The sequence below is a fragment of the Lissotriton vulgaris genome, chromosome 1_1 (assembly GCF_964263255.1).
Source record: "Lissotriton vulgaris chromosome 1_1, aLisVul1.2, whole genome shotgun sequence".
Lineage (NCBI taxonomy): Eukaryota > Metazoa > Chordata > Amphibia > Caudata > Salamandridae > Lissotriton > Lissotriton vulgaris.
This window is the reverse complement of record NC_141685.1, coordinates 573654817-573726905: the sequence shown is the minus strand read 5'-3', so window position 1 is coordinate 573726905 and position 72089 is coordinate 573654817.

Below are 72089 nucleotides of genomic sequence, written 5' to 3'. Positions count from 1 at the left end.
AACCAATTATATTTTAATTAAATACCAATTAAAAATTAATTAACAAATAATTCAAAATAAATACCAATAAATAAATTAAAATATTTAATTAATTATATTTAAATTTACTTCCCACCCTATTCCCCTATAAACCCACAAAGCGCTCCAGAATTACATTACACAAAAATTAAATACCATAAAATTAATTAATTAAAATAAATTATAAAATACACTTTTAACACATATACTAACATAAAAACACTTACATATTATTAAAAAATAAATATTAACTTACTTACCTAAAAGTCGATATTTTTGTTGTCTATATTCTGTCCATCTATATTTTTGTTGTCTATATTCTGTCCATTCGATATTTTGTCCATTCTATATTTTGGATTCGATATTACTGCTATTCCATTTGATATTTTTGTAGTCTATATTATGTCCATTGGATATTTTGCACATTCTATATTTTTACCTCGTTATTTTGCCCATTCTATACTTTTTAGCTCGATATTATGACTGTATACCGTTATAATGGTTCACTTGTATACAAAATGCTTGGTTAAGGTCCGGACTTGTGGCCTCTGTTACGCCTACTATGTATCGCTCCACCTGAGTAAGCTACAGTTGCTAACAGAATACCAATGAGTTTGAATTAATGCTCTATCTATTATCAATTGTCAGACAGTTCAATGACTCTGTCCCTCTGTTCTGGCATCAAAGTATGTCCATCACAGAATAGTAGAGTAGCCTTGCAGATTCCATGTATTCTGAAGTCCTGACTTTTAGAAGATACCCCACTCACTGCAGCCAGCATGGCAACTCTGCTTGTAGGAATTCATTCCAACCCTGTTACTAATGAAAAATAGTAGCCTGCTGCATTTTATTAAGTTTCATTATAATTACATACAATTTCTAACAAATATTTTCCACTATCGCTATCTGAAAGTGTTACTAGGACTAAAGGTTTGTCTACCTCTTCTATATTAGCTCTGTTGCTTTGCATAGTGCTCACCTTTCCTCTACATAGGCCCAAAATACATGCATGCCATACTGCTGGTGACCTTTAGAGGGTAATGAATGGCGGGAGACGAGCCAGGAACTTAGCCACCAGCAAGTTTTATGTGTCTATTCACAGAAATGTTTCTGTACCTAAAATTCACTTAGGTGTACAAACATTGTCATTTGTGCTCATAATGAAAGATTGTGATTTAAACAATAATCTGGATCTTTGGGTTATGCCTGCAGACAGTACTTAAACTTTGTACATACAAAAGACTGCCTCAATTGTCTGTAGATGTTCTCAAACATACTCATTGCATTGTCCCACCCTAAATGTACATGAACAAGTACTCAAAATGTTAGATTAGTATACATTTGAGGTTGCAATGTTTCCCAACCACCACAACACTAGTTTCCCCACATGGGTGAATATTTTCCATTTGGAGAACAAAATGAAAAAGTTTTTCTCTAATCCTAAACCTACTATCATCTGAAAGAAGGCACTCTATAAAGGTATAATTGAATGAGAATAGCTACCATTGGTGCAGCAGCATTGTGGTTCTAGGGCCCAGGTGAGAGGCAAACTGCACCCAAGTTTGATAACCATCACTATGCCACTGCTCATCCAACTATTGGGACTGATTTAGAGTTTAGAAGATTACTCTATCAAAAAAGTTTCAACAAAAGAGGGACAGGGAGCCGAGCTATGAGGTCCTGCACACAGGCTCCCAAAGAAGCTAAGTCTGAAGGGAGTATGCAGTTCCTGGCTGGGCATGGGGGACAGACAGGTCTTTCTTCGTAATGCCCTCACACATCCCGGGGGATGTCATGCTTCATCATAAGGCATTTGCCCCTCGTCAGGCCGGCGCTGCAATGCCTGAGTGACTCCTGTAACTGAGGCTCTTTTTCAGGAATCTTTTTGAAGAAGCTGTTGGGTGCATGCCTTGGGACTGACCCTTAGCCCTTTACCCTTAGTGGGTAAATATATCTTTACCTTCCCGCTTCTCCACCACTATGGAGTACAACCAAGGCCTCTCATTTGGCGAGGAATGCATCACAGAAATACTGAGTGGACCATCTATACTAGACTCAGATGGAGGAGCCTCGACCAGCAGCTCCTCTGGGGATTAGACCACCATCACAAATATGAAACGCCAACTTATGAAAATAATCATGCACAGGGCTATCGTGATGGAATACCTACCTGCTAATATAGCTCCCAACGGATGGATCATGACCAACACTCCAAGAATATTTCTTGAGGATAGACAGTTCAAGGAAGAATGATCATTGGTGGCGTGGAAATGTACCAAGGATTTACTGGTTCTCATCATTAAAACTGCCAAACGACTGGCTGATGAACTCATATTAAAAATCTCCATAGCTGAGGGTGCTATGAAAAAGAGCCCCGTTTAAGGGAGCCTGTCAGGCATTGCAGCGCCGGCCTGACAAGGGGCAAACGCCCTATGATGTGGCATGACATCACCCGGGGTGTGTGAGGGCATCACGAAGAAAGACCTGTCTGTCCCCCACGCCCAGCCAGGAACTGCACACTCCCTTCAGACTCTGTCAAAAAAGTGAAACATATCTTATCTGTTCCTCTCCAAGTAAGACAGGTAGGATTTGGTAACTCTAGGAAGTTGGCTCTTTATATGGTATTGCCACTAGGCGGTTTTACCATGCACGGAGTCCAGGGGTTCTCCAAAAGTATACAGTGCTCAATGTGAAATCCAAAGTGCTCTGTTAGTAGTAGTGTGGGTGAGCAGCCTTAGGCTTAACACAGAGGAGTGTAAGAAATGTTTGCACAACATTGACCAATAATGGACACATGAAGGAGTTCCAGACTAATTTTAGAAATGTATACTTTATATGTTATTTTAATTCCAAGATCTTCGCAATATGGTAAGTATGTTTTTAAATACAAATACATTTCACTTTGAAAAATTGACACTTTGCAACTTTTCGTAACAGTTCAAAGTTATCCCATGTGGAAAATATTATCGCGGTTAAACAGGTAAGTAATACCTTTGCAAATCCAATCTTCGGGCCCAAAGTCAGCAAGGGTCAAGTGAGTACCAAAATTGCACCATCAGGCGGCACATGGGCGGCAGGATGCAGAGGTCAAAATCAGAGTTTGGTCCAATGCTTTGCAATGGTGTCTGGGGGTTCCTGGAGCAGTGGCGGCTGGCAAATAAGGAGAGAGGTAAGATGGGCAAATGGATGGGTGTAGTATTATGGATACAGGGACAGAAAGATACAGGCAGAGGACTGAAGACATAGACACAGCCTGAGTGACTGCTGTGAGGAGGTAACAAGACACAAACCTGGAGTCCCCCATCCACACAGGGCAAATATAAGGTAGCAGACAAGACTATGTCTTGAGATACCCATCAGAGCCAGGCAACAGTGTAAATGGTAGTCTATGTGCTTTAAGAAAACTTCCCCTCATAACATATCATTGTCCTAGATGGGCGAGTGTCAACCATGCGTGAGAAGTAAGGGAGACACCACGGACCTCCCAAAAGCAGCCACTTCACTTCAACCCAAGCTCAGATCTCCATCTGTTCAGGGACTGACGCTAGGAGCACAAACCGCTCAGTGGCTTCCTTTGAATTCTGGAGGGTTTAGCTTAGCTTTTCTCTGTCTATGGATATGAGAGTACAAGAACTAGATTGCAGTGGGATCTCAAAAGTCTGAGCCCGCTGCTCACACGGACAAAGAGTCCACTGAGATCTCGGCCACCAGAGTCTTCACCTTCACTAAAGGCCCCTCCTTGCTTTAGAAAGTGTTGGGGTGTCAAATGCTTTCTTTGCTTTAATGACTCTTTTATTTGCGTCTTGAAATAGATGCCCGTTTTATTAGCAGCAATCATCTTTACAATGAGCAGATGCAGACGGTATGCTAATTTCTACTTAGATCACTTATCCAAATTATGCAATGCTTTATAGACAACGGTGTTCCTTGTATGGTGACTCATTCGCAGTAGTGGCTGCCAACATTAATAAATGGTGAGGCACTCACCATAAGTGCTGTAGGCCACTGTGATCTCCAAACAGATGTGCCTCTCCTCGCACTGATCCTGGGGATGATGAGGAGAAGGAAGGAAGGGGAGGGACTTTGTGCACTGCAAATCCAACCAATCCTGGAGCTGCAGAAGAATTGGTTTTGGAGCAGCAAACCCAGAGCTCATTTTGATGCTTGGGACCTGTGCCTGCAATGCCTCAGCTATTTTACAGTGCAGGGATTGCTAGCATTTAAGTGCGCGTGTCAAATTGGCTGGCTGTAGGCAGGAATCTGCCCCTCTCCCTTTATCCACTCACTAGGGTCGATGGCACAATGAATAATAAAATGGTAATGACCATTTTATTATTCTGTGTTTATCGCCGTGCTCACAGCAAGTGGGGCCACACTCTTCTGTCCAAGAAGAGAAACCTCTCTTGTCCTGGAGCCACACTGCTTCCAAGAGGCCAATTAGTTGCAGGGGTCAAGCTTTTGGGGGTTAAGACAGGCACAGGGTGGCCACAATGCAGCACCAAATATACACCACCAGCAGCACAGGGTCAGCTGAGTGAAGGGTGCAAAATCAGCGTTGGACCCAACGCTTTTCAATGGAGATTCTTCTTTTGACAACTTGGCTGCAGGCACTGCACCTGATGTTGCAATAGGGAGACCAACGACACCCAAGTTAAGTAGAAATGCAGGGTCTCATCAGGGCACCATTGGTTCAGCTCACCAGGGCCCAGGAGCTTTAGGTGCAGGAGTGTCTTTAGACATCGGAGCCTTCTTACCGGAGCTGGTCACAGTCGGGGGAGCACATGGATTCACACTGCCAACGTGGAGATCAGGAGAGGTTGTTAATGCTACACGCAAGGTCAGAATCGTTGGGGAAACTTCACTGCACAAGTGAGCCCCTCGGGCTGTTGGCATTGGGAGCAGAGTGGGCAGGTATCATGGTTCTAGCTGGATCCCGAGCCCTTGAAGTCGGTATCTTCTGGAGAGGTTCACTATCAATGGGAGATTGACGTCTTTTTTTTAAGGCAGCAGTCTTCTCAGGATTTTCAGAGGTTGCTAGCTGCAAGAAAGGACGCAGGTTTTCAGAAGTTGGAGGCAGGCCAGTAGGGGTGAGGCATTGGCAGTCGTTGTCTTCATACTTCTCTGCAGGGATGTCTTCTTCCTTCTTAGGTTGTCACAGATCTAAATTCTAGGTCTGGGGGAGCCACCTAAATACTATATTTAGGGGCATTTTTAGAGGAGTAGCAGGTAGGGCAAAATGTCACTTTAACTGGGGTGACTGCACCTCTATTATGCCACCCTTCTGTGGGAGGGGGCATAGACCTAGCCTCAATTGGAGGGTTCACCAATCTTTAAGATGGCGGGGACTGAAAGATGTGCTTCACCTTGCCTCCCCCACCTTAGGGGTGGAGTTAACAGAGATGGACAGACCTCCTATTCTACTAAGTTGTCCTGCCAGTTTTCCTGCCCTAAATGGGGGTGTAAACCAGGGGCTACCATCTGCTGCTAGCAGCAGAGGCTGGGGTTCGCACTATAAAGGCGGCAGGCCTTTGAAGCTTCACCCTGCGAGCACTAGCCCATCCTAGGGGAGGAGGTGTGACACCTCTGTCCAGGATGTGCATTGTTTCTGGTCTCAGAGAGCAGCAGGGGCTCTCTACGCAGAGACCCTGAAACATGTCTGGTGGTGGTTGCCGGCCTACAACTGGTCAGAGACCACACCAGAGTAGGTAGATATTCAGGGGGCACAATAAATCACACACAAGCATCAGTGTGGATTTATTGAGAGGAGTAATTTGATACCAAACACTGCCTCATCTGAAGCACAATTTCGTAACCGCCTGAAAACTTGGCTATTCTCCTCATCTTAGATTTGCTCCTTATCTCTGCTGACAGTTTTTTTAGCGCCGGGACACCTCCGACGGAGGTAGCTGTGCGCTTTATAAGAGCCAAAAAAAAAAAAAAAAAAAACACTCCTGTGTTGAGTGAAGCCATCATGGTGCAGGGGACCTCAAGGTGTTGAATTCCCAGCCCATGTATTCACTATGGCTTCACTGGCACTTACAATATTAAGGACTTGACCCCACTATTGTAGGGGCCTATCTGCTCACACAGATATGCCATCACCTGTGGTATAATTTTAATTTATTTATCTTTATCTGTGGTATAGTGCCTTAGGGCTGTGAGGTCTACTAGTTGGGCTATTTACCTATACATTCAGGAAGTGCTGGCTGGCATGACACCAAGGCAGGGTGCCATGTTGACAGGTATCAGTGTGGATTTATTGAGAGGAGTAGTTTGATACCAAACACTCCTGGGTTCAGTGAAGCCGTCAAGGTGCTGGTGAACTCGAGTTGTTGAATTCCCAGCCCATGTATTCGATATGACTTCACTGGCACTTACAATATTAAGGACTAGACCCCAATATTGTAGGGGCATATCTGCTGATTCAGATATGCCCTCATCTGTGGTATCATTTTTAAAATATATTTTTTATATCTGTGGTATAGTGCCTTCGGGGTATGAGTCCTACTAGGTGGGTTACTTACCTATACATTCAGGCAGTGCTAGCTGGAATAACACTTAGTCTGAGTGCCATGCCTACTTTGTTGTTTTTTCCCTCACAGGGGCATGCAAGCTGCAAGGGCAGTGGCATGGTCCCAGCGAGGGGGGTCCCAGAGAACCCTTTTCAGCTCCCAGGCTCTGGGTACCAAGGGTACCACTTACTAGGTACTTACAGGGGGTAGCAATACCAATTGGGGATTGATTTTAGGGAAGAAGCAGTGGCACAGGGGACTTGGATGGCAGGGACCCTGTGCACTATAATTGAGACCACATCAAAACCATGCAAAATGTGTGGGCCAACCATGAAAAAAGAGGCACTTTCTCATAAACAACCTGTTTGCCAAACTCTAAATCAGGCCCTTGTGTAGGTTAGTTTGACTTTGACATGCTCATAAAACATGTAACCATATTTTGTGAAACAGTTTCTATTTGTTGAACAAAAGGAGATGGAAAAGAGATCTCCTACTGTGGACTAAGGTTACATTAAGAAATAATTTTAGTTTGAAAGTTACAAGGTATGCTACATACAAGCACTTTAAGAAGATAGCCAGACAAAAGAACTAATACAAGAGTTAAAAGGCTTCTCAAAAACAATGCTGTACATGGTTGATCACTGACAGTTTATGATTATGAATATGGCACAGGAGAACCTTTATCAATATTGTTCTGTTCTACCTCAGGACAAGAGGTACTACTTTGAAGAACAGTGCACCTTTTTACCATGCTCAAAATGGTCTTAACATGGATTCAGAGCCTTAGTCACAAAATGTGTAAGGGCCATATCACACAGTCGCAGCCGGCATGGCTCACGAGTGGAGGGACGGGTGTGGGGCGGTCGCGAGGGGAGAGGGGGTCGAGTGGGGGGAGTTTTAAAAAAAATAATAAGAATATAACCTCACCTTGAGGCCGGGTCCAGCGTCTTCTCTGCTCCTGACCTCCTGCTCTTCTGCCTCCGAAAGGAACAGGAAGCAGGCAGAGTGTGCATGACTGGTTTGGGTGGCCCGAGAGGGCCGACCAAGCAGTCTTTGCTCACTCAGGAGTGGACACACTGCTCCTCCCCTGCCCTGCTCAGGGAGCAGAGCTGCACCGCCACCACCAGTCTGCAACGCAAACATAAAATAATAAGAACTAAAAGTTATTACCATTTTATGTTTCTGCTTTTTGCACTGCAAGAAAGCAGAGGAGCCACCCATGGTGTCACATTTAGCAAGCACTGAAAGGGCTAATTTGAGACCTGGCCTTTGCTGTACTCTGCAACTGACAGCTGTCCTAAATAGTTGGAGAGCTGAAGCATGAAGTTTTTCCACCTTAAACAATGGTTGTCACTTGAACATTAAAGGAATGTGCTGTTTCCGGCTGCAAATGATGCAGTATTGTTTGTAACTCTGAAGTACTTACAGAACACAATGCAATAACATAAAACAAAATAAAATAACAATGAAACATAGGTAAAATAAGCTACAACATATTTAAAAAATTAAGAACTAAGCGAAATACCCACAGTACAACACACAATATAATAGAATTATACAGTAGAAATAAGGTCCCTTAAAAATCAATACAGCACGTCACTACTAATAGCAACACAACAAACATGGACATATTCTTTTCTCATGTTACCACCGCCACAAATCTCCCTCCATGATACTGTGGTAAAAGGTGTTTGAATAATGCACGATGTTGCATATTACTAAGGATATGTAATAGCACCAGTCAAAATGTTTTGTGAATTTTCTCAAAGTGTGGTAACGTCCTAGAAAATCCAGCATTTGATGTTTACTTAAATTGCACATGACTCGCAAAGTCGGAAATGGCCAAGGTACGCAGAAGTAAAATTAACGTATTCATGCATAATTTACAGAGGTATTGTTCGAACATTGATTATAAGTTTAAAGAGGCTGGGGCTATCAAAATACAAACACATGAAGATTCTAGTTGTACACGATTGATGTGTGAAGATTTCTTTGTATATCACAAAGAGAGACAGTGTTTGGAAAATTCACAACCGTTCTTTGTAAAGGCCTTACGTGAAGACCTCAATTCTGCTAAAGAGCCCTTCTATAAAGAGTGTAAAATGTTGGAATAAATGCACTAATCAATCCAAAAATGTAAAGATGTGCGTAAGTGAAAGGGTGGAGTGCATGGTAAAAGAGTTTTAGGAGGTGAGTAGAAGAAAATAATAAAAATAACCTTAATAAAGTAATCATTTGCTAATCCTAATTTTATGTAATGTAGGTATAGGATATCCTACTCATGGTGAGGAGCATCATAGTATATAAAAAGATGTTGAATACAACTGTTGCTCTACTGTTAGAAATTATGGATTAAGATGAGCTAAGAAAAAGAACCCTTTCATCTTTCAAAAACTTTTATTCGATTAACATTCTGTTAAATCATAAAATGTACATTTACAAATTCGAATAAATAATAAAAACACAGGGTTATAATGGAGTTAAAAAAGGAAACAGGCCAGTAATTTGATACATAGCTGGAAAACGGCAGTTACATGATAATCAGAATACGGTTTTTAACAATACTTCAAGATGTGGAATGCCCTAAATTGCAACGCAATCTCAAACATGATTTAAAAAAAAGAGCTACACATTTGGCTACATATGGTGTGTCTAACATCTGGAGGGCCAGATAGGCTGGCCGACATGTTCTCAACCCCATTTTTCGGAGAAGTGGGGTGATCCAGCGTTTGCGAGTTTGTTCGTAATAACGACAGAACAGGATAATATGGATGGTCGTTTGCGATGATACACCGTCACAGGGACATTTAGCCAAATCATGAGACCAATTTAGCACCTTAGGAAAAGATACCAGGCGAAAAAAAGAATTGAAGCGAAACCTCGTTAAGACAAATTTCTCATGGTTAGTCAAAAAGAATGTTAAATAGGGCTGAATACCTGGGGTGGTTTGGACCATCAGAATTTGCACATTTGTTGGCTTAGAAACTTCACTTAAAAGGCGGAGGTCTCTCGGATGGTTTAAACAGAGAGCTTTCAACGCCTTTCTACTGATGTCTGACAGAGTCAATGGTTCGGTGAAGTAAAAAGCACAATTCAGATCTGTTAAGAAGTTGAAAACATAGAGAAGCCATGGGATTTTTTTCCATTTCTCCAAGGATAGACAGTCTTGTATTAGGGAACGGGTAAGGTGACATTGAAGTTAGGTCCAAATAGGGTGCCATAAAAGGATCGGCCGTCATCTAATATTATCAATAATATAATCGATACCCAGCTCGATATGGGAACCGTAATTCGGAGCACTATGGGGAAGTGCCAGAATATATTTTAGAAACCCATTTTGAACCTGTTGTAAACCATCCACAGAGGCATAGCCCCAAACGCCAGCACCGTAGGTGGCTACACTGTGGCATTTTGCATGGTAGATTTTGAGCAGCTCTTTTGGGGCCGGTTTACCCAAATTTCTTGAGAAGGAGACAAGAGCTGAATTTGCTCTTTGAAAGAGCATTTTTCTACTTGCAACTCCTGCTTTCCAATCCAGCTGATCATCCATAAGAATGCCAAGGTAAGGGTATTGTCTAGCACGCTCCAATCTAACCTGGTCTATAAAGATGGATTTAGGTTTCTTCACTTTGGGACCAAAGTGCATTACATATGTCTTACTCTTGTTAACTTTTAGCCCAAGAGATAGCATAAAATGGCAATATTTATCAAGTTGTTTTTGCAACTGCGTTAATGTCCTAGCTAAAATAACAGAATCGTCCGCATAGAATAAGGCAGGGATTGGACGATGATTTATAGATGGTAAGTCCTGGCTTCCCTTCAGCATGGCCTTTTCAACCCCGTTAGTATAGAGGTTGAACAAAAAGGGGGCCAGGACACACCCTTGCCTTACTCCTCTGTTTATTGAAAATAAGGGTGTTAATTCACCGCATAACCCGTATCTCACGCATGCTGTAGCATCGGAATAAAGCTCGCGGAGGAACTTAATAAGAGGGAGGTCCACCCCAAGATCACTGAGAATGGACCAAAGCTTGGAATGAATCACACAATCGAAAGCGGAGCTAAGGTCGACATACACTATGTATAGGTTGCCGTTCTTAGCTCCGGAATATTTACCTATTAAAAGGGTTAAATTTAATGCCTGTTTGACTGTGCCAAGTCCCTCCTGGAACCCGTACTGAAGGTCAGTCATGATGTTATTCTCAGACGCCCAATCCTGGAGACGTTCCAGAATCAGGTGTCCGGCAACTTTCCCCAGGGAGTCCAGGAGAGAAATGGGTCTATAACAGGCCGGGTTATTACGATTCCCCTTTTTGAAAATGGGTAATAAAATAGAGGAGGACCAGGAATCTATGAGGCCAATTTTCGAGACTGCCACCATCACCTGGGTAATGACAGGAGACCACAGTTAAATATTCTTTACAAAAATATCTACGGGGACCCCGTCAGGGCCAGGCGCCTTGCCTGGTTTGGATGACGTTAATGCTTGAATGACCTCGCTAAGGCTAAAGGATAGTTCAATGGGATAAACCTGTGACCTAGCAGGGTCATCTGGTGGATTGGCCGTTTTTATAGTGTCGACTGGGGACCCCCCGAATATTTTTGAAAAGTGGTTGACCCACACATCAGCAGGCACAGCCACGTCAAGGTGCTTTGGCGCATTAGTATTAGTTAAAAAAGGTGACTTAACGACACACCAAAACTGCGAGCTGTCTTTAGTTAGGCAGCTTTCGTGGAGTTGGGCCCATAAGGTTTTCTTTAGCTCCTTTTTACAGTTTTGTTGAGACACTTTGTAAATCTTTCTTAGTTTAGCTATCTCCTCTGGGTTTCTATTAGTGTTATGTAATGCCCTTTTTAGTGCAGATAGGGCTTTACGACAAGCTGTATCAAACCATCCTAGAGATCCCTGTGTACCTGATTTGTGGTTACGGGATAATTCTGATCGTATTACTATTAGAATCTCAGAAAAACTATTTAAGACCAACTGAGGTGGAGAATCCTCTGCTAGACAGTTGGTTATCCAAGGACGAGTTTTTGATATAACATTGCCACTGATAACTACCGGATCTATTTTGGACCATTTCACAGAAAATCCGTTTAGTTTATCCATGGTCAGTGATTGCTGGGTTAATTGGCTGACCTTTTCAGTATGACGAACACCAGTTTCTATGGATAGAGTAATACTATTGGAAAAATGGTCACTAGAAATGTCTGTACCAGTGTTAAACCATTGAAGTTTACCTTTTAGCGTCAAAGAACATAGGATAAAATCAATGGTACTAAACATGCCCCTACCATGGAAAGTGGGTCTACATTCAGCTGGAAAATCTGCTAGGTTGTTAGCATAGTCTAGTTCCATTGTAAAAAGACAATCATTCAAGGCATTACCCAAAAGTGAGTGTGTAAAATGGGGTAGTGGACAGTCATGTTCGTCTAACAAACCACAAATGCCTTTCATATGATTGACACACAGTGGGACATTAAAATCTCCCCCCCATATCACATAGCAAGCGAGTGTTGGGTGCTTATTACATTGTTCATTAACAACAGACAAGATTTCTTTTACGGACTTAACACAATCAATTGGGGACAGGTTGTTATAAAAATTAATAAAAAGATACAGTATACCACTACTAAATACAACCTTAACAATTTGGAAGTTCGCAGTGGAGTATAAAACTAGTGATTTCATTACAAATAAAATGTTTGAGATATACACCACTAAACCTCCCTTGGATCTACCATGCGTGGTGATACTGGCTGGGCAGTGGAGCGTTTTGTATCCCTGAATATGAATAGGGTCTATGGCCCATGTTTCCTGTAAAAAAACTATTTGGTGGGGGGTTACTATGTCCAACCATGATTTGAGTTTTAGCTTAGAACGAAGACCTGCAACGTTCCAAAAAAGAACAGAGAGCTGGTAGATAGAGGGTGTGAGCTTTCTGGTATTCGACTTTTGATCTGAAGTTAAAGTACCTGGGCTAAGAGAAGTGTGTACTAGTGGAACAACATAAGGTGTATCCGAGTGAACTCCATTACTAAGAACAGAGTGTTGACAAGATATCGGTGAGGAAATTGGTATTTCTGTAGCAGTTGATGCTTGTTGAGTGGGTAAGATACTGATTGGGGAGGGGGAAGACATAGAGTCATCATAGTGGTCTTGTAAGTTAGGCACTGGAGAAAATGGAGCAATGACATCCAGGTGACTGTCGGGTGGTGGTCAGTCCACCATCTCCAGGCAGTCATATCTGTTGTTCATAGACACACCTCTCCATCCAAAGGTTGGGGCTACGTCTCTACCCCTGGTGTTAGACCAATCAACCCAATCACGTCTCCTATTCCAGTTCCCAACTTGTGTCCAGTTCCATTCTGGACCGGTGTTATAATGCTGGACTGGAGGGTAGAAGAAGGAGAGTCTTTTAGTACCAATTCCATCAGATGTATATTGTGTACCCCAGGAGCAAATGTGCTCTACAGTGTGGGGGTCCTCAAAGTTAACATTAATACAGTCACCCGGCAGGGATTTTGACTCTTTTCCTATCCAGGGGACTCTGCGAACTGTTGTGACTCTGTTGTCAGAATAAGGAGAAAGTGGTCTATAGACAGAAAGCCAATGGAGTACCTTATTTCGAAGGGACCAGCCTGGTTCCTCCACATTAGAGTTCAATTTGGGGACCCCTGTCATAATGACAACATATGGGGCAGCTTCTGGGGGAAGATGGATAAAGTGGCCACCCTTCCTCCTGTTCTTATAGATGGTATTTTGTGACCCTAAAGTATTAGTTTGCTTGGGGGGCGGTATGTTAGGTTGTACACGTGGAGGGGCAGGTGTTGTCGTTTGGACAGGGGTATTAGTCGCCCTTGGAAGAGATTTGGAATGGGAAGCCACTACTGTAATATTTGGCTTTGTTGGCTTTGTTGCTGTGGCCCCATCAATGGGATTTTTGGGTTGTGGTTTTTGAACTCTAGGTTGTCCCGTTGTATGACTAAAAGTAGACCCTTTATTGGTTTTTATCGATGATGACAGCCCTTCTAGCTGTTTTTCTATTTTTGAGAGGGTAAGTTCAAGCGGTTGGAGGTAAGATTTAATTAAAGCCCCCAACCTGTCTAATAGTTGGTTATTTAGACAGTGGGGATCGCTATTACTGTCCATGAAAAAGAACCCACTTCTGGACTATAGCAAATTCTTTTGAGAAATTGTATGCCCAACCATATTTACTTTTTCATTTAAAACCCTTGCTTAAAAAGAAATGTATGCTCTTAAGGTTCGGCATTTATCCAACTAAAGATGGAACCCTTAAGTGGGAGTATAAATGGTCATCAAACGTTTGTAGGCTGTGCGGGTTGTTTGAGGAAACGTTGCTGCACATTGTTACACTATGCTCAAAAATGTGTCAGGAAAGGAAGTCAATTTTAAAACCTATCTTTAAAGAATGAAGAGTTAGAACTTGTAGATCTGCATTAATATCCTGCTTAAGTGGCGACAATGTTTATAATACACAGCAATTTGTACAATTTATCCTTAAAGCTGAAAAGAAACTATGTAAGGCTGATTCCTAAAGTAATTGATAAATTTGCTGGGTGCGAAGTAATGATTTTACTGTTTTTAGGGAGTATGTGGGCAATTTTAAGGTACTTTTAAATCATTCTAAAACCTTGCGATATTTTAATGTTGTTTGGTAACTTTTGTAGCTACGATCGATCCAATGATTTTAAAGACTTGAGTATGGTGCTATGATGTACAGATCAGTTTTAAAATGTATTGGAAACTATGGGCCAGATGTAGGTGGACCAGTACCGGTCGGTAACGGCCGAAATTCAGTAATTTCGGCCATTACCGTCCGGTATTGGGAATTCGGGATGTCGGGGACCAAAAAGTAGCTGAATCGGTAAATATACCGAATCGGTAAAGTTTACGAATCGGTAACACTACCGAATCGGTAAATTTACCGAATCGGTAAATTTACAGAATTTGTAAAGTTACCGAATCGGAAACTTTACCGATTCGGTATATTCACCGAATCGGTAAAGTTACCGAATCGGTAAATAGCAAATGGTAAAAATGAATTTCGAGATGTAGGTCACCTTTTAAATACGGAATTTGCATGAAATTCGGTATTTAAGAATAGGTATTTACCATTAATTGAAAGCAGGTGGTAACCAGGTGGAGGCTATAAAAAAGCCCCAAAATGCACCACTTACACCAGAATGGCGGCGTTCTATGTCATTGTGAGGCGGCTACGCCTCCAGGCTGAAGGAGAGAGGGTCTGGAGGAGGGAGGAGCAGGTATATAGGCAGAGGATCACACTATTCCAGCTCACTGAGCCTGAGATCCTACAGGGGTACAGGCTGGCGCCACAAACAATCCTGGACCTCATCAGGGACCTACACCCACTTTTGGACCATCCTACCCCAAGGGCGCACGCCATCCCACCCCATGTGCAGGTGCTGTGCAGCCTACACCTGCTTGCATCTGGAAGATACCAGAGTGTTGTTGCTGTGGTAGGTGGGGTGTCCCAGAGCTGTCTGTCCCGTTTCTTTAAAAAATTCCTTGATGCCATGTTGCAGAGAATGCAGCACTACATTAGCTTCCCTGCAACGCATTCAAAACTGCTAAGGACAAAGACAGACTTCTATCAGATGGCGCAGTTCCCTAACATCATTGGCTGCATTGATGGTACCCACATACCAATATGCCCACCTGCTGCCACAGAGTGCATTTATCGGAACCGTAAATCCACCCACACCATAAATGTACAGGTGATCTGTGATGCAAAATACGTGATCACTGACATAGTAGCCAAATTCCCAGGGAGTACCCACGACTCCTACATCTTCCAAAACAGTGGGATTTACGCACGCCTGACTGCGGGGGAATTCGGCGAAGGATACTTGCTAGGTGAGACACTGTGTGAAAATCCCTAGCATCGTATTACAGGTGGATGTGTGTGAGCATGTAATTCATTTTAATTTCCTCTTACTAATAGGGGAAAGTGCATATGCCCTCCAGTCCTTCATCCTCACACCCTACCTCAACCCATCAACACCAAGTCAGAGGAGATACAACAGGGCACACAAAACAACTAGAAACATTGTGGAGCGCACCTTTGGCATGTGGAAGAGCAAGTTTTGCTGCCTCCATAAAAGTGGAGGGGCCCGCCAGTACACACAATCACCTGCTGCAAAATGATTGCAGCCTATGCAATGCTGCACAACCTGGCAGTCAAAAAGGGCACAGAAGTGGAAATCTCAGATTATGAGGACCATGACGACAAGGAAGCAGTGCCTGAACCACACACATCTGGAGGAGCAACATCAACTGATGGCAGACACAGACGGGAAGAGGTCACACGCAACTATTTCTAAGTAAGTAAGGAGACAAAGACAGGCGTAGTATGCTACAACACTAGTTTAATTTTGCAATGACATTGTTTTTTTAAAGCACAAAAGTGCAACAAAAAGCATATAACTGCAATGCTCTCAGTTCTGGTTAACTTCACCATGAACTCCGAAAGTTATTTCTTTGCACGCTTCCCAGTAACACTGGTAGGTGGTTCAACCTGCTCACTGTCTACCTGGCCTGTGGCCTCAGCATGGCGCCTGCTCGTCCTAGTTTCAGGTACAAGGGTGCTTCCAATGCTGCTCCTGCTCGTGCTCTCCTCACTTACAGTCACATCCAGAGCAGCTGTGTGTACAGTTTGTGCATTCAACAGCGCCTCAAGAGCACTGGTCATCCTGGCCATGCCCCTAGTGACCTCATTTGTGTTTTGTGTCATGGCCTCCTGCATGTTGTTGCTTCTCCTGCATAACAGGGATGTGACAGTGGCCAGGCAGTGGATGGCTGTACTTTGGACATGTGCACGATGCCTATTCTTGTGCCTTGCAGCAAAATCATTGTCTAGTTTGGTGCTTAGTAGCTGCACCGAGTTGTTGATTCCCCGCATCCCTGCTGCCATCTCCTTGTTGACCTGTACCAGCTCACTGATGCCCTTTCCTATCTCTCCCATGTTACTATTCAGGGACTTCAGCTGTGGTTGGAATGCCTGGATGGCTCTTCCCTGCATCCTTTGTATGTGCACCATGCTCCCCTCCAGACCAAGGAACACACTTGAACCCTCAACTGGTGCATCTGCTGGCCTTTCTTGTACTCTGCAGTGTCTTGCAGTACTATGGCCCATCCCTGCACTGGAGTGTGTTGTGCCAGAGCTCACTGCTACAGGCAAGTTCTGTTGTCCGTCACCCTCCATGTCAGCTGCTACGGACTCCAAGTCGGGAGTGGACCCACGACATGCCTCCTGCCTGGTTGTGATGGGGGTATCACATCATGCTGTGATGCTGGCATTTCCGGTGATGACAGCAGGAGAGGTGACTGAGATCTGCTAGGGGACGCCAGCAACTCTTGGGCCATTTCTGTGTCTTGGGCAGGTGGATGGCTACTTGAAGCTGCTTTGTCCTGTGGTACGTTGGGGGTACTTTGTCCTGCATCCTGACTCTCCTCCCTCTCAGGTGGTGTCCCTCCAGCCTCCTGCGAACGCCTGCGAGACGTTTCACCTGTGGACATATGAGCGTACATAAGCTAAGTGCTACTGTCTCACAGTCACTACAATTAAATAATTTTCACATTGGCCATGTTCTGTATGCAGTCATTACATGAACTAGTTGGTTGGTGTGCTGTATGACTTGACATGACATTTCCTGTCTACATATTGCATCATGCATTGGCCCTGTATATTGCTAGCAGTACTGGACTTGGGTTCACTTGCTCACTAAGGGTACAGGTAAGGGTGTTGGTATTGGGGGGAATGCAGTGCATTTGTCTTACCTTTTTTGCTTGTAGCTCTGGCCAAGCTGTCTATTTCTCCCAGTCCGCAGACGCTCTCTGGTTCTATGGTTGAGGCCACCATCTCCTCCAGGTCAGCCAGGGGGGGGGTGCTGGGTTCTTGCCTTCGCCTTTTTTTGATGCCTGCTTTAGATGTTCTGCCATTTTCTTTTTGGTTTGGCTCCTCAGGTCATAAAAACGTTTTTGGAGGTCCTCTGTGTCCCTGGTGGTCATCCCAATGGCATTTACTTTCTCCATAATGTCCAGCCAGATTTTTCTTTTGGCTGATTCAGCCACAGTGAGGGATTGCCTGCCGAACAATTTGTGGTGCACCTTCACCACCTCCTCCACAAGGACCTGCAGCTCCATGCTGCTGAATTTCAGTTTCCTCCTCCTCTCATGCTGCTCTTTTTCTTGGCTGCTTGTCATTTTTCACTTTTAAAAGTGCTCAAAACCCTTTCTGCTGCTCCTGCACTCTGCTCAGCTCCAACTGCCTTTCCAGAAACTTCTAATTAGTTTCAGCTGCCTGTGTAGCCACTTCCTGGTAGGGAGGGGGAGGGTGGTAGCACCTGATTGGCTGCCTACTTGAGTTTCACTTTTGTTTGATTTCCGAATCGGTATTTACCAAATCAGTATTTACCGATTCGGTATTTACCGAATCAGTATTCCCTATTCATTCCTATGGGCCTTTTGGCCCATAGGAATGAATGGGGAATTCCAATTCGGTAAATACCGATTCAGTAAATACCGATTCGGTAATTTCCGATTGTCCAATACCGAATTTTACCGAATCGGTATTAGTTACCGATTTTTTTCCTACATACCATTTTCCGATTCTAAAATACCGATTCGGTAAAATTCGGTATTTTAGAATCGGTAAAATCGATTTACCTACATCTGGATATATGTTATTGTCCGCACGCGGCACTTTAATTTTGTCAGTGGAAAATGTAATTAATTTTTTAGTTGCTGCTGAAAGCACAGGTCACCTTAGTATTGATGTTGGGATACTATTGTATCGCTGTACTTATAGTTATAGGCATTTTAGAAATTTAGTCATATTGGTTGCTTGTATTTAGCATTTTATTTTTATTTTTTTCATGTGAGCTCATTGCACTTTAACTGGAAATTATGAGCTGCTATCACATGTACTTATGCACTTTACCTCCAAAACTGGAAAACGGTTAATCCGATGTCGGGCATGTTATATTTTGGCATTGTATTCACATTTGTTCAATCAGACTTGGTGCTTGTTATGTATTTTTGTTTTTGTAATGATTTTAATTAATCAACAAATAAAGCATTTACTTACTATCCTACTAATGGAGGTTTAGATAAAGTACCAATGGGAAATACTGTGAATTAGCAAAAAGTCATTTGACATATAATCTATAGTTTTTAGTATGTTGCCCCTTTTTGCCTATACCTGTGTGAGTCAGATTGCAGATGATAAAAACATTTCCATATCAACGTTTTTCCTGTAAGTGCAAAAATATGGCTACTTAATAAAACGGTGAAACAGTCCCGTAGGAAAACTCAACAGGACCACATTTTGGAACTTTTAACCAAGACTGGGTTTCAAGGTGGCCCAATAAATACTTCTCGACGTGTTATTTGTGATTTGGGCTATCTTACATTATCGACGCTTTGTCAGCAGACTACATAGAGGTGTCACTCTGAAATGGCTCCTGCTCCTTGCTGCCAATGTGCACCATGTGTCTTAAAGTCCCTGCCACTGGCTCAGAAAGAATGCTGTTTACCTGAGCAGCACACCTCTTCTGCTGGTACTGAGCATGACAAGGGCTGGTAGTTCTGTGAGTATCCCTCGCTCACTTCCTGCAGTTATCCCAAGTTAACATGTGCAGAAGAATTCCTAACTTTACCTACCAGATGTACACTGCAGATGGAGACGTCCCAGCGACGACATCTTGGATTCCATGGTAGTTTGATCGCGTTGATGGACGGATGAGCAATCAATCTCCCGCCCAGACAGTGAGTGGTATTGGCCACAACTCATTATTCTGTCAAGGATTTGGCATTTCAATCGATGGGAAATGATGTGTGATCATTCTAATTTATTATACATCATTTCCCATCAATCGGCACACTGGAGCTTTGACACACTAAGTAGTTACAGCCCCGCCAATCACTCTTGGTCAGGTATCTTCCGTGTATCCACTGATATTAATCCGGATGACAGAATGCCTTAAATCACCAGGTATGAAAACTCTGAGAAGGGGATGCAATACCATTAAGAGTTGGCATGGGTAGTGCAATATGGATCACACCGTTTCTTTGTATGGCTGTTCCTGAACTAACCCATGAAAAAAAAAGGATATGTGGTACCTGGAAATGGACATACTGCGCTGTGATTTTTAATACAGCAGGCAACATTGTCTCCCAGACTTCAAAGATGTCTGCATTTGTTCTATGTGCATGCTTTCAGATTGGATTTTGCATTTTGTTCTTTGTTTTTATTGTGACCAGGCGCATGCAGTTCTGTATTATTGGCAATATGAAAGCAGTTATTTTCAACCTGACTGACAATTTTTGTGGTGATTCGATGTGATACTGATGCCTTCGATTTCCGCATATCATTCTTTTAATGGAGACTTGTTCTTCATAGAAATGTTTAAATATAATTTCCTTAAAGCAATATTTAGAATGGCACATTCTTCTGGACCGTTCTACATTACATGTTTTATACAATTCTACTTCTTATAGAAAGTGTATTGTGCAATCTTGAGTTCTCCAACACCAGTGAAGCAAAACATATCATATGGGTCGACAGCTTTCCTGAATGAATAAAGGAGGGGGGGCTGCTCAGAATCAAAAGTCACTGATTAACCCCACCAAAGTGCAACCTATATTGACGATTCTCAATTTTTGCGATAAATCTAAAGTATACGGAGGCTGTGATGGCGAAGAAGTGAATGTAGATGTGCAAATAGGGAGTACAGGATTAAGACCCCCGTCAATGTCCATTGCAACTTTAGAAGAAGAAAGTACATTGGCTCAAAATGTACGCGTGAAAAGGGCGTGTTATATCTGCTGCCCTCACTGTTTATGGACGTGTTTGTTGCTGATACAAATGTGCAAGGCATGCTCGACTGTGTGAAATTAGCTGCTAATATAAAGCTGCTAGGTTTACATGTCATCTGCAATATGCGATATGATTATTTATTTATTTATTTATGTATTTATTGAGTATATATTGGATTATTTATCCGTGTGTTGTATATAACATAAACCACCAGAACAAAGGCATGAAAGTCCTAGCAGAACAGCAGAGGAGCTTTATTGTATTGTACTGTGTTATTTTTAGATTTCTGCCCCTGACGAGACATTAAAGTGCATTACGGCGAATAGCATGGAAGGTTAGTGGTTAATCGAAAGGTTATGGTTATTGTTTGTTATTGAGATGAGTCTTGTAAATTAAGTATGCAGAAATAAAATAAAGAGACAAACATGAAACTTAAAGTAGACTACATTCAGAGAAGGGAGGTGTGCAAAGAATGGAAGGTAAGGAGATGAAAGAAAGAAAGAAAGAAAGAAAGAAAGAAAGAAAGAAAGAAAGAAAGAAAGAAAGAAAGAAAAAGAAAGAAAGAAAGAAAGAAAGAAAGAAAGAAAGAAAGAAAGAAAGAAAGAAAGAAAGAAAGAAAGAAAAAGAAAGAAAGAAAGTAAGTTAGTTTTACGTCAAGGACAGTTTTTCATTTGTGTTTTTAGGAATGTAATTGGAGGAGACTTTAGGCAATAGCATGCAATCTGAGGATATAAACTGTGGAAAGAGATACATTATTGCATGTGAGATAGTGCTAAATTGCATGCTTTAGACAGGCATTAGAATCAACCCTTATCATCAATAGGATTCATTGAATTCTGTCAAGTCTTTGACAAGTTGGATTGAACATCTGTCAAGTTGGAAAAAGCATCTTGATTTATTGTGGTGTACACAAGAAGATGTCCTTTATTGTCAGTTTCGGAAGAACACATTCATAACTAGTCCTCTGATTTCCAGATGGATTTCATTGACTTATATTCTTGCTGGTAAGCAGTTCCATAAATTGGCAGCCTATCGAAAAAAGCAGTGCCTTGTGAGTGGGAATGATTAGTAGAGGAGTAAGCAGGCAGCCTAAGGTCCTGGGCTCAGAATATTTGTTGATTTTCATCTGAAGGAATTCTTGGCCTTTGCCTTTTATCGTCTTGTTGGTGATACAGATTAGTTTGAATAATGATTTTCTGGTTTCCGCTAATCAGTGGGGAGACATCAGAATAGGGGAGATGGGTGTTCGTCTCTTTGAAGTATACAAATAGTGTGGGGGCTGAGTTCTGAACTCTCTGGAGTCTTATTATGGTTCACCATGGAGTTCCTGGTATAGTCCTTTTGCATAGTCCAAATTTAAGAAGATGAGAGATGTTGTCACTTGATTCTTTTGTAGAAACCGAAGATCTGAAAAAATTTAAAAAGTGAGTTCACAGAGTTGAATCCATGACAATTCCAAGAATGTACATTTCTGAGGACAATTTTTTTCGTGCTTCTTCTAGTTCGCTCAAGCATAGGTTTCAGGGCTCATAGCACTTCCATTTTCCACAAATGAGCACTTTATTTATTTTATATTTTTTTTTTTAAGGGAGCAGTTGAAATTTATAACGTATTACAGCAAGATAGAACGAATACAATTGGCGTAAAGTATTACATATTGACTGTATAATATTAAAGTATTAAGCCAACAAGTATTAGGCCAATAAATTATTAGTGAGTGTAGAACCATAGGATACTGATATTTTTCAATGTGTTTAGATTAAGATGGTTCCATATCATCCATTTGATTTATAACTTTAAGAGATCTGAGTATTATTTTACCTATGCATTATGAGTATTGTTTTTGTGTCATCTACATCATTGCAGCTGGTGATGTCAAAGCTGTTGATTACCTCTTGTAATGGTTTAATTCATAATTTGAACAAAAGAGGCAGGATAAAAGATCCTTAGAGAACTCTTCTTTTTGTGTTGTAAGGAACTGACGAGAAGGGAGGCATCTAAATCATGTTGTCCCAGTCTTGTAAATAGGAGCAAAATCAGGTGACAATTTTAAAAATAATACCTTATTCTTTGAGTCTTTTAATTAGGGTTTCATGAAGGACCATATTGACTGCCACTGAAAGGTCCAGAAAGAGAAGTGCTTGCAGCATCGTCTTCGTCAGCTTTAATTTGTAAGTCTTCTCCAAAAGTAATTAGTGCTGATTCTGTCCCTCTTCCTGGGTAGGATCCTGTGTGGTAGTTGGAAAGTAGGAAGTGGTCTATTGGGAACTGAGAGTTTTGGAAAATAGTTCTCGCTTCAATAAGATTACCAAGAAAAGGGTCCATTGGAGGTCTGTCAATACTGCAAAAGAGATGAGATGGCGACTGGTCAGGGTGGCAGGGGAGTTTTGATGGTTTGTTATTAGATCATAGTTGCTGAAAATGGGGTCCAATATATGTCCTGCTATATGGGCTGGATAAGTAGCAATCTGGTATAATTTGTGAGTGGGCTTGCCAAATAGTATGACTTCGTTGAGGAATTTTGATTTGTCACCCCAGAGTTTTGAGCCACAAGGGAGCACAGGTTGGAGTTTGTGATGGATGGGTTGCTATCTGATTAGAAAAGCCTTGTATCGAAACATTGTCTGTTTTGGTGACTTTTCGGGCTTCTTTTAAAAGGGTTTTCAGTTCTCTTCCTTTCTTTTCATTTGTGGTAATGCTTCGAATTCCTGATGGGATTGCTTCATGAATCTTTGAGGGCATGTCTTCTCCCAACTAGGCATAACTATTCTGTTGTAGGCCAAATATTGTGTCCATCTGTAGGTCAGAAACATTGTATTTGTTTTGTTCATTGATTGTGGAATATTCAGTATATAATTTAGAAGGTCACAGGCAGAGTAGGTTGGGTCCAGATTGGTTTTTGTATTTTTGATTGTGTTTATAAGTCTGAACTCCTGCTCCGTAAATACCGATTCGGTAAAAGGGGGAAACATTGAAGGTTGGCAGGGTGTCACTTTGACACCCTGTTGCACCCTCAATTGTGTATGGGTGAACATGTTGCAGACATACATGCCCTAAGGGATTCGTTATTAACCACCAACTAGAAGTTGGTGGTAAATAATGGAAACCTTTGAAAAAGCATTTTTTTTGCTTTTCCAGCAGTGCCATGTTGCAGACATACATGCCCTAAGGGCATGTATGTCTGCAACATGGCACTGCTGGAAAAGCAAAAAAAATGCTTTTTCAAAGGTTTCCATTATTTACCACCAACTTCTAGTTGGTGGTTAATAACGAATACTTAACTGAGGAATGCACTAAATTGAGTGCTCGCTACATTCTGGATTCGGTAATTTACTGAATCGGTATGTTAAGAATTCGGTATTTTACAGAATCCTTAAATTACCGATTCGGTAAAATACCGAATCCTACAAAAATGCAACCTACATCTAAAAAGCCCAATACTGGTCGGTAACAGCCGAAATTTGGTAATTTCGGCCGTTACAGACCGTATTGGGCGACCTACATCTGGCCCTAAGTGAAGACATGGTGGGTTCTTTGTGGGAGGGTGTGAGTCTATAAAAGATGTAACAGAGGACAGATGTGATTGAGTATTGTCTTGAGGTTTGTTGTGTTTGAGAAAAGGTGATGCTTACTTTGTAGCAGAGATGGTGTATGTGTTTCTTTGAAATATGTAGTATAAACTTCGGCTTTTTGTCAGAGGTGGGTGAGGACTACCAAGGTGTAATGTTAGCGCTCCAAATTCAGTAACTGATGATAGGTATGAGTAAAGTTGTTTGGGCTGAGCTGTGGCAGATTGTTCAATGTGGGCATTTGATAAGCATGAGATTGTGTTTAAGGGCAAAGCTGTTCCCTCCCCTACTTACATTTCAAAAGGGATGCCTTGCACACTTACAAAGAACTTCACATTAGCTTTTTGTCAACAGACCTCTTGGAGGGTATTCCAGAACCATCTGTATGTTGAGGACTTCAGAGGTTTTTTCCACTGCATACCTGGCATCAGGTATGAAAATAGAACTCCCACACCCACTCTACAGTACATGCCTAGGCACTACTGAAGGACTGCCATGCTGCCTGAGGCTTGCCCTGCTCTCTAAGAAGGAAGACTGGACCCGCTCCCTTCATCCCAGGCTAACCTGAGTGACTGTAAGTGTCAGTTGGGTGAGCTAGAAGGACACAACAACCTCCAGAGGCTTCCTTGCAACTGCCCAACTAACCTGCTGCAACTGGGCCTGCTGGACCAGCAACTGGATCTACTGCTAGAATGAGTCCCTGATCCCCAAGAGGTGCTTTTGCAGGTCTTGGACCCTTGGTTTGTATCAAAGTTCACTCCTCTGAAGAAAAGGGCTCTTCACAACTGTGAACAGGCCAGTCCACACCAAGATCTCACCACCCCCAATTATCATCACTGCGAAGCTCTGGTGAACTTGACTCCTTACTCTACATTGACCATCAGTGACGACCGGCAACACGAGCACTGCACTTCGTGCTACAGAGACGACAGACTGCAGACACCACCAACATGAAACTCCAGCAACAACCGTTTGCGTTGCCCAACAGGATCTTCAGACTAAAGCAACAACTGTCCAGGACACCAGTCCTTCTCTACGAGCTACAGTGACGACCACCCTGATGCCCTCTTTGCAACCTCCTCCACCACGAACTGAATTCTTCGTGGTAGACTTAAAGAAGGTAACCTTTCTAGCCCATGTATCCTGCTAGTGCACCATCTCAGTTGGCCTGAACTAGTAATTTGCTCTGATCTAGCACAACAAGTTGACAGCAAGTGGTGCTTTGTGTTTGTAGAGACTATAATAACCTAAATCTTTGAATTTGCATATATCTGATTCTACTGATTAGATTAATGTCATTTTGGTGTGAAATAACTTAATTTGGGGCATATCAACAAGGTCTGTGATAAAAACATTGCCGCTTTAGTGTCTGTTTTCGGGCAAAAAGCTGCGATCATTTTATCGCCCTGTCAGCAAAGACATGCTATCGCGTGTTTTCAAGCCTCTGCACCTGTTTCCTCAACGCCCAGCTATGCCTCGCTAATGGGATGCAATGTGGGCGTAAGACACAGAAATTACTAGGAAAATGTCGCTAAGCGACATTACTCCTATTATCAATCTGCATGCTAACCTGTGCAGTGTCGATAAAAGTAGGGCTAACCGCCTTATTGCCAGTTTCATTATGCTTGCTTTTCATCTGACTAAGCCATATTAGCCTATGGGTGGTGGATTATAACCTTGAGACCACCCTGCCTTATCTACAAGGTTTTGCCGATCGCTGTGCGATTATCGCTGAATTTCCAGCGATAATTGCACATTTTTACTTTATCGCTGATTTTTATATCGCATTGGAGATAGGCTTTGATGATAACACACTATTTCTGCGATATTTCCCAGCGATAGCCGGCGATAATTATACTTGCGCTTAGTGCGCTGAGCAATAATTATCGCGTGGACTTGTAGATATGCCCCTTAATTTTACTCTATTTTTAAAATTGCTCTAGGATTTTTCTTGTTTTATGTTTTAGGACGGCACAGCAAATGTTGCTTTAACTGCGAGGGGTGTGGCTTGGACGGCGCGGCGAATGACAGTTTAACTGTGCTGTTCCTGCCATCGCTGGCCAGCAGGCAGCCTTATCACCCTTCAGATGTTGCGGACAACATCCTGGCTTCATAGATCCAGGAAGCAGATGACGGCAGGCATGCCCTGAGAGTCTTAAACACCAAGCTTCTTTCACAAGGGAGCTCCTTAGAGTCTTATACACCAAGCTTCTTTCACAAGGGAGCCACAAGGATGGATTGCTGCCCCTGGAACTCATCATGGCGGCTGTCACAGTGTGGCCATAAACAGTCCTGGCGACTTATTGATGCTGTGTGATGCCTGGGGGACTGCCTCCCACTGTGTGACTGCCCCTGATGTGTGACCCGCAGACATTAATACTGGTATAGTTGCTTTGATATGCAAGTTGCACAAGGTTATTGAATCACCAGGTTGGATCACCGTGTTGCCCGACCCTGTGATGACTGCCACCACGAGGCTCCATGGTGACCTACTAATTCCTCTAGAGGCAACAGATTTCCTGCTTCACAGACCCTCAATCTAAGAGGAGGTTAAGAAGAGTTGAGTCCATCTGTGTAGGGAACTGGGATATTCTGTGATACATCTGTTCTGCGATTCCACTGAACACTCTGACTCAAAGATGGCCACCACCCATGTGTCATTATCTTGCCATAAAGGACTTTTACGGGATTTAAATCATCACTCCACCTACAGAGAGTGAACCATAACAACAGATGTCTTTCTCACTATCCTCAAATGACAAATCCACTGCAGCTTATCATAATCACACCTCCCACAACACTTTGTGGTGCTCCTGGCCTACCTACTTTTATCACTGCCACTGGTCTCTCTAACAACTGCATATTCCTGGGCTCTCTGATAACTGCGCCTTTGGTCTCCCACTGACAAGACCCTGTAAGCAGGACTCAGCCACCAATACCCCCCTATGTTCTCCAATATCTGACCTCAGCGCACCATCTACGGTGAGCCCTTTTGTGCAATGGAGAATAGTATAAAGGTACACACTGGCGCACTTCCAGGATTGGCCTGCCCCAGGGAAAATCATGTCCAAAAAAGAGACCAAATCAGGAAACAAATGCACCAAAGTGGAACCCCCAACACCTGACTCACCAATTAAGAGTAAAAGTGGAAGTACCAGCACTATGGTCATTATACTAAAAAACTGGAAATAGTCCATGACCTACCAAAATCTACCAAGCTTATCACATATGTTATGTAACAGGATTTAAGCTCCATCAAATCCGATCTCAGCTCCATCAATATTAGAATTTCGGAAGCGGAAGGCAGCATTAGTACTTTGGAAGACAAATCCCACACTTCACTAAGAGATAAAAAAAAAACTACAAATCACTACAGAAACACTGAAGAAAGACGTTGCTGAATTGGAGGATCGTGACCACAGAGGGAACCTGTGCATCTTTGGTCTAGCAGGAGGTTCAGAAGATGCATCTTCCTCGTGCTTGGACTTCCTAGAAAAATAGCTTTTCCAAATTACAGGTCTCTCCTTTAAATAAGACTTCAAACTCGAAAGGGCTCATCGAGTTTCCTCCGTTAGACTTATGAACAGGAACACCACCAAACAGATCGTATATCATCCCCTGAGATTCCAGCATGCAGAAATGATACTCAATTATGTACGTAAAACAACTATATCCTCTGGCAAGGTCAGAATATCTACATTTCCCAGGACTACTCCAGACCTACATTAGAGACTAGGCATGACTTACTAGCTCTCACACCCAGGTCTTCAAATCTTCAATTCTCATCATCGGTCCTGGTAAATTTAAGATCATCGACGGAAAAAAACATATCTTCACCAACCCAAAAGACCTGCGGTCATTTCTAGACGACAAAATCTCTATCTCAATGGACACGGGTCATGGCAATGCATCTGTTCTTGCTTCCTCTGGGAACCCATGGCCTAGGCCACCACGGAGTTCCCCGCTCTGCATCCTTTTCTAACTTCATATCAGACATCTATTGTGTCCTATCTTATTGCATCGTTCATAGACACCAGAGATTTTTCTATTTCTGCATGATTGTACTCTTTCTTCAATACTGTTGTACACTCTGTAAGGCTGACAAATGGTAAAAAGCCTTTTCTCAACAAAGATACGCTACCAACTAGCACCTGTCCCGCAGAAGCTCAAAGACTCATGAAGGCCTTAACTGCAAAATCTTTACTAAAACTGCAACTCACTCCCATACAATACATTACCAGATATCAATTACATATCATATCAAAACACAACCCACAACGCATGCCATACAGCATAACATATCATAACACATAACATAACATATACCATACTGTATTACATCACATCACGCAATACCATACCTTAGTTCATTGCATTGTACCATCACACCCTCACATCGCATAATATCATTACCTATACCCCCCTCATGCCATACCATTCCACATTGCAGTATTGTATATTATCCACACCACAGCACAAACATACATAACAAGACCATGTAAACATGCACACCATTAGGCTGCTCTCCTTCACTTTATGTAGTCGTGAAATTGGGGTTCCCCTTGTTTGATTTACACCAAGCGTATTATTATACGCTTGGTGTAAATCAAACAAGGGGAAAAGCTGTCATCACTGGCAACGGCAAGCAGAAAATGAGTAACAAATAACACATAGACTTGTGAACAGATAGTTGAAATAAGCCATATGTGCAATTTAGGAATGATACCAGGTGGGTTAGGTAACCAAAAACTTCCAGAATAACATTATTTGTTACTCATTTTCTGCTTGCCGTTGCCAGTGATGACAGCTTTTGTCCGCTGTCGTCTCCCTCTCTCACAAGGTTCTGGGTGGGATAGAGAGGTATGGAGGGTTGGGAGTTCGGGGCTCCTTTTTTTTCTCTTGTTCTATTGCATTTTTATTTTCATTTCCACCTTTATTTTCTTTCTATTTCATCCTGTCTCCTTCCCGCTGTATGTATACTGCCACCACAGTTGTTTATCCACTTTCCATGGTTATTTTCGAAATATATCACCCGGTATCGAACTCTATTATTAACGCTTGGTCCAAGGTCCGGACAATACTTTTACATCTCTTTTATTACCCTTTCCAGGGCTCTCTTGCACCTTAAGTTACAAGTTTGCTTTGTGTTCAATCTGCCATGCCTAGTACCTTCGCCATTAATAATTCCCATTAGACAGAAGTTGTTAAACATTGTTTCCTTAAATGTGAAGGGCCTCAACCACCGGATCAACTGGATAAAAATCGAAAAATTCATTTTTAAAATGAAACCAGATGTAATACTACTAGAAGAAACAAATATACCCCCAAGAAGGTCTAGAGAAATTTGGGAAGAGCTGCAGACATCATTAGCTCACCCAGTGAAAATAAGACAGGTGGGGTCGCTACTTTAATCTCAAAGAATGCAGGTTTATCCACTGAATTACACTTAGAAGATAAGAGATAAAGGGCCAGATGTATGACCAGCAAAATAGCACCTCGTAAATTGAGACTCATTTGTGACTCGTAATTTGCGAGGTGCTATTTGACATGTACAACAGTGTGTTAAAGATTGTTTGCGAATCCCAAAGTTTCATGGATTTTTCTCAGTTAATCCCTTAAGAAATGTATTTTAGGTGATACATTTACCAAAATGATCATGGCTATCTATAGTGGGCCATCTGCTAAAATCAGCTCGGGTGGCTTACTTTTCTCTACATTTCAACTAGAAAGAGGCATGAGGCAAGATTGCCCCCTCTCTCCTTCATTATTCATTCTACCCTTGAACCCCTACTTCACAAGATCAGAGCCAACCCCTACATTCATGGCATTGCCTTCAATATTCTCAAAGTGAAAGTTCTTGCATACGCCGACGATATCCTAATAATGAGAGAAAAGGCTACTCAATCTATCCCGACCCTACGCAAAACCATCGAAGAATATGCCCAAGTAATTATAAACTTAGCAAGGACAAATCCGAAATTTTTGCTCTGAATAATCTCTGTTCCTGCACCTTGTTCACCAACACAGGTCTAACCAGGCAACCAAAATTTGTGAAATATTTGGGCTTGGAGTTCAACTCAGACTTATTGGAATCCCTAAAACACAATGAGACACCTTACTAGAGGGATGGATTCCTAAATATTTATTGTGGTGGGGATGAGGAGAGACCATCAAAATGATGATCGCACCCATAATCAATTACCTTACAAATATGCCACCATTAACTCTATCAGAAGATTTTTTTTAAGATTGACAATCTATTAAACAAATTTCTTTGGCAAAACAAAAGACTGAGAATCTCAATTAAAAAATTACGCCTGCCAGTTCATCTTGGTGGTGTTAATCTTGCGGACTTCAAGAGCTATCAAACTGCCTTCCTGGCTAGACAAGGCTCAATGTAGTTCACTTTTTGGGAAAAAGAGAGAGGGACCCAAATATACCACAGGGGATGGGTACCACCAGACAATTGTCAAAAGCAAAGCTCTCCTGGGAACCAAATATAACCACTAAATTACACAATCGCACTAAGTGGTCTACCAGATGTATATAACCCAATACCACATATTCATACTGTGAACCAGAAAAACCAAATCAGTGCAAAGAACCATTTGTAAAAAACAATAACGTTACAGTTTATTGACAGTATTATGACAAAAAAGCAGAATTCATTTAAAAATTCACTACACAATATAATGACAAGTTTAAAACATTGTATTCAAACAGCAGATATAAACATGTGGGACAAAACTAAAAGCAAGAAAAATGTATTTCAAATCAGTGAGTACTATGGTACTTAGACCTATAGACAGAATATATTATGTGCAAGAATGCTTTAGGCATGAACAAATTCTAGCTGAATAATCAAAAGCAATTATTTGCAAGTGTCATATATTCATGGCAGTTCCCAACATTAAAGCGTCGACACGTTTCGGCGGGTCCAATGCTGATAACTGCCCACCTTCATCAGGACAAACACAATATCTTCCCTCTTTTTATAGCGATGTCTCATAAATTTATGTATCTTCTTTTTGCTGAAAATGACTTGAAAGAATGTTTAAAATGGTTAAATTTAAAATTTTAAATACCAATGGTGACACTCTGTCACTCGTGGCAAAAACTTAAAGGATATTCAAAGCTAATACGGTGAAGTCTTTTATTATATAGGGAGCACATTTCCTTTCTCGTGGCAAACAATCTGGCCAAAGAGATGTAATGAACAATCTGAAAAAGACAAAAACGGAGCCCAGGAGAAGGTTTCTCTCGTTAGTCAGGCCGATTAGGGTTGAGATATAAATCTGCAGATAGCCATAGTCTGCTACTGAGAAAAGCGCCAGCAATGGAGCCCCTGATACGGTATCTCTCGTGATAAGCCAATCGATGTTCGAATAAATAAAAACTGGACCGTAAAGTGTCACTCCGATCATGAAATTTCAAAGGATAAAAACGGGAGTCAGTCAAGGGGTAGTATTCCTCCGAAGACGTCTCTCATACTAGCCCCTGAGCCTACTCCCATTTGGCTTTTGATAGAAAGGGAGCTTCAAGGTGAATTCCACCTGATATCTCTCCTAACTAGCAATCCCAAACTCCCGCTCTCAAGTAAATATATTATCCTCAACACCAATAAGGCCCTCTTGAGAATTGATAGAACCATAGAAGCTTTGTTCTCTAACTCGAATATGGCCCCCTATGGAATAATCCTAAAATCAAAATCCACGGTTCTCCTGCCAGTTGGTCTCACTGGGCCTCAAGAGGCATATACTTCCTGAAAGACAAAGGGTCTCCTCAATCTGCACTAGCCTTCAGGGAATTGAAAAACCTTTAACGTATAGGACATAGACCTTTATGATTTCTTGAAACTTAAGGTTGCTTTATCAAAATGAATACTGCCAAATAATGATCCTTACCTTACTAAGACCATCTTATCCTTTAATAAATGCGGTCACCAGTCCTCCAAGCACTACCATCTCATACAACCGAAGTCCTCCACCACATGCTCAAAACTCCAAGCTAAGTGCGACCCCACTGAAATGATTGCATCACAATCCTGGTACTAGAGAGTTCAGCGCAGGTTATTTAGTGACTGTTTGTGGTTCACCCTAACAAGGATTGTGGCTGTTGCTTGAGAAGGGCTCACTGCTTCCTCAACCAACAACCCAATGTTTCACAGCCACACAAAAAATAACTTAACAATTAACCACATCAAGTTAATGCTACACAGCAAACATACTCAGCATTCTTGTCATATATTGCCACCTCTAGAACCCAGCTCTCAAAATATGATGGTAAAAGGTGTTTGGACTGAGTACTGTTGTGACTTACTGTCCGGGACATGAAAGAGCACCAGTCAAAAAAAAAATCATTTGGCCTCTAGTTAGTATTACTTCTGTCAAATGCGGTATTATTCTTTGAGACTTCTTGCTGTCATTGTGGTGTTTAGCCTGATGTAACAAAAGAGTCCATACCTGATTTTGTTAATAGCAGGAGTTTACTTTGACAGAGAAGGTATTTATTATTTTGCCCAATCTTATTAACTTCAATATTCTGTAATGAAGCTTGAGTTTGTGAATACGTGACTCAAAGTTTTCAGTTTTAGGGGCAGATTTATGTTAACTGGCGCATCCCCAGGGATGCGCCAGTTAACATGCGCCACAGTGCGCCACAGCTCCGCCACCCATGGTGCGCCGCATTTATAATGCGGCGCACCATGGTGCAAAAACGGCACAGATGCATGACGCATCTGTGCCGGAAATGTGGTGCATTGCTGGAGTTGCGTCACAAGCGCGATGCAGCTCCAGCAAGGCTCGGGGTACACCATGTGCACAATGCTGCGTCAAGACCTACGCCTGCTTCAAGCAGGCGCAGGGTTTTGACGCAGCATTGCCCTGAAAGTGACTGAGTGAAATCTCATAGATTTCACTCAGCCACTTTCACGAGGCGTTCCTGCGCAGGAACGCCCCCCCTGCGCAGGAACGCCTCCCTATGGCCCAGTGCTTTACAACGTGACGCATCTCCTAGATGCGTCACATTGTAAATAGGGCGCATTGTTTGCGCCGCAGTTGCGTCAAATAAAGTGACGCAATTGCGGCGCAAAGAGGCGCAACGGCCTCATAAATCTGCCCCTTAGTCTTTAAGAAACTGAAAATAGTCAATATAAGAATTCCATTTCAGGTATTTGGCAAGACAAATTACCTGTATCATGTACACCCTAAAACTGCGTCTTTTGATGCGCTATGTGTTAGATCTTCTTAAATTACTATAGTTAGACTTTATCATGCCATGGTAATATGGACAATTGAATGGGTAGTGTATACCAAAATATTTAGAAAAATGTACTGCTAAGAAAAAAACACACATTCAGAGGGACATTAACTGGCAGCCTATACTTCAAATGTGGCAGTGGTGTGTGATGTTGGTGTGTCCCAGGATATACCTGGAGAAGAAATGCCTAGGTAGCATTAGTGATGGTGTATAGACACATAAAACACCAATTAATATTCCACTGTTTTGTAAGGCCTGTGTTTATTTCATAGTTACTCCATCTTTCTTTGACAATCTTTGAGTGCAGGTCCCATCATGAGACCCCCAGTCGAGAAAGGTTGCCAAGCAGATTTTACTTAATTGTTCTTCCTTTTATTTATCACTAGCTTACCCGTCGCGCGTTGCTGGGATCTCAGAAGAAAGGAAATTTAAGGAAACTTGTTATGATAACATTCAATTTACATTGTGTCAATTTTTTTTAAACCTATTCATTTTAATACGGAAAACATTTTAAAGTGTTGTTTTATTTCTGTTTATTTATTCGAGTGCTTGTGGATACATAGTATTTTTTGTTTCTCCGTCTGGTGCGTACACAAATAAATCAGAAGTTTTTCCGACGCGTGAGCTGGCCACATACAGTTGTCAATGTGAGAAGCACGTATTCTCCAAATCTAGTCCACACACTTGCAACTATTGTCCGTGTGCTTTGTTGATGGTCATTGCAAAAGCGAGTCGCACCGGAAACTGTAAACGTTCAGTATTGGAAAGATTATGAGGGCCCTAGAGGGCCGGGGGGCCGGGGAGCCGATATTTAATATTTCTTTTTTTTGCCAGAAACCTTTGCGGGAGTGTACTCAACAACTTCCCAAAGTTTCATGGCGATCGGATGAATGGTGTAGTAATGCATAAAGGACAAACAGACATACTTTAGTTTTTATAGATTGCAAAGAGCTTCTTTAACCTCTCAGTAGTCACAACCAGAGCATGTCTCTCTACTTGGTCTTCCACGTGAGAAGGGGAGTGTTACTCTCTTTTGGTGTGAGGCACAATTTGTTTTAAAAGGGTGTCTTACATTATTCTTGGTGTTTTCGTGTATTGTTTCTGTTGCTTTCATTTTGTAATAACATGAGGGGAGGGGTGGAGGTACTGACACTGAATACCCTCCACTAACAATAGCAACATTAATCACCCATACGTGCGATGTCAGAACTATCCAAATCAATTAATTATACAAGTAGTCAGTGGTCCTAGGTACATATCCAAGGTAATAAATGAGGAAGGGCGCCCTCTTCCCACCCTGGCTAGATAATACTACCAAGGCCTACTCAATCAATCAATCAATGAAAACGAGCTTTATTCGATTTCAGGTAACAAAATCATAAGAGCATACATACAGTAAGAGAAAAAGTTCATCTTCTAATATTACAATAAAAATACATCTATATACAATAATCCACTTAATTATACTAGTAAATTCATGCTATACTTATAAACATATGATTATTCCTTTGGAGAGATTATCTGTTAGACTCTTCCCGGAATTCACTGGTTGTTTACTTATTACATTCTTTAGGAATCCTGCCATGGAGCCAATACAATAAAAAGTATCCAACATCTGTAAATAAATAAAAGCAGGTCAGCATTGCCTCTAACCTCCCTGTTTTAGTAGAGGCTTTAACTATGTTTGCCTTTCAGTGGAATAAAACTTACAGAATAAAACCACATGAATCGTACTTTGTTGTGATACATAGTCACATGAGCATTGGCAAAACTCTCTTGACCAGTCGTTGATATTTGGATACGAAATTAAATGGTGAAAGGTCACAAATCTAAATCTGGTCAAGAGATATCTTTCATATCTGCTCGGGACATATTGCAAGTATGGTTGAATGCTACACTTGGTTGTGATCCGTTGATGATAGATCACTGTAGGTTTATTCAAGGCAAGAGCTAGCCTATTATCTTCTAGGTGAGTCAAAACGGCTCCTTTGAACTCTTTGTGTTTAATGGTATTCAAGCTATCAGGCAGGGAAAAATATTCAGGAAGGCCAATGTCCTGCATGAAATTCTCAACAGAATTCAGCCATAGAATTTTACGGGCATTGTCTAATTTCATGGCATCCCTCATTATATCCCTGTTAAGGGCGACACTCGCTGTAGTCCAGATTCTGTGCCATAAAACAACCGGCTGGACCCTAATCAGGTCAGAAATATGTGTAACTTCCAGCTCAGAATGGCAATTGAAAACTGGTGCACTGTTTGGAACGCTTAAGAGGGACCTCAAAAAAGCATTTTCCATAAGCTGTATTTGGGTACAGTCTTGGAATCCCCAGATTTCCGGCCCATAAAGAGCTATGCTCACGCATTTTGCGCGATAAATCTTTAGCATGAGTTCCTAAGGCCTTTTCCCCATTTTTTTCGAAAAATTTAAAAGGTCTCTATAGACTCCTAAATTCCTAGCCTTAACTGCTGGTACCCAAGAACCTGACCTTTCAAAAAGCACGCCCAAATAGCTAAATGAGTAGGTGGTTTCAACGTCGCTCCCCCCGTCTGAAATTTTCTTATCTTGTTTTTCATTGTCCCACAGGACATTACAAAGCTTTTCTTGGCCTTCAATCTCAGGCCAAACCTATCCATAAAGATGGAGTAAAAAGAAAGTGCCCTCTGTAAACCAACTTGGCTGCAAGCCATGAGGACAGCGTCGCCGGCGTCAAGGAGGGATGCGATCGGGCGGCAGTTTACATATGGCGTATCCCTAGTATGTGACACCAACTCCTGCTCTAAGGCGTTAGTATATAGAGAGAACAGGAGTGGTGCCAACACACAGCCCTGCCTTACGCCTTGTTCTATTTTAAATGGGGCAGTGCATTCGCCCATGCTTCGATAGCGGACCTTTGCAGTGGCCCCAGTATATAAATGATTTAAAAATTGAATTAAAACAGGGTCAACTTTTAGATCCTTTAGCACCCCCCATAGCTTTTCGTGGACTACGCAATCAAGAGTCGCAGAGAGGTCTACAAAGGCCAAATAGACCTGCCCAGATTTTGCCTTGGAATATTTACCAATTAAAATACTCACATTTAAAATCTGCTCGTGTGTGCCTAGACCGGCACTAAAACCATATTGGACGTCTCTTAAAACCTTGTTTTCTTTGGTCCATCCCTGCAATCGATTTAGGACAATCCTGCCTGCCACCTTCATCAAAGAGTCCAACAAAGATATCGGACGGTAGCCTCGTCATGCGTAGGGCTATCACTTAGGCATATTAAGATGGGATCTAATGCCTTAGCCACTATTTCTGTGCTCAATTTCCTCGGGTCCCTGCTACCACAGCGTACAGCATACCCATTCTTCTTTCCCATTGCAATGTCCTGTAACCATGCTAATTTGTTGCCATTTCTCTTCGACACCCAGCTTGGGACTGTTATGTTCACACTCAGGGCCAAGTGGTCACTCATAGCGTTAGGGTGGATGTCATAAGCTTTCATGAGGCCAGCAAATCGATTTGGAATGATAATAAAATCAAAGGTAGTGTTAGCACCTCTCCCTATAAATGTGTGACCAAAATCTGCAGCGGGCATGCACAAACGGTTTGAAAATCCCAGATCATTCTTAAACATAACTTCATTAAGCAATTCGCCCTTGATGGTGTGTTGAAAGTGGAATAATGGGTCATCGCCATTCAGAGTCAAACCACACTTCCCAGTTCCCACCGCTGGCAACAGGTTTGTATAGAAGCCCCCGCCCCAAATAGGTATAATTTCCAGGTTGGGCTTTGGATCCGAATAGGCGATATCTTTACTTAACTTCTCTGATGTAGCGCGCAGATGCCCAGTTTTAATATTATTGTAAAAATTGACAAGGAACAGGGCATACTTACAATCCAACTGTAATAAAACTGTCTGAAGAAAGATTTCTGAGATAACCATCTTACTCCTACGTGTGGCCAATAGGTTGGAAATGTACGCCCATAGCCCTCCTTTGGGCTTACCACTAGATGATTGAATGGCAGGGGTATGAAATGTCTTATACATGTTTATATGGGTACTTTCTGTCGCCCAGGTCTCTTGGAGACACAAAATATCAAAGTTATTAATGAAAGTCAACTTGCATAAAGCTTTAAAGAGTGCCTTGATCTGCAGTGCATGGATGGTGAAGTGAAGCATCCATGCACTATAATGTTGATGCTGCATCCACAGTAACTTAGTACCGAAATGTAATATTACGCTTAACTATTTTTGTTCCTAAGAGTGTTTTTCTCCAAGATGGAGAGCATAGTGATACGTTTGCACCAGGGATGAACTACTTGTACACATAAAGAGATTTTAAACCTAAATGTGATATATGCTGATAACAATTTCCTATACTCATGCCTATGTTGCACTAAGGGCAATTTTGCACCCAAATGTATATGAGACAACTGTAAAGTCATGCTAAGGTATACCCATATGTTGGATATTACTACCACATTTTCTGTGATGTTGAAATGTGATCTACACCCCAGCTGACTTAGAACCCAGATGAGTTTGAACAGAAATGTGTTTGTGCTCAAATCCTTTTTTTTTGCATGTAAAAGTGTGTCCACGTTACTGTTGGTGTTGCACCAAGCATGATTTTGCTCCTATATGTGTTATGTGCACCTAAATCCCTTTCAAATTTCTTTTGATGTTGCACCAATGGTGGTTTTATACTTAATTGTGTTTTGCACCTAAATGTGTTTTTGAATTATATGTGATTTGAGCTTCTAAACGTGTTTTTAACCTCCTGTTGAGGTTGCACCACGTATAATCTGGTACTTAAATCTAGTGCTTCACATCTTTTGGGATGAAAATGTCTCCTGCATGACTTAAAAAAGCATGTACACCTATCCTGAGTTCCCCTTTGCAAGTCTCTGTATTTGTTGTATACTTTTATGTGCTTTTAAGCACACATTAGTGCACTTAGTGCGACCAATCACTGGTCTCAAAAGCTGATTCACCATAACATCAACCCTACCTCCCGTACTGCCTATCTACGCAGTGCCCACAATGTCTCCTTTTCCTTGTGTCCCACCAAAGCTAACACACATTACCTCTTTAGAGCCACAACCGGCCGCTTAACCCCATTCCACTCCTCACCCAATCTTCAAGAAAATTATCTTCACTCTCCCGACTGCTCATGCTGTTATTTAAATTGTAGTTTCCCTCATGTGTCCAATCCGTCATTGTGATTCGCTAGTTTATACAGACCCTGTGACCTTCTCTACTGCTAACTACGTTTCTATCAAAGTAAAACTATGAACTCTAAATCCCACAATGCACTCCCCTAACATTACAAAAACCCAGACAAGCTTAGCAACACAAAAACCCAGACAAGCATAGCAACACCGAAACACTCGCATACCACCCCAGTGAACCCATCATTCCAAAATTCAAACAAATGAAGAATGAAACAAAAAAGATGGTCTATTCAAAATAATCCTGATGCAATAAACAACAATTGCGTGTTCAAAGTAGATGGGGTGGATAGGCAGTACAGGAGGTAGGGTTGAGGATGTGGTGAATTAAGGGAAATGATTAGTAGATAGGATGTTCAAACTTGCAAGAGGTGGATGTTTTTTAGTTTAGAGGGGGTTAGTTTGTAGTGGGAAGGATACTTATTCATCATGGATACACAAGAATTTTTGTTAAGATTGGGGTAAGGAGAGAGGGTAGAGGTGAGCGGAGGAACCGGGTGTTGGCACTTTAATGTATACAGGAACTCTGTAGTGAGCAGTAAGTTGAGTTGTGTTTCTTCATGGGTTTCAGGTACCCCTGACGAAGAGCCGCTAGGCTCGAAATGCATTGGGTATAATTCCATGAGTTCATTCTGGATTATGGTTGACCTCACGTGCCGCTGTGGAAAGCCTGGATGGGCAGCAGGAGGCATTTGAAACTGGCGAATAAAGAATTCAGGCGCAACCATGCTGTCTCTGTGGTGAAGAATAATTAAATGAAGAGTGGTTCAAATACTTTGGGTCCACAGTGATAAAAAAAGGTGGAAGCGGTTTACCTTGAGGAAGTCATTCCCATCAAGAAGTGCGACAGTTGGGTTCACGAGTGATGAGCTCTTTTTGATGTCTTTAACTTTCTTAAAGTGGCATTTTCAAAACTGTAAGTTGAAATCTGACTTTACCATAAAAGATGATCTTTTCTTGCAATTCCAAAGGCACCAAACAAGAACTGTGTGCCTGTTCCCATTTGCAAGTTATCATTATCATAAGTTGAATGCTACACTTGGTTGTGATCCGTTGATGATAGATCACTTTAGGTTTATTCAAGGCAAGAGCTAGCCTATTATCTTCTAGGTGAGTCATAACGGCTCCTTTGAACTCTTTGTGTTTAATGGTATTCAAGCTATCAGGCAGTGAAAAATATTCAGGATGGCCAATGTCCTGCATGAAATTCTCAACATAATTCAGCCATAGAATTTTACGGGCGTTGTCTAATTTCATGGCATCCCTCATTATATCCCTGTTAGGGCGACACTTGCTGTAGTCCAGATTCTGTGCCATAAAACAACCGGCTGGACCATAATCAGGTCAGAAATATGTGTAACTTCCAGCTCAGAATGGCAATTGAAAACTGGTGCACTGTTTGGAACGCCTAGGAGGGACCTCAAAAAAGCATTTTCCATAAGCTGAATTTGGGTACAGTCTTGGAATCCCCAGATTTCCGCCCCATAAAGAGCTATGCTCACGCATTTTGCGCGATAAATCTTTAGCATGAGTTCCTAAGGCCTTTTCCCCATTTTTTTCGAAAAATTTAAAAGGTCGCTATAGACTTCTAAATTCCTAGCCTTAACTGCTGGTACCCCAGAACCTGACCTTTCAAAAAGCACGCCCAAATAGCTAAATGAGTGTGTGGTTTCAACGTCACTCCCCCCCGTCTGAAATTTTCTTATCTTGTTTTTCATTGTCCCACAGGATATTACAAAGCTTTTCTTAGCCTTTAATCTCAGGCCAAGCGTATCCATAAAGATGGAGTAAAAAGAAAGTGCCCTCTGTAAACCAACTTGGCTGCAAGCCATGAGGACAGCGTCGCCGGCGTCAAGGAGGGATGCGATTGGGCGGCAGTTTACATATGGAGGATCCCTAGTATGTGACACCAACTCCTACTCTAAGGCGTTAGTATATAGAGAGAACAGGAGTGGTGCCAACACACAGCCCTGCCTTACGCCTTGTTCTATTTTAAATGGGGCAGTGCATTCGCCCATGCTTCAATAGCGGACCTTTGCAGTGGCCCCAGTATATAAATGATTTAAAAATTGAATTAAAACAGGGTCAACTTTTAGTTCCTTTAGCACCCCCCATAGCTTTTCGTGGACTACGCAATCAAGAGTCGCAGAGAGGTCTACAAAGGCCAAATAGACCTGCCCAGATTTTGCCTTAGAATATTTACCAATTAAAATGCTTACATTTAAAATCTGCTCGTTTGTGCCTAGACCGGCACTAAAACCATATTGGACGTCGCTTAAAATCTTGTTTTCTTTGGTCCATCCCTGCAATCGATTTAGGACAATCCTGCCTGCCACCTTCATCAAAGAGTCCAACAAAGATATTCGACGGTAGCAGGCAGGATTGTCTCAATCGCCCTTGTTAAAAATGGGGACTATAATAGATTCGGACCATGTTTTGATGAATCCTTTCTTGCAGCATTCTTGTAGTACCCTGGTTGAAATGGGACCCCAGACCTCCAAGTTTGACTTGTAGAGGTTGATCGGTATCCCGTCGGGACCGGCCGCCTTTCCACTCTTACTAGCAATAACTGCGGCATTTACGTCCTGCAACGAGATGTCAAGTTTAATAGGAATAAATGATTGATCAGCTTTCATTAGCTCTTGCCTCTCATGAGTACCCTCATTGGGCTTCTGTTTTGCGTATACGCTACAGAAAAAATTAATCCAGGTTTGTTCACATATCGCTAGCTCGATGACTGGTGCATCAATTGTATTAACATGAAAAGGTGCATTTACTGCTGCCCAGAATTTCGCACTATCATTGGACTCAGCAGCTTCACTGAGATCCTTCCATGCCTTGCCTTTCAGTTCTAAGATCCTATGTTTCCTTGCTTCATTATACATTTTCCTACATGCTCTTATCTTAGTCGTATCTCTCACTTCGCACTGTAAAGCAGTTTTTAGATTTTCATAACGTAATGTGCAATTTTTGTCAAACCACCCTTTTGTTGTTTTTGACAAGCCTTTAGATTATTTGAACAGGATAATTCTGACAATATCTTTGATACTATTAAAAGCAGTTACGACCATGTCATGCGTAGGGCTATCACTTAGGCATATTAAGATGGGATCCAATGCCTTAGCCACTATTTCTGTGCTCAATTTCTTCGGGTCCCTGCTACCCCAGCGTACAGCATACCCATTCTTCGTTCCCATTGCAATGTCCTGTAACCATGCTAATTTGTTGCCATTTCTCTTCGACACCCAGCTTGGGACTGTTATGTTCACACTCAGGGCCAAGTGGTCACTCATAGCGTTAGGGTGGATGTCATAAGCTTTCATGAGGCCAGCAAATCGATTTGGAATGATAATAAAATCAATAGTAGTGTTAGCACCTCTCCCTATAAATGTATGACCAAAATCCGCAGCGGGCATGCACAAACGGTTTGAAAATCCCAGATCATTCTTAAACATAACTTCATTAAGCAATTCGCCCTTGATGGTGTGTTGAAAGTGGAATAATGGGTCATCGCTATTCAGAGTCAAACCACACTTCCCAGTTCCCGCCGCTGGAAACAGGTTTGTATAGAAGCCCCCGCCCCAAATAGGTATAATTTCCAGGTTGGGCTTTGGATCCGAATAGGCGATATCTTTACTTAACTTCTCTGATGTAGCGCGCAGATGCCCAGTTTTAATATTATTGTAAAAATTGACAAGGAACAGGGCATACTTACAATCCAACTGTAATAAAACTGTCTGAAGAAAGATTTCTGAGATAACCATCTTACTCCTACGTGTGGCCAATAGGTTGGAAATGTACGCCCATAGCCCTCCTTTGGGCTTACCACTAGATGATTGAATGGCAGGGGTATGAAATGTCTTATACATGTTTATATGGGTACTTTCTGTCGCCCAGGTCTCTTGGAGACACAAAATATCAAAGTTATTAATGAAAGTCAACTTGCATAAAGCTTTAAAGAGTGCCTTGATCTGCAGTGCATGGATGGTGAATTGAAGCATCCATGCACTATAATGTTGATGCTGCATCCACAGTAACTTAGTACCGAAATTTAATATTACGCTTAACTATTTTTGTTCCTAAGAGTGTTTTTCTCCAAGATGGAGCGAGATTTTAAACCTAAATGTGATATATGCTGATAACAATTTCCTATACTCATGCCTATGTTGCACTAAGGGCAATTTTGCACCCAAATGTATATGAGACAACTGTAAAGTCATGCTAATGTATACCCATATGTTGGATATTACTACCATATTTTCTGTGACGTTGAAATGTGATCTACACCCCAGCTGACTTAGAACCCAGATGAGTTTGAACAGAAATGTGTTTGCGCTCAAATCCGTTTTTTTTGCATGTAAAAGTGTGTCCACGTTCCTGTTGGTTTTGCACCAAGCATGATTTTGCTCCTACATGTGTTGTGTGCACCTAAATCCCTTTCACATTTCTTTTGATGCTGCACCAATGGTAAATCTAGTGCTTCACATCTTTTGGGATGAAAATGTCTCCTGCATGACTTAAAAAAGCATGTACACCTATCCTGAGTTCCCCTTTGCAAGTCTCTGTATTTGTTGTATACTTTTATGTGCTTTTAAGCACACATTAGTGCACTTAGTGCGACCAATCACTGGTCTCAAAAGCTGATTCACCATAACCTCAACCCTACCTCCCGTACTGCCTATCTACGCAGTGCCCACAATGTCTCCTTTTCCTTGTGTCCCACCAAAGCTAACACACATTACCTCTTTAGAGCCACAACCGGCCGCTTAACCCCATTCCACTCCTCACCCAATCTTCAAGAAAATTATCTTCACTCTCCCGACTGCTCAGGCTGTTATTTAAAGTGTAGTTTCCCTCATGTGTCCAATCCGTCATTGTGATTCGCTAGTTTATACAGACCCTGTGACCTCCTCTACTGCTAACTACGTTTCTATCAAAGTAATACTACTAAATCCCACAATGCACTCCCCTAACATTACAAAAACCCAGACAAGCTTAGCAACACAAAAACCCAGACAAGCATAGCAACACCGAAACACTCGCATACCACCCCAGTGAACCCATCATTCCAAAATTCAAACAAATGAAGAATGAAACAAAAAAGATTGTCTATTCAAAATAATCCTGATGCAATAAACAACAATTGCGTGTTCAAAGTAGATGGGGTGGATAGGCAGTACGGGAGGTAGGGTTGAGGATGTGGTGAATTAGGGGAAATGATTAGTAGATAGGATGTTCAAACTTGCAAGAGGTGGATGTTTTTTAGTTTAGAGGGGGTTAGTTTGTAGTGGGAAGGATACTTATTCATCATGGATACACAAGAATTTTTGTTAAGATTGGGGTAAGGAGAGAGGGTAGAGGTGAGCGGAGGAACCGGGTGTTGGCACTTTAATGTATACAGGAACTCTGTAGTGAGCAGTAAGTTGAGTTGTGTTTCTTCATGTGTTTCAGGTACCCCTGACGAAGAGCCGCCAGGCTCGAAATGCATTGGGTATAATTCCATGAGTTCATTCTGGATTATGGTTGACCTCACGTGCCGCTGTGGAAAGCCTGGATGGGCAGCAGGAGGCATTTGAAACTGGCGAATAAAGAATTCAGGCGCAACCATGCTGTCTCTGTGGTGAAGAATAATTAAATGAAGAGTGGTTCAAATACTTTGGGTCCACAGTGATGAAAAAAGGTGTAAGCGGTTTACCTTGAGGAAGTCATTCCCATCAAGAAGTGCGACAGTTAGGTTCCTGAGTGATGAGCTCTTTTTGATGTCTTTAACTTTCTTAAAGTGGCATTTTTAAAACTGTAAGTTGAAATCTGACTTTACCATAAAAGATGATCTTTTCTTGCAATTCCAAAGGCACCAAACATGAACTGTGTGCCTGTTCCCATTTGCAAGTTATCATTATCATAAGTTGAATGCTACACTTGGTTGTGATCCGTTGATGATAGATCACTTTAGGTTTATTCAAGGCAAGAGCTAGCCTATTATCTTCTAGGTGAGTCATATCGGCTCCTTTGAACTCTTTGTGTTTAATGGTATTCAAGCTATCAGGCAGGGAAAAATATTCAGGATGGCCAATGTCCTGCATGAAATTCTCAACATAATTCAGCCATAGAATTTTACGGGCGTTGTCTAATTTCATGGCATCCCTCATTATATCCCTGTTAAGGGCGACACTCGCTGTAGTCCAGATTCTGTGCCATAAAACAACCGGCTGGACCCTAATCAGGTCAAAAATATGTGTAACTTCCAGCTCAGAATGGCAATTGAAAACTGGTGCACTGTTTGGAACGCCTAGGAGGGACCTCAAAAAAGCATTTTCCATAAGCTGAATTTGGGTACAGTCTTGGAATCCCCAGATTTCCGCCCCATAAAGAGCTATGCTCACGCATTTTGCGCGATAAATCTTTAGCATCAGTTCCTAAGGCCTTTTCCCCATTTTTTTCGAAAAATTTAAAAGGTCGCTATAGACTTCTAAATTCTTAGCCTTAACTGCTGGCACCCAAGAACCTGACCTTTCAAAAAGCACGCCCAAATAGCTAAATGAGTGGGTGGTTTCAACGTCACTCCCCCCCGTCTGAAATTTTCTTATCTTGTTTTTCATTGTCCCACAGGACATTACAAAGCTTTTCTTAGCCTTTAATCTCAGGCCAAGCGTATCCATAAAGATGGAGTAAAAAGAAAGTGCCCTCTGTAAACCAACTTGGCTGCAAGCCATAAGGACAGCGTCGCCGGCGTCAATGAGGGATGCGATTGGGCGGCAGTTTACATATGGAGGATCCCTAGTATGTGACACCACCTCCTACTCTAAGGCGTTAGTATATAGAGAGAACAGGAGTGGTGCCAACACACAGCCCTGCCTTACGCCTTGTTCTATTTTAAATGGGGCAGTGCATTCGCCCATGCTTCCATAGCGGACCTTTGCAGTGGCCCCAGTATATAAATGATTTAAAAATTGAATTAAAACAGGGTCAACTTTTAGTTCCTTAAGCACCCTCCATAGCTTTTCGTGGACTACGCAATCAAGAGTCGCAGAGAGGTCTACAAAGGCCAAATAGACCTGCCCAGATTTTGCCTTAGAATATTTACCAATTAAAATGCTTACATTTAAAATCTGCTCGTTTGTGCCTAGACCGGCACTAAAACCATATTGGACGTCGCTTAAAACCTTGTTTTCTTTGGTCCATCCCTGCAATCGATTTAGGGCAATCCTGCCTGCCACCTTCATCAAAGAGTCCAACAAAGATATTGGACGGTAGCAGGCAGGATTGTCTCAATCGCCCTTCTTAAAAATGGGGACTATAATAGATTCGGACCATGTTTTGATGAATCCTTTCTTGCAGCATTCTTGCAGTACCCTGGTTGAAATGGGACCCCAGACCTCCAAGTTTGACTTGTAGAGGTTGATCGGTATCCCGTCGGGACCGGCCGCCTTTCCACTCTTACTAGCAATAACTGCGGCATTTACGTCCTGCAACGAGTTGTCAAGTTTAATAGGAATAAATTATTGATCAGCTTTCATTAGCTCTTGCCTCTCATGAGTACCCTCATTGGGCTTCTGTTTTGCGTATACGCTACAGAAAAAATTAATCCAGGTCTGTTCACATATCGCTAGCTCGATGACTGGTGCATCAATTGTATTAACATGAAAAGGTGCATTTACTGCTGCCCAGAATTTTGCACTATCATTGGACTCAGCAGCTTCACTGAGATCCTTCCATGCCTTGCCTTTCAGTTCTAAGATCCTATGTTTCCTTGCTTCATTATACATTTTCCTACATGCTCTTATCTTAGTCCTATCTCTCACTTCGCACTGTAAAGCAGTTTTTAGATTTTCATAACGTAATGTGCAATTTTTGTCAAACCACCCTTTTGTTGTTTTAGACAAGCCTTTAGATTATTTGAACAGGATAATTCTGACAATATCTTTGATACTATTAAAAGCAGTCACGACCACGTCATGCGTAGGGCTATCACTTAGGCATATTAAGATGGGATCCAATGCCTTAGCCACTATTTCTGTGCTCAATTTCTTCGGGTCCCTGCTACCCCAGCGTACAGCATACCCATTCTTCGTTCCCATTGCAATGTCCTGTAACCATGCTAATTTGTTGCCATTTCTCTTCGACACCCAGCTTGGGACTGTTATGTTCACACTCAGGGCCAAGTGGTCACTCATAGCGTTAGGGTGGATGTCATAAGCTTTCATGAGGCCAGCAAATCGATTTGGAATGATAATAAAATCAATAGTAGTGTTAGCACCTCTCCCTATAAATGTATGACCAAAATCCGCAGCGGGCATGCACAAACGGTTTGAAAATCCCAGATCATTCTTAAACATAACTTCATTAAGCAATTCGCCCGTGTTGAAAGTGGAATAATGGGTCATCGCCATTCAGAGTCAAACCACACTTCCCAGTTCCCGCCGCTGGAAACAGGTTTGTATAGAAGCCCCCGCCCCAAATAGGTATAATTTCCAGGTTGGGCTTTGGATCCGAATAGGCGATATCTTTACTTAACTTCTCTGATGTAGCGCGCAGATGCCCAGTTTTAATATTATTGTAAAAATTGACAAGGAACAGGGCATACTTACAATCCAACTGTAATAAAACTGTCTGAAGAAAGATTTCTGAGATAACCATCTTACTCATACGTGTGGCCAATAGGTTGGAAATGTACACACATAGCCCTCCTTTGGGCTTACCACTAGATGATTGAATGGCAGGAGTATGAAATGTCTTATACATGTTTATATGGGTACTTTCTGTCGCCCAGGTCTCTTGGAGACACAAAATATCAAAGTTATTAATGAAAGTCAACGTGCATAAAGTTTTAAAGAGTGCCTTGATCTGCAGTGCATGGATGGTGAATTGAAGCATCCATGCACTATAATGTTGATGCTGCATCCACAGTAACTTAGTACCAAAATTTAATATTACGCTTAACTATTTTTGTTCCTAAGAGTGTTTTTCTCCAAGATGGAGCGAGATTTTAAACCTAAATGTGATATATGCTGATAACAATTTCCTATACTCATGCCTATGTTGCACTAAGGGCAATTTTGCACCCAAATGTATATGAGACAACTGTAAAGTCATGCTAATGTATACCCATATGTTGGATATTACTACCACATTTTCTGTGACGTTGAAATGTGATCTACACCCCAGCTGACTTAGAACCCAGATGAGTTTGAACAGAAATGTGTTTGCGCTCAAATCCGTTTTTTTTGCATGTAAAAGTGTGTCCACGTTCCTGTTGGTGTTGCACCAAGCATGATTTTGCTCCTACATGTGTTGTGTGCACCTAAATCCCTTTCACATTTCTTTTGATGCTGCACCAATGGTAAATCTAGTGCTTCACATCTTTTGGGATGAAAATGTCTCCTGCATGACTTAAAAAAGCATGTACACCTATCCTGAGTTCCCCTTTGCAAGTCTCTGTATTTGTTGTATACTTTTATGTGCTTTTAAGCACACATTAGTGCACTTAGTGCGACCAATCACTGGTCTCAAAAGCTGATTCACCATAACCTCAACCCTACCTCCCGTACTGCCTATCTACGCAGTGCCCACAATGTCTCCTTTTCCTTGTGTCCCACCAAAGCTAACACACATTACCTCTTTAGAGCCACAACCGGCCGCTTAACCCCATTCCACTCTTCACCCAATCTTCAAGAAAATTATCTTCACTCTCCCGACTGCTCATGCTGTTATTTAAAGTGTAGTTTCCCTCATGTGTCCAATCCGTCATTGTGATTCGCTAGTTTATACAGACCCTGTGACCTCCTCTACTGCTAACTACGTTTCTATCAAAGTAATACTACTAAATCCCACAATGCACTCCCCTAACATTACAAAAACCCAGACAAGCTTAGCAACACAAAAACCCAGACAAGCATAGCAACACCGAAACACTCGCATACCAGCCCAGTGAACCCATCATTCCAAAATTCAAACAAATGAAGAATGAAACAAAAAAGATTGTCTATTCAAAATAATCCTGATGCAATAAACAACAATTGCGTGTTCAAAGTAGATGGGGTGGATAGGCAGTTCGGGAGGTAGGGTTGAGGATGTGGTGAATTAGGGGAAACGATTAGTAGATAGGATGTTCAAACTTGCAAGAGGTGGATGTTTTTTAGTTTAGAGGGGGTTAGTTTTTAGTGGGAAGGATACTTATTCATCATGGATACACAAGAATTTTTGTTAAGATTGGGGTAAGGAGAGAGGGTAGAGGTGAGCGGAGGGACCGGGTGTTGGCACTTTAATGTATACAGGAACTCTGTCTGAGCAGTAAGTTGAATTGTGTTTCTTCATGTGTTTCAAGTACCCCTGACGAAGAGCCGCTAGGCTCGAAATGCATTGGGTATAATTCCATGAGTTCATTCTGGATTATGGTTGACCTCACGTGCCGCTGTGGAAAGCCTGGATGGGCAGCAGGAGGCATTTGAAACTGGCGAATAAAGAATTCAGGCACAACCATGCTGTCTCTGTGGTGACGAATAATTAAATGAAGAGTGGTTCAAATACTTTGGGTCCACAGTGATAAAAAAAGGTGGAAGCGGTTTACCTTGAGGAAGTAATTCCGATCAAGCAGTAGTGTGGCTCACTGGTTAGAGGCGGCAGACCCGAGAGCAGAGGACGGCCCGGGACCAGGGTTCGATTCCCGGTGCGGCAGGTTTCTGGACCAGGGTCAGCGGACTCGATAATTCTCTCGCCTCGATGCCCACTCTGATCAGCGATCACACTCGGCAACTCTGGGCATTAGCTTGCCTCATCTTCACTAACGGCCCCACCAGACCGCCGGGGATGCCTGGTCTCACCCTGGAGATACCCATTAAGGGACCATCTCTCAGGGAAGCCAGGAAGGGTTTCGCAGCGGTCGAAGTGCCTTGGGACCCTACGGGTAAGTAGTGCGCTATATAAATGCCAATACAATTTCATTTACATACATTTACAAGCAGTGCGACAGTTGGGTTCACGAGTGATGAGCTCTTTTTGATGTCTTTAACTTTCTTAAAGTGGCATTTTCAAAACTGTAAGTTGAAATCTGACTTTACCATAAAAGATGATCTTTTCTTGCAATTCCAAAGGCACCAAACATGAACTGTGTGCCTGTTCCCATTTGCAAGTTATCATTATTAAATGTAATAAGGTAACCCCGGTGGTATTTTATGGAGAAGGTAGACCTTGCAATGATGTACAATAAATGTAAGTATTTTTAACAACCAGGACATGTAAAACTCAAAGGAATATGTCCTCATTTTTACATACACTGGACCCTGCCCTATGGAATGGTTAGGGAGTCCGTAGGGAGGATTTATGTGTATTAAAAAGGAAAGCTTGGGCCAGGCAAAACGTTTATTTTGCCAGATCAACATTGCAGTTTCAAACTGTACACACAGGCTGCAATGGTAAGCCTCAGACATGTTTAAAGGGCTACATCAGTGGATGGCACAATAAGTGCTGTAGATCCCCTGGTAACATTTAATTTACACACCCCACGCCCATATAGTGCCACCTAAATAGGGACTAAAATGTACATTAAATATGCCTATTGGATATAAACCAATTTTACCATGTTTTAAGGAGTGAGCACACCAATTTTAGCACTGGTTAGCAGTGGTAAAGTAAAGAGTCCTGCGGTCAACAAAACAAGTTCAGAAAAAATATGGAGGAGTCAGTCAAAAAAAAGTTTGGGGGAAGACCACTCTAAGGCTGGCAGGTCTAATAACATTCAAAAATCCATAAAAAGCATAAAACATTAAAATCTGGACACATAGGATCGTAAGTAGAGGATGTCAGAAACAGAAAAATATATAGTAACACCATTCAACACTAAATAGGTTACTTACTACACGCAGAAACCATGGCCTTTCTACAAATTCAAATGGAGAATAACAAGTGAAGCCTTTTATGCAACCGCCTATTTTTAGATCTGGCCAAGTGAAAAGTGTCATACCCACATGCATGAATGTAGGTGCTGCTCCAGGTAATGGGAGATATAATTTAAAAATAAAAGACTGAATGTTAGTAGGATGTCACCATGTTCTCACTTTTCAGGTTGTAAACACTACAAATGGACACCACCCCAGTTTAGAAAACTAAACAAGACCAAAAAGACAACAAAACATCCGATATACTTAAGAAAATATATAACTTTTTAAAGGTTTAAGCAAGTTAATCCATAGAGCTCTATGGATGTATTGATTTTAGCACAAAGTACCATTGATGTGGTACAATCTAAGATGAAAAACAGCTGTGGAGGAGGGAAACATCAGAAAACAAAAGCAATGCGTCAGTTCTTGAGTCCTTGAGGAATGGAGGCAGGTCTGCCTCACCCAGGAGAAGTGTTGCGTTGATTCCTTACTGCGAGGAGAAGCGCTGCGTTGAATTCTGAACACACAGCCTTTGCTCCTTACTGCATCGCTGGAGACTTGGCACACAGGTACGATACATGGAAAATCCAAGCGTGCTGGGTCGATGCCACGATGAAACAGGCACAGCTGTGTGCAGGTGATGTGCTGATCCCTTCAGTTGCACAACAGGGCCTGCATATGAGTCGGAGCATGGGTCTAGGACATCGAAGACGCAGTGATGAGTACTTAGGCTATGCTTAGGCTATGCAATTTCTCCGCTGCACGGCATGCGCTGCATCGATTCTTTGTCCGCACCGGTGTGATATGTTGGTTTTTGAACCACACAGCGTTACTGTGGCAGGAAAAACAGGTGCTGAAGGGCAATGCATGGATTTTCGGTCCTTGGAGCAGCAACACCTCTTCCAAAGGTTCAGCACTGGAATTGGTATCCCAGCAGAGAAGTTCAGGGTAGCTGCAAATGAAGTCTTCAATGGCCATGAGACTTCCAACAGGAGACAAGCATGCACAAGCCCTTGGAGAACTTTGATAAGCAAAATAAGAAAATACAGTCCAGCCCTTCCTCTACCCAAGACAGAAGCAGCAAGCACCAGGCCAGCAAAACACAGTATCAAGCAGAGTGGCGGTTTTCCTCCTGGCAGAACCTTTTCTTGATCCAGAAGTGTTTTATAAATGTGGGGTCACAGGTACAATAAGTATACCCCTTTCTGCCTTTGAAGAAAGCATACCTCAAAGGATAGTCTTTGTGGTGACATATTCTGATTTGTCCTGGCCTGGGCTCCAGATACTCTACAAGGGGGTGTAGACAGCATTGTGAGATCACAGGCACAGCCTTATTCAGGTATCAGGGATAACTCCTCCCACCACTGTAGCTCAGAAAGCCCATCAGTATGGTGATGGGCAATCAGGGTATGCAAAGCACACTTCAGCTCCCTTTGTGTGACGGCCTAGAGTGAATGCACAAACAGCCCAACTATCGGTCTAAACCAGACATTGATTCTGCAGGCAGGGAGAGGCACAGGATGGTAAAGCAAAAAAATGCCCACTTTCTAAAAATGCTAAGCAAACAAATGATGGACATTCACCCCCAGTCAAGAGATCTGGGCAAATCCATTGTTCTTTTGCTCACCATGCCACCCCAGGTTAGTCCCAGCCATATGCAAATTGTGTGTCTTTCACTTTCTAAAATTGGCATTTCCAAACACACAATTTATAAACCACCTTCACAGAAAGATGTATTTTTAAATCCTGAGTGCAGCGAACCCAAACTCCAAATCTGTTCCCAATTGCAAGTTATCCTTGTAAGATGTTCCACAGCAGCTCCAATAACAACCTATGGCAGAGACAGTCCTTGCAATTGTAAAAAACTGGATTAGCAGTGTTTCACAGTTAGGTCATGTATAACACAAGATTTCTTGTCCAACCTTTCACATACACTGCACCATGCCCATGCGGCTACCTTAAGTCTACCTTTGGGTGTCCGACATGTAGAAAAAGGGAAGGTTTGGGCCCAGTGCACTTGCCAGTTCGATATAGTAGTTTAAAGCTGCACTTGCAGACACTGCAGTGGCAGGCCTGATATATGTTTGTAGGGCTACTCATGTGGGTGACACAATCAGTCCTCAGGCCCACTAGAAGCATTTGATTTACAGGCCCTGGGAACACACAGTGCACTTTGCTAGGGACTTACCAGTAAATCATATATGCCAATTATGGATAACCAATCAGTCATAATTTACACAGGGAGCACTTGCACTTTAGCACTGGTCAGCAGTGGCAAGGTTCCCAGAGTTCAAAAACCAAAAAAGGCGAAGTTCAACATACAATAAAGAATACAGGAGGCAGAAGCAGAAAGACAGGAGAAACCACGCCAAAGATGCCAGGTTTAACACGCCCCCACCACCCTCTCCGCCTTCTCCTGTCCATTGTCCTGAAGCTCTGCTCTCTATTAGAACAGACAGCCAGCACCATGCTCACAGGTTCTCTGACAGCCTTGACAGTGTGATATGGAATTACTTTATGATTTGGCAACAGTGGATACATTTTGTTTACTACTGTTACATATTATAACACTGAATAAACCAGTTTAAAATCTGGTATTCTCATAAATGGACCTCAGTGAGAGTCATACATAACAATTGTTTATGAAAGATAAATATTCTTTCTGCCTGTCCACCACTCTTAAATCCAGTTATGGTCCATCCAAAAACCTCCACGCACATCCACAAACCTAATTGCACCCGTTTCTGAAAACACAAAAGCTATTATAGCTGCAGGTGTACAGTTCAACCAATTTAGTGATGATATGCAATACCTGATCAGACGGCCTCTAAAAGTAGTACTGCACGTTCCCTTTCATCCCACCTGCCTTCTAAAACTGACCGTGTCTTGGCAGCCAGCTACCTTTTAAAAAGTTAGAAAACAGTGACCTTGATCAGGAGTATGTGAGGTTGACCATAGCGGAATTTTGCAGTTTTTTGGGACCTGATGTATGCTTGACATTCAGAAGGGAGCTGCATGTTTCTGTAAAAAAAGTAATGAAATCATTTATATTTATAGTTAGCAAAACTAACCTTTTCAAAACTCCTCAATAACAGAGAACATGTACTACAAATGTAGGCATAATTGGCTAAAATTACTTGGTTAATTCAAAGGTGCAAAATGTTGCTATTGTTCCTTAGCAAGTCAAAAAAGCGGCAGTGTAGCAGGTTTTTACCAGGAGGAAGTTGAGAGACGATTATTGCATGGCTCCAAATACCCTTAAATAAACTTTGGTTAGATCATATCAAGTTAGAAGTGTAGTTGGACTCCATAACTCATGTACTCACTACTAGTAAATTAGCTTCCTAGTGATGAGTAGAGAACAGGAGTGGAAAAAGCTGATCCTGGGATTCCATAGGCCACATTCAATGCATCAACTCACTGTTCCCCTATATTGAAGATTAAGGTTTGCATTCCCTCTCAGAAAAAAAGGTTAAAGGGACAACAGCAAGCCCAATGGAGAGGGAGAAGCTCCCAATATGGCCTTGCTGTTCCACAAAGCACCTTGTAAACTAGCCGCCCTTTGTCAATTGGAAAGAGGAAAGTTCAATTTCTGTCGGAAAACCTGCTAACTGACACTGACAGCTGGTCGCCCTGTTCCATAATGCTCTACATCAAACGCTGTCTCCCTGTAAACAGGCAAGCCTTATGTGGAATGGAAAAGTTCCTTGCAAGGTGATGGAGGTGCAACTCTGCCCTGAGTACCCAGACTTCATGCTGTCTGAATCCCTGCTGCCTATTTTTTGATGCAATGGGTCAACACGGATCATGTGTGTGTGCCATGACATATGCCTGTCTCATGGCTTGCAGTCTTTTTGGACAGGGATGGGTGCCTAAAGTGTTACCCTCATAAGGTGATGGCTGGACTGCTTGAATTCATGTCAGCCACTGACAGTCGCTTGAGCCACTCTCCATTCCTTCGTTTTTCACCCACCATGCCAGATCAGGTTGGACCCAGCCATATTCAAATCAGTCTTGATCCTTCTCTAATAGAAACAGTTCAGCCTAAACTTCAAGGCCAGGTCCTCACTGAACCAAGCTCAAACAACCCAAGACTAGTTTCGCCCTGATGGGTACTCTACAATCAGGTGTAGCTTAGGTCAAGTGACACAGTGAGCGGGGAGCCCACATTTGGGCACCCTGTCTCAATTCAGGCGGCAACTGCAAAAACACTGATAGTTGGAATACTTTATTTAATTTCAGCCACTGGCAATCGCTAGGGCCATACTGTACTCCATCGTTTTTCTCCCACCACGTTACCTCAGTTTGGACAAAGCCATATGAAAATCAGTCTTGACCCTTCTCCAATAGAAACAGTCCATCCCCAACTGCCAGGCCAGGTTCTCCCTGCACTGGAACACCAGCAACCAAAGACTAGGCAGTTCAGGCTCAACTGTTTCCATTAGAACAGGGTCATGACTGATTTGCATATAGCTGGGTTCATACTGAGGGGGTACAGTGTACAAAATAACAATGGACTGAGATGCAGCCCGAGTAATTCCAGTGACTGAGATTAATACAAGCATTCCATCCATCACTTTTTTATATACTTTAGTGTGTCACCCTAATTCGGACGGGTATGCCCAGCCTTGGGTACTGTGCACACTGTCAGAGGAACCAATATATACCTAGCTGATGAGCCCTAACTAGTGCAAACCCAGTTCGGGGCTTCTAGAGTTCTGGTTCAGGGATTCAAAGTTTGGGTTTGATTGTTCCATTGAAGCATGATCATTACTGATTGGCGAATGGCTGGGCTCAAACTGAGGTGGCAACTGCAACAACATGCTGATGGATGGAATACTTGAATTGATCTCAGCTTCTGGCAATCGCTTGGGCTTCACTGCAGTACATCATTTTTTGTCTACCAAGTCACCTCAGTTTGGACACAGCCATGTACACATTAGTCTCTACCCTGCTCCAATAGAAACAGTACATCCTGGCCTGCCAGGCCAGATCCTTCATGAACTGGAAAACTAGCAACTCAAAACTGGTTTCGCCCTGATTGGGGCTCTTCAGTTGAGTGTAGTTTGGTTTCAGTGGCACAGTGAGGACTGGACAGGACAGACAGGGCAGTTTGGACCGGACTGGTCCCATTGGAACAGGGTCATGACAGATTTGCATATAGCTGGGTTTAAAGTGAGGTGGCATGGTTGGAAAAATAACAGTAGAGTGGGATGCACCCCGAGTAGTTACCAGTGCCTGTGATTAATTCAAGCATTCCGTCCATCACTTTTTTGTATAATTTAGTATATAAAGAGTTAAGCAGCATGAGCGCAGAGGTAGCAGCATACCCTGTAGGGATCAGTAGAAGTGAACAGGTATTTTTTATCTATGTCACTGGAGTGAAGCATCCAGGTTCACTCATTTAAAGCTTCTGTTGCTGTGCGCTTAACTTCCCTTTTGCATATGTAATTTTGTTGTGAAGTGCTGGCAGCGTGTGTGTTATACAGTTGCTGGGAGTATGTGTGCCTGTGAATTTCACATTAAAAGGAGGGTGCAGTGCTGTGCAGTGCTTGTAAGTTATAACCATGTACCAGATGTATGTGTGCCTAAAGGGTGCAGTACTGTGTAGTGAGTGTGTATTTTATGCATGTGCTGGGTGGATGTGTGCCTCCGAATGTTACAATACATGGAAGATTCTGGGTTACATTTTCACAGACCCACAGCTAACTGGAGGAGCATGAGGAGGTGGAGAAATCCTCTCAGACAGATTTGTGGATTGCTGCATTCCTATGAGCTGGCTGGGACACACTGGAGGAAGGGAGATGCAGACTCTTCAGTACACTTGAAAGGGGGCTCTTTGATTCAGAGAGAAGTCACTAGGAAAAGGCCTAGCCACATCTCAGGAAGGAGATGGGACTGATATGAGAATCATAAAGAGTAGGGCTGAACCCGGGTGGTACACTTTTGATGCACACATCTATGTGGCTAACTTCTAGATGTGAACCTCTAGTCACTCCCATGGCCTCTGTGAACCTCTAGTCACTCCCATGGCCTCTGTTGTGGGGCAATCAGATTTAAGGTCGCTCCAGCGGTGATAGACTGCTTTCTGGATGAAGGGCATGGCAGAGGAGAGGGTACTTTAAAAGGAAGCAAACCCCCAATATAAAGTTCAAAGACTCAGACTCTAAATCATATTTGGTGTCTGGAAATTGGCCATATGAAGAGGAGCTCGAGGCCCCAAACAATTGTTATCTGTCAAGCAGCCAGTCGGGCTGGCAAGGAGGAGAAGCACTGCAAGAAGTCTGCTTGTGACCAGGACTGGGGCCAAGGCCTGCTAGTCTTCCAGCTGGGTAAAAGAACATCACTTAAGGATTCTAAGACCACATGCCCTTCAAGCCTGGAGCATCAGTGATTGAGAGCTTGCCAAGACCAGTGTTCCCTGTGAGGGAGAGAAGAGCACTGGGGGGAGCGAGGAACATTGGTGATCCTGCCAATTGGATCCCGAAAGGGAAGTCTGAGGAGACAGCTGCTGCACCAATCAGGTCATTGGCAGTGTGCAGGGAAAAGTCGGTGAACCTCATCTGCCAAAGAATGACCGCTGTGCAGAAGCTGTGAATATTGCTGCCCAAATCTGGTCATCAATAAGCATGGGCGGAAAATCTGTTCCGCTCGCGGATTTTGCGGATTTTTGGTAAATTCGCAATCCGCGAACGCTCGCGAATTTACCGAAAATCCGCAAATTCACACGACGGGGATTTTTTTTTCTTGGTGATACAATTTTGCGGCGCGCGGCGTTCACTTACCGTCATTCAGCGTTTGCCGAGTTGTTTTTCTCGATATTTTGCGAGTGCTGCGCCATTTTGGATCTTGCTGCGAGATCCCGCGGGAGTTTGTCGACCGCGATTACGTCATCGCGCCCGCCACCTTGCACAGCGAGAGTTTGTCACCGCGAGTACGCCGTGATCACGTATCGCGGGAGTTCGCAATTGCGAACCCGTAGATGCGGCGGGCAGCAACAATCTTGCACTCGCGAAAATACAAACTTTGCAATTCTGCACAAGAAATCCACCAGCAAGCAGCATAAACCTTCTGGAAATGATGATGGTTGCCATTTGCCTGCACTTTCTTTTGCAAGGAGTCCATTTTGGGGGGAGGGGGGAGGAAGGAAGTGCCCCCACAGTCTCCAACTTCCTGTTCCTGTCCAGCAGGCTCCTCCCAGTGCTTTCTTCATGTGCTGGTCACTTTCATTTGGATTCTTCACCTGGAAGGATTACTTTTTGTGGATGCTGCTGGATATTTGGATTTGAGGCCTTTTTGACTTTCTTTGGATCACTTTTGGATTAGAAATTTCACAAGTAAGTTTGTTTGGGGCATTACAGTTGCTGCAACTACAATTTTGGAATTTTCGATTTTTGGGCAGTTGTTGGGGCCTTTTGCCCAGGGGTACTCAGTGGTGGGCGGACTGAGTCTTTCTGTGGGGTGTCTTGAATTTAAACATCATGGAGGGCCTGGATGGCTTGGGATTGTGCTGATTTTTCTGGGATTTTTGTTTTTTTGGGCTGTTGTTGTGGCCTTTTCACCAGGGGTAGTGAGTGGGGCATGGGCCTAGTCTTTCTGTGGGGTGTCTTGAATTTAAACATCATGGAGGGCATGGATGGCATGGGATTGTGCTGATTTTTCTGTGTTTTTCGATTTTTTGGGGTGTTCATGGGGACAGGCCATGTGGGTGGGGGCCATTTTGAGTGCTGCTACAGGCAGGCCCTGGCCATGTGCTGGGAGGCAGGGGGCCATTTTGAATGCAGGCAGTGTTCTTAGGTCTGCAACCATTTTGCCTAGCATTCAACCTTTATGCCCAGGGGTAGTGAGTGTTGCATGGGCCTAGTCTTTCTGTGGGGTGTCTTGAATTTAAACATCATGGAGGGCCTGGATGGCTTGGGATCGTGCTGATTTTTCTGTGATTTTCGTTTTTTTGGGCTGTTGTTGTGGCCTTTTCACCAGGGGTAGTGAGTGGTACATGGGCCTAGTATTTCTGTGGGGTGTCTTGAATTTAAACATCATGGAGGGCATGGATGGCATGGGATTGTGCTGATTTTTCTGTGTTTTTCGATTTTTTGGGATGTTCATGGGGACAGGCCATGTGGGTGGGGGCCATTTTTCAGTGCTGCTACAGGCAGGCCATGGCCATGTGCTGGGAGGCAGGGGGCCATTTTGAATGCAGGCAGTGTTCTTAGGTCTGCAACCATTTTGCCTAGCTTTCAACCTTTATGCCCAGGGGTAGTGAGTGTTGCATGGGCCTAGTCTTTCTGTGGGGTGTCTTGAATATAAACATCATGGAGGGCCTGGATGGCTTGGGATTGTGCTGATTTTTCTGTGATTTTCGTTTTCTTGGGCTGTTGTTGTGGCCTTTTCACCAGGTGTAGTGAGTGGTGCATGGGCCTAGTCTTTCTGTGGGGTGTCCTGAAATTAAACATCATGGAGGGCCTGGATGGCATGGGATTGTGCTGATTTTTCTGTGTTTTTCGATTTTTTGGGGTGTTCATGGGGACAGGCCATGTGGGTGGGGGCCATTTTGAGTGCTGCTACAGGCAGGCCATGTGCTGGGAGGCAGGGGGCCATTTTGAATGCAGGCAGTGTTCTTAGGTCTGCAACCATTTGGCCTAGCTTTCACCCTTTATGCCCAGAGGTAGTAAGTGTTGCATGGGCCTAGTCTTTCTGTGGGGTTTCTTGAATTCAAACATCATGGAGGGCCTGGATGGCTTGGGATTGTGCTGATTTTTCTGTGATTTCGTTTTTTTGGGCTGTTGTTGTGGCCTTTTCACCAGGGGTAGTTAGTGGTGCATGGGCCTAGTCTTTCTGTGGGGTGTCTTGAATTTAAACATCATGGAGGACCTGGATGGCATGGGATTGCGCTGATTTTTCTGTGTTTTTCGATTTTGTGGGCGGTTCATGGGGACAGGCCATGTGGGTGGGGGGCATTTTGAGTGCTGCTACAGGCAGGCCATGTGCTGGGAGGCAGGGAGCCATTTTGAATGCAGGCAGTGTTCTTAGGTCTGCAACCATTTTGCCTAGCTTTCAACCTTTATGCCCAGGGGTAGTGAGTGTGGTGCATGGGCCTAGTCTTTCTGTGGGGTGTCTTGAATTTAAACATCATGGAGGTCTTGGGATTGTGCTGATTTTTCTGTGATTTTCGTTTTTTTGGGCTGTTGTTGTGGCCTTTTCACCAGGGGTAGTGAGTGGTGCACGGGCCTAGTCTTTCTGTGGGGTGTCTTGAATTTAAACGTCATGGAGGGCCTGGATGCATGGGATTGTGCTGATTTTACTGTGTTTTTCGATTTTTTTGGGGTGTATAACTAAACTGATGTTCCTCTGTCTTCCATTGCTTTTAGGTGCACAAGACTCAAGAGAACCACCAGTGCCAGGAAGAAGTCCTGCAGCGGTGTGTGTGTGCAGCATAACGTCACGTCGTCTGGCCACAGACAACTCTGCAACTCGTGCAACTGCGGCCTGCTGTTCTGACCTGCTCTGAAGAAGATGGCCCTAAAAAAAGTTCCCCGTAGCTCCTCTAGCAAGAAAGTTGCCAGTAAGGAGCAGAAGAAGCAAGTTACCAAGGAGACTGGTGTGCCGCCCGACACATTTTTTGGGAGTAAAAAAAAAAGTACGCCTGCAGCAGCAGCGGGTTCTGCTGGGGACCAAGCTGGGAGCAGCACCCCTGCTCCATTGGGCTCAGTGCCACCACCACCACCACGCCAACTTAAGTCCAAGCCCTTGAGTGCTGCAGAGGCACTTAGTCTAGTTGTTCAATCACCATCGACCAGTGATGTTGGCTCATCGTAAGAAAGTAGCAGCAATGTCCCTCAATCAACACAGTTTGTTGTAACTAATCTGACGAGTGTTGAACAACCACAGCCACAACAACAAACACATGTGCAAGTACAAGCCCAAGTACATGTGGAAGGAGAGACAGCGCAAGGAGATGCGCAAGCAGAGGTGCATGGAGGGTCACAAGTGCCCACAATAGTTGTTCCTCCCAAAGTAGGGGCACATCAGGAAATCGACAATCAAGCCGAGGTATCATTTGAAAAAGCCACTCCTCCTGATGATCATTCATTGTCTTCCACATCCCTAGCAAGGAAAAGATCAAGGGTGGTGTCTACATCTTCTTCAAGCCCATCTCCTTCTGATGATACAGATCTAAATTGGGAACCATCACTGCTGTCTGAGAGTGAGGCACACCATGATCTGACAAAGGTAGTTAAGCGTAAAAGGAAGGTCATCGAAAAACTCATAGTTATGGAGTGTGATGAGGCTCAACAAGAAGTGGCGGATACTGCTGTTGATGAAGACTGTCACGATGACGACCCAGTCATCATAAAGGTCACTGCAGCCCCAGAGGGCATGCAGCAAACAGACATTTTGACCCTAGCCCGAGAAGCTGCTGAGCGTGATGATGTTGTCGACGAGGAGGCAATGGAAGAAACACCACAATCATTGGAGTTAACTAGTACACCAACACGTACCGCTTCCATATTTCTTCCTCGCCAGAAGGGACCTCCATCCACCTCGACCTCAATTAGTGGTGGTGAAAGTGCAAAACGTACTAACGTTCGGCAATCCACATCCTCCACTTCATCTGGCATTAGCAGCAGGACCAACACCACCAGTATCGCTGCCTCCTCCGGCCCCCAAAGACATTTGAAGTCCGCAGTTTGGGACTTCTTTAGTGTTTGCCCAAAAAAGGAAAACCTCGCCATGTGTAGCATTTGTAAGCATGCAGTTAGTCGTGGTAAGTTTGGTACCAACTATGGTACCGGAGGCCAGAGAGGTCATCTTGAAAGACAGCACGCTGTCCAATGGTTTGCGCACCTAAAGGAGATCAAGGAAGTCCGAATTGCAAGTCAAGAAAACATTGATGTTTCATCTAATGATGACGAGGAGGAAGAAGACGTGTCAAACACTTCACTTACACCCAGTACCCCTGTCAGCAGCACACCCCATGTAAGCCACACTAAGAGTGTGGGAGAGAGTGAGACACCAATGCGAAAAAGTTCATCAGCGAGCGTAACTGGGTCGAAGAAATCATCATCATCCCGTAAATGCTTGGTCCAGGGCAACATTAGAACCATGTTGTTTACAGAAGCGCCATATGAACGCAACCACCCACTGACGCGTCTGTATAACACTAAGCTGGCTAAAATGGACCTTCCCCCTTTTTCTTTTGTAGAAGGGGTTGGTTTTCTAGAATTAGTGGCAGCGCTCTGCCCTAAATGGAAGGTTCCTAGCCGGTTCTATTTTGCTATTGAGGACAGTATCTATCTAACCTCCCACTTCTTCATCCTTGCTCTAACATTAGTGGGAGTTTAAGGAACAAATTCTACGAGCACTATGGACTTCCATTACAGTCGACTATGACAGTACACCAGTCTTCTTCTTCTTCTTCTCTCTTGTTTAGGAAAATTGGTACGTTATCTTATGCAAGCCGGCATAATGCCAGCGCAGTGAACTTGCACCCGAGAAAAACAGACGCACACCATGATGAGTGAGACAGACTTGCGTTACTGTACCGGTCCAGTACATGCAGGTGGTGAAGCTCTTACTTTTCTATTACGGGTGGCACTGAGAATACTCTGTTAAAAGGGCTACTGCTTAATTAATTTAGCTTTCACCCTACAGTGCAAATGAGTACTAGAAAAGGAAAATGAAGAAGCTAAATAATCTGATTATCTATCACTTCACAAGGGATGTATTTGATGACATATGGGATGACTTCAGGTGCTTTGCTTATTATTGAGTGAACAGTGATACACCCACACATGAATGACGTACTACTACTAAACTAAAGTTATTAAGAGAGGTAGGGAGTGTCCACCGTAATAACCGGATATATGCTGTGCTTGCAGTTGCAATACAAACTACTGCTGCTATTCATGGTAGTATTTGGACAAAATTACAACTTCTTTTCCTTGCCTTTCCTACACTGGAATGGACGTGCGGGTGTGGTGTTACATGCTCTTCAAAGTAACACTTAGTTCATCCAATGACCGTCTACTCTCTCTAGATACACATATGCTATCTAAGAGTCAGAAAGTACCATGATCCAGGCATCCATCCATTCAAAGTATATGCACACATACAGTTTATGTTTCACCCACCCAGGCTGTTCTCCTTCCACCCATCCTTGCTTCATCTTTCACCCAGCCATGCACCATACCATATTCTTTCCTTCCCAGCCACCTCGGGGACCAAGCAAACACATATCATTCTTCTTTGCCAGTCATCATTAAATTTCTCTTCCTTCCAAACTTACTTACACCCTTCTTTCGCTTTTCGTTCATCCCATTCATCAAGTTCATCTCAGATCTGATTGGGATTCTTCTCGCCAATAACTTCACAGCTAAGTGTAAGTACATTTAGAGGAGGCTACTACCTGGTTGATTTATAATACACCCATGCAGAAAGCACACTCTGCAGTCTTCAATCTCAATAAGTAAGGAATATATAGCTTACCTCTGCCCGCCACCACCGTGTTAACCCTCACAGGCACATTGGTGTCGTCCGGCACTTGCACCGCCTCCTCCTCAGAGTTGTTCCCCTCGTCCAATACCACCACCTCCGTGCTGGCCCCGCCACCAGATGTTCCACCTACAAAGTATATTTAAGAATGTTAGAATACACCACTCACTACTACATAATATTTGGTCTAGGAGGAATAAAGAAATGTGAAAAAAAACAGAATACAATGTAATAATTTGTGACTGTCTACTCTAAAGTAGAAATGTCCCTTTTTCCAGGGAAGTCTGCTGTCTTGCTGCACTTTTTGGCACAACTGATGAATGCTTGCTTTTTATTTTTAACACGCACCAATTTTTCTCCTAACAGACAGAAGCTTGACTTCTAAGAACACGAGCAGGATCAAGTTCAAACCAGGTGAGAGCTCGGCTCGACCACAAGAAATGTGTCCAATTAATCGTCAGCACTAAGCACTTTTCCATTTTCAGTTAAACGTTTAGTTTTATGACAAACTTGATTTTAATAAATATGTTTACTTTTAATAAAGCTTTTAAACTTAAATAGACTCTGTGGGTTTTGGTCCTCCAGACTAGAGTGGATGAGCTAAAGGTTTTGGAATTTTTGCAAGCATGAGTCCGTGCCTCTGACACTTCTTGACTCTGACTCCGTGCTCTTGTCCTGCGTTGGATAATCTAATCATCATTGGGGATCAATCATCGGTGACTTTGGGAGCTAAATGACTCTGCCAGACTATCTAGTCAGTAAGGAGATTGGGGGTTCAACTACAAAGTCTGTTATCACTGAGGTATGTGGAAAGTCTAACAGCGCCTATTATAATTGATAAGCTAAGCAATGCATTATTTAGTGTCCATAGTTCTGTTTTTGCAGATTTGTCCCTGCAACAGTAGTAGAATGGATTGTCCTCCTATCCAAACCAAAAGTAAAGTAGTATCTTATTATTTCTTGGTGGTCATTCACCTTTTTATTGTTGGCAATTGTCAAAGCATAAACATTTAGAAGACTTGAAAAGACATTATGGACAATCCCAGAGGACTGCACTCAGTGCATAGAGCTATTGCTGACTAGAATGTGAGTCCAATGGAATTGCCAAATGTGCAATCTTAGTTAGCTACACAGACAGACTAATAAGAACAATCTAGTAATACCACAGGGAGTCATAGTCGAGGCAGGATAAGAATTTAGATCCAGTCTACAAGAAGATCAAAGACGATTTAGACAAAATCAAATGAGGAACGCTAGGAAAAAATAGGTACTCTATATTAAATTAAAACTTACTGGGGACAGCAAAGGAGCCCTCGCCTGCCCAATCCTGGCCTGCATCCTGTTGAACAGCACCCTCCTCCTCCTCCTGTGTCCTCTTGCCCCTGGGGGGAGCTGATGTACAACATGAAAGAAAGAAAGACCAGAAAACATGGATGATATTTGTCAACCAAATCAAACATTTCAAAAGAACAATAACAAAATATTTTGGCGAAATAGCAAATAGACAACTATTCCACTGGATATATTGACCGATCTCATGTGGTCTACTACGTTATTAGTATTGCTTGATTTGCGGACCATCGACTTGGAAAGTTCTTATGTAACTCACTAGACAAAGTACTAAAAAGGTTTGCCTAGGATTGGCAGGCAGCAGTCCGCAGCACGCGAAGTGACAGACAAAGTCCATCGTGATTGCAGATCAGCAGCAACACTAAAGTTTCCTACTACATTAACCAGTCATTATAATACTCAAACTATCAATCCACCACCACTATTTCTTCTTATCGCCATGTGTACAAAGGAAGGACTGGACTTGAGTCTGTAGGGGCTGATTTAGAAGCCCCTTGCGGCTTTTTTGCTCCATTGTTGCGTGACTCTTGTGATGCAGCGGCAGAACAAAAGAGGCGCAATGGTACGGCGTATATTAACAATGTGACGCATATGGGAGATGCATCACGTTGTAAAGCCCTGCGCCATCAGGGGGCGTTCCGGCGCAAGGGAGGGCGTTCCTGCGCAGGAACGCATGCTAAAAGTGGCTGAGGGAAATCTACAAGATTTCAATCAGTCACTTTAAGGACAATGATGCGTGACTCAAACCCTGCGCCTGCTTGAAGCAGATGTACGGCTTGGCGCAGCATTGGGGAGATAGGGCACCCCAGGGCATTGATGGAGCTGCGCCATCGTTGCGACGCAACTCCAGCAATGCACCGCCTTTACGGCACAGATGCATAACGCTTTGGTGACGTTTTGGGCCCATGGTGCGCCGCATTGTAAATACGGCGCACCATGGGTGGTGGTGGCGTGGCGCACAATTACTGGCGCATCCCTGCTACTTTGCAGGGATGCGCCGGTAATTAAAAATCTGAACCTTAGTGTCTAGCATTACGCAGTTCTTTAAACTACACTCATACATCATTTCACAGGTCAATGAAATGAACACAAAATCGAAAACAAATAAGCATAGTAGCAACACTACTGAGAAGGAGAGCAGTGCACCTGAAATGCACAGAAGATTTTGAAATATAATTTACCTACAATGTAATCAGCAGCAATATTGCTGTTGGTAAGAAACAAAAATTTGCAATATAATAACACGCAGAGCAGGAGAAAACAGAGTAGTAAAGAAATAGCTACTACTACTCACCAAGCCCGGGGATCTCAAGGCCAAGCAGGTCGAGCAGATCGCATTCACGGTCCAGGACATCCGTCCAGCGGTGGGTGGCCTGGTTGTAGGTGCGCCGGACCCGAGAGTGGTGGTACATGGCCCGGCACACCTTCTCCCACCGCTTCCGGCGCTCCCGGATCCCGTACCCGCTACCGATCTTGCCTCCTGCCATGATGGTCCTGGGGAGGCGGCGCTGAACATAAAAAATTAGTGCGGCCACCTCCTCCGGGCTGAAGATCTCCCGGGGTGCAACCTGCTCCCCCCTCAAACGCCCGCACAGAGGCGGGCACTGGGTGCGGGACCCTTCCCCTTCTCGGGATGCTTCCCGGCTCCCTTTACCATGGTCTGAGCAGAAAGGAAGCTAAATAATAAAGAAAATAGAATAGGGAAGAGAAGGAAAGAAAAGAGTTTAAAAAAGTAGTTTAAAATTAACCAAAAGTAGCAGAAAACACAAAATATAGGGCTAGAAAAATAGAGGGATAGATAATAAGTAAAATAGATTAAAAAAAACTTCAAACAAGCAAAGGATGGCAGAGATTTAGAGAGGATACAAAAAGCATGCCGAGAACCATAGCAATGAATGAGAAACAAGATGGCCGCGCCCGTTCACGACCGCGTGGGTAAGTTCGCGCGAGATTTTCCTCGTGATCACACGCAAAATTGTACTAGCGAGCCGCACACTTTGCGAGATTACACATCGCGCCCGGAAACGGAAATACGTCATGCAAACAAGATGGCCGCGCCTGTAAACGACCGCAAGGGTAACTTCGCGCCGTTGCGCTACAAGTGGCTCGCTAAAACGCACAAAACCTTGCGAACTAACACGCCGCAAAAAAACAAATCGCATATTCGCACTAATTCGCGGCTTCCGAATTCGATCTTGCGCAAGTTCTAGCCCCGCGAATCCCGCAAAATTGCAGAAAAACGAGTTTTGCAAAACTGAAAGCAATCAGCGGGTGCAAAAGTTCAAATTCATCATTAGTAACCATTCCCTGTAGTGCTTCCTGACTGGGGCCCCTCCAGAGTTCAGTTGCTAGTTGCAATAATTGTATGACCCTGCTCTGACCCTCACAGCAAGCTCATAGAATAGCTACAAGTAGGCCAGAAAGGTCCTGGAAAAAAAATTGCACTGCAACATAAAGCAAATTACAGATAAGGGAGCAGGTGCCAGACTGGAATTTTAAAACAGTGACACATTAATAAACCAACCCCAAATTAATTCATGTCAGTTGAAGCAGGGCAGGTGTGCTTGCTTTCTTCCCCCATAATCTACAGTGATGATGAACTAGAGGGTGGCATTGATGTACCAGAGGGTGGCATGGGTGAAACAGAGGGTGCCAGTGGTGAAACAGAGGGTGCTGGGAACCTGTGATGATGAAACAGACGTAGAAACAACATAGTCGCGACCGTTGCGAGCCGACAAGTAAGTTCGCAATTGCGAACTGGTACAAAACACTCGCGAACTGGCAGAAACCCTTGCGAACCCCCCCCCCAAAAAAATCCACAAATTCGCGAGATTTCGCGGATTTTGCGGATTGCGAGTTCGCAAATACGCAAATTCGCGAACGCCAGATTCGCAAAATTCGCCCATGCTTAGTCATCAACGACATACAGGTTATATTTCGGTGACCTTGTAGGCCTGGGGAGGCCTCCGTGAAGAGTGCTGCTGTGTCGATCGAGCAACAGTATGTTTGTGGAGCAAAATCATTGACCCTGTATGCCAGGTGGCTGCCATGAAGAGTGCTGCCATGATGATCGGGCCAAAGCCAGTGTTCAGAGCTAAGCTGGTGACCCCGAATGCCAGGAAGTTTGAGTGAAGGGCCTATATTCATCTCCTGTATCTTCCTCCCCCCAAGAAGTCTTGGACTATTCACCCCATGCTACAACAGAGCGTTAAGTGGTGAAGAGGTACTTAACCCAGATGCTCAGGATCCATTCTAGGTCAGACCCCAGAACATGAGAGGTAAAATGCCTCAACCTCCAGGCTTGGCCTCAGTAGTCTCTTCTTTCCCCATGGCCCTCTGAACAGGTCTCTGACACTGTCCATGGTTCAGCCACTAGAACTCCTTATCCATTCCGAGGATAGAGTACTATCATTAAACCAACTATACAAAATTGTGTGCTCTTTTGCGAAGAAAAGAGGGATGGATCTGCTTTGGTCAGAAAAGGTGGTCAGTGCTGCATGAAATCAAAAGGAATGGGAGATGCTTCCATCGCTTTGCCACTTGCATCATTTACACATCCTCGCAGCTCATCAACTCATTACTCTATGTGACAGTCAGCCCTGCAGTAAAAGCAGGTGTAGCTGCACGCAGTCTGGGTACAAGGTAGGCATAGCATAAGCCAGGAGCAGGCCCATCCTTGCCCATCAGAGCTAAAAGGAAGCTATTTCTTCTGTTGTTCGTGTTTACATTTATAGCCTCAAGAGGGTAGGATCTATTGCAGCAGTCAATAAGAAGGGCGCACTGGAGAATATGTGTTTATGTGTTGACATCCATGTTTAATCACTTTTTAGAAAATCATGCATTTATGTATTTTAGATGGTTGTTCTTGGTTCAAGCTAAGGGCTTTATCTGAGCCAGTCAGGTGTTCTCCTTGTTGCAGTTCTACTGCTCTTACATACATTTATGAGGCTGCAATAATCACCATTTTCTGTGTATATTTTTAAAAACCTAGATGTTAGTACTTTATAGTGACAATAAAGCTGCTGTTTAATCACACACTTCTGTTTTTTATGCTTTTAATCATGTGTTCCACTTTACATCAACTACTGAAACAACTGAAAAATGTGTTGCTTACATATCTCAACCAATGTGTAATATTCTAAAAGTAGGGAGCAACTTTGTTGTGTATATGACACCTCACCAACACTATGAAATAAATAAATATGAAATACGAGCATTTGTAAAGCGCACAGCTACCTCCGGAGAGGTGTCCCAGCGCTGGGGGGCCCTCGGGAAGATTAAGCAAGCTATTGCCCAGAGTCACAAGGGGCAGGACTAACCTGCCGACAGCACTGGGTCCGGAGTCAGGCACCCTGGCCACTGCTCCACACCTCTTTCACTAAACTATACATATCTCCTAGCTGTAAAAACATATTACTCCCATATTGATGGCCTTGAAGGGTTGTATGACAAAATATGGAGGACAAAGATATTGCGATATGCTATTCATGGTCAATAGACTGGTTTTCCTGGAGTGCCACCATCTGTCTCATTCTTGGAGTGAGGTATCTGAGAGATATATTCATAAATAGCTCCATTCAAATTTACCCACAATAAGATAAAGTGCAAGTGCAATTACTGTTAGAACATCCTAAATGAGCAATCATAGTTATAGAAAAGTCTCTAAAAACTTCACTTTCCTAAAAAAAAATTAATATACATTTTGTGTTGGATATATATAATCATTTTGTAAAGAATAGGATTGACCATACGTCCAATGTTGAATTTAATGGAATAAATATTTCTGATATTCTAGGATTTAATACCTAGGCACTTGTAAACAAGACTTTCTATCAACCTATTGGCAAAATAACCCATGTCCTCTCCAATCGTTTTAATGATTCCCGCTAGATTGTTAAGATTAGGTCGTTAAGGTTTTAAAAATGAGTCTACAGAAAATTATGCAAATCTTCCCCTGTATTCAGCCCATTAGGGATTTTCGTATCAAGCAATAATATATATTTAACTATATATATATCAATATTCACTGAAAAAAACATAGGTTTCACACCAGTTATAGTTAGCTGGAAATTTTACTGTCATAAAACCATTGAAATTCCACGTTATAGTTAGTTGGACTCACTATAACTTGCACGTGTAATGCACTGCTGATGACGTCACATATTACATCACTCATGACATGGTCAGTGACATCACTCATGACATCACTCATGACACCATCCTTATGACAGAGTGACAGACCTCCTTTCACTGTAAAGTAACCCTTGAAACATATATTCAAAAATAAAAACTAACATTTTCCAAAAAAGTGGTGATACCCATACCAGTTACAACAACCAATTCAGTAATACCACCATCTATATACACATCCACTCATTCACCAACAGTTCTACATAGTCACTCATACATATATTCACTCATCATATGTAGTGAAACACCTATACATCCTATTACACACCGACAGTCATCCAAAAGTTACTCACACACATAATCACACATGCAAATAAACTATTGAGCATCCATTAATTTGCATATACAGCTATACACACACTACCACCTTACTTCTAAGGAAACTTACACATACTTACTCTCTTAAACAATTACTTATAGAAACACATACTTATTTAAACAGGAACTCTTTCAATCTCACATATACTCACTTATAAACATCAATACTCACATATACTAGATTAAAACATATGTTGTTACTGATAAAGACACTAGTTAGACAGTCATTCACTCACTAACACACACATATACACACTCATCCACCCATACAGTCATGCACATATGCTGTCTTCAAAACACATACAGTGAGTCAGTCATTGATGCATCTATATGCTAAGTAATACCCCCACCAAACCATACAGACACTCATACTGATACTAAAAAACCATCTAATAACCCATATACACACACATGTAGCTACTCACCAACCCATGCAGCCAATTATACACAAAGTGAAACACTGATACATATATTTAAATATTTAAACATTACTCGCTAATATATGTATTTACTAAGATACACTTAATAAGCCAGTTAACCAACCAATTTAAAAAAAAAAACATTAATTGAAATACTTATTTAAACATTTATTCTTCCATCGACCTTTACATATACATATATAAAACATATTTAATTTTCAGAAAGGCACTCATTCACTGGATGGTGTCATCAGTGATGTCATGAGTGATGTCACTGACAATGTCATGAGTGATGTAATATGTGACGTCATCAGCAGTGCATTACACGCGCAAGTTATAGTGAGTCCAACTAACTATAACGTGGAATTTCAATGGTTTTATGTCAGTAAAATTTCCAGCTAACTATAACTGGTGTGAAACCTATGGTTTTTTCAGTGAATTTAATAGGTTTTTTAAATGCTAATTCCTAACTATAACTGGTGTGAAACCTATGGTTTTTTCTGTGAATTTCATAGGTTTTTTAAATGCTAATTCCTAACTATAAGTCTCACTTTATAAGTAAGACTGTTAACGCTCTAGTTGTTCTTGAGAACACTCTGGTACATTCTATCATTGGGCTTTAGTTGGGCTAGATATGGCTGATATTTGGGCTACATTAGTATTTTTTTGTCTCTGGTGGCCATCTTTGGGCTACATTGGGCTACATTTGGGCTACATTTGGGCTTCATTTGGGCTGTAACATATATATAGCCCAATGTAGCAATATATATATTTTTAAAAGTTAATTTTCGTAAAAACCGCTTGAGTATAGCAAAGGCACATCGGGTTACCAGTCCCTACAATTTTTCCCATTTTTAAAAAAAAAATATTAAAATTTTTTTTTTTTGCCTTGGAGCGCTCCCGGAGAGCGCCCCGGAGAGCGTACTCATTTGAAGCGCCCCGGGGTGCGCACCGGGGAGCGTCCCGTAAGCGCCAATATCGCGAACGAAAACATGATCGTGACGTATCGCGTAGCCGCTTGATGCGTCATATGACGCACAGTGTAAGCGCACCCGGAAGCACGTATGCGCATACGATCGCAAAACGTTCTGACGCGCTTACGCTACGCGCCCCGGGGCACGCCCCAGGTCGCGTAGCGGAAGCGCGTCGGGTCATGTGACCTGAAAATAACACTTTTCATTGGTTCACAACACTTTTGGTTTCAAAATGATGAAAGCCCTGCTCATGTGACTTGAAAATAACACTTTTCATTGGTTCACAACACTTTTGGTTTCCAAATGATGAAAGCCCTGGTCATGTGACTTGAAAATAACTCATTCCTTAAAGAGTCCATCTAGCACTCATAAATCTAGTTTTTAATATTCTTTTCCTATTTGTTCAGTTCGTTATTGTGCAGCATTAACCCAGTGTTTAGTCTGGAAACACTTTAAAAACATGAGAAAAATTAGGAGTCAGCGGACAAACCCGCTGGCTGAGTGGTAATATTGTGCACACTTTTACTTGAACCTCCTCGGTTCTCCTCTGGTATATTTGTAAACAAAAATACTCCATTCAATGTATTGTTCTTGTTTCAATCTCTAGTATTTATTTCATCTTCTTAATCATCAATATGAATCCTTTTTTTCAGGACATTTCATATTAACAATGGGTAAATGGGATATGTTAATATGAAATGTCCTGAAAAAAAGGATTCGTAGTGATGATTAAGAAGATGAAATAAATACTAGAGATTGAAACAAGAACAATACATTGAATGGAGTATTTTTGTTTACAAATATACCAGAGGAGAACCGAGGAGGTTCAAGTAAAAGTGTGCACAATATTACCACTCAGCCAGCGGGATTGTCCGCTGACTCCTAATTTTTCTCTTGAAAATAACTCTTCTCATTGGTCCAGAACAGTTTTTTTTTCCAAATGATGAAAGCCCCCTCCTTTTTTCTTTATTCTGACTTTGTCCTTTGACTGAGGAAGACCTGTTTGGAGATCTGTCTCTAATATATTCTACTTAAA